A 72,089-nucleotide genomic window follows, 5' to 3' on the forward strand; every position below is an offset into this window, starting at 1 on the left:
AGATTGCCTGAGTCTTAGAATCGAAAGGGAACTCGTCAAGTTGATGCCATACTCGACGAGTAGCAGCGAGTAGGATTGAGAAGTGAGAATAGAGACTCGACGAGTTGGCGGCCCAACTCGGCGAGTTAGGTCAACTGTAGGTTGACTTTGACCGGGATAGTTGACTTTGACCAGGGGTAAAAGAGTCATTTTAGCCCAATTCAGTTATTAGTAGTTGATTGAGTGTGTTTATGGAATTGTATCTGGGGAGATACCGGAGCAGCAGCAGATAGCTTCCAGAGCCATACACACAGCAGCCAGTTCACGAGGTGAGTTTCCTTCCAGTAGGAACGGGTCTACGGCCACAATGTCGGTCCGTTTAGTTAACAGTAGTTCCGGACTTCAGTCCGATGCAGTAGTTAGAGTGCTTGATGTCTTTGTGATTCAAGCATGTTTTGTGTTATGTGTTCCGGACTTCGGTCCGATGCAGTATATGTGTTATGTTAGCGAATACGTGTTTATGATATGCTATGTTCAGACAGTTCCGGACTTCGGTCCGATGCAGTTAGTTCCGGACTCCGGTCCGATGCAGGGGACAAGGTCCCAGTCAGTTTCGGACTTCGGTCCGATGCAGCTAGTTTCGGACTTCGGTCCGATGCAGTCAGTTCCGGACTTCGGTCCGATGCAGCTAGTTCCGGACTTCGGTCTGATGCAGTGGGCAAGGCCCAGTATGTGCTTTATTTGTTATTGTGTGGTATATGGTAGTTTGGGGGAGCTCACTAAGCTTCGTCCTTACGGTTTCAGTTTTTGGTTTCAGGTACTTCCGCAAGTAAAGGGAAGAGCTCGGGATGATGACATCGCACACACCACAGCTTCAGTTTTTGTCCTGGGAGTTGATTCAGTTTACTTAGATATGTTTTGATATAGTTGTGACACAGTTTTCTCACAGTATTTTAGTATGGTTTGAGATACGCAACGTATGGTTTTATTATATGATACTCAGTTTTATGATTTTTGGTTATATTAAAAATGAAATTTTCGGGTCGTATTTTTGGGATGTTACAAGTTGGTATCAGAGCCTTGGTTTGAGGGATTCGGATACACTTCCGGGTGTATCTGAACTCAAACTAAGGGAAGGATAAAAAGATTTTCAAAAGGAAAATGTTTTCGAAAGAATTTTGAAAAGCACTTAGAAAGAAAAGAATTTTTAAACGAGATAAGGGTGTGGTGCATGCGATCAGCCGAGCTCAAGTAAGTACTCCCAAATTACCCATACAAGTTTCAGTTTCAGTTTTAGTTCTAGTTTCAGTAGAACAGCATGCTAGAATAGGACTAAGGATCTAGGAGGATGCCTTATGTGCCTGCTATATGTGTTTCAGCTTATTGAGAATTGCATGCTAGTATTGAGTAGACAGCAGTAGGATAGCATGTTTAGGTTATGCCTGACAGTATGAGTTTAGCATTGTATGCTAGTACAGTTTTCTCGTTATGAGGATAGAATTGCTTGAGTAGTTTCTTGTGTCCGAATGTTGCTTGCTTTGTACTTTGTGGGACTCTGAGTGATGGGAGTTAGCCATTAGGTGAATACGTCACGTCACATGTGATCAGGGTTGAATAATCTTAGAGTGTTGGATTTGGCCCTATTGTGCAACTCTTGTTTGAGTCCAACCGTTGTAGGGACGAGCTTTTTACTCGAAGGATTATCTGAGCCTCATCACATGTGATGGTATACGGGTGATGGCTAATTAGCATTATAAGGAGGCCTTCAGCAGCTGAGGACTGGTTTGAGTGGAGTCAGAGATTTCCCTAGGGCAAGCCTAGGATGAGAGTAGTAGAGATCAGTAGTAGTAGTAGTAGTGACTTGGTGGAGTCAAGGCAGTTCTTGAGGAAAATACGGATAGATGTGGAAGGTAGTATGGGCCCGTACTACTAAAAGCAGAGGATCCGTACTCGAATCAAGGAAGGCTGAGGCAACACCAGGAAGCTAGTAGTAGTATCAATGATCCCTTGAGATATTTCAGTTTTCTGATGTTGCCATGATGTGTTTCAGAATGGTGGTTTTACGTTCGAGGCTGGCAGACGGCACTACCGGTGCCGGGGAGGGATCAGGATCAGGCTCGGGGGCCGAGCGTATGAATGAGCAGACCAGAGAGTTTCTTTCTTCAGAGATTACTCGTATCATACTGGAGCAGACTCCTGTGATATTCGGTTCGATCAAGGAGGGTATCTTAGAGCTGATGGATGAGAGGTTGGGCACCTTCCGTGCCGAGGTGGCGGCCATGATGGGGTCGCGCACACTTACTTTCAGGGAGTTCAGGGCATGTGGAGCTCCAGATTACCATGGGGCGCGGGGCCCCATAGCGAGTACTAGATGGTTGGCGGATGTGGCCAACGCTTTCCGCATGAGCAGGTGTCCCGAGGGGGACAAGGTTAGATTGGCGTCCTGTCTTCTGAAGGACAGGGCATGGGATTGGTGGGAAGAGGTCGGACATACCATTGGAGATGATGCAGCGCTAGATGCCATGACCTGGGCTGATTTCTCTACCAGGTTCAGGGTGGAGTTTGCACCGGCTATTGAGGTGCAGCAGTTAGCCAGAGAGTTTCAGGACCTCACCCAGACTACAGAGACCGTGGCGGAGATTACCGCCAAGTTCAGGGAGAGGGCTCTTCTCGTTCCTCAGTATGTAGCCGATGAGGAAATGAAGAAGGCCCGTTATCATGAGATGTTGCGGAGTGATATCCGCCAGTTTGTGAGCCGATCCAGCTGTAAAATGCTGGATGACATGATTGCTAGGGCTCGGGAGAGGGAGATTGACCTTGAGATGGAGAAGAAGAGGAAACCGGAGGCGGTTTCGGGTACAGGTAGTTCGGGCAAAAAGCCCAAGGTTTCTGATCACAGATCCAGGAGTCAGCAGAGCCACGGTCGATGTGGCAAGTGTGGGAGATTTCATGATGGGGTGTGCAGGGCAGGGAGTTCCGGCTACTACAAGTGCGGTCGGACTGGGCATTTGAGCAAGGATTGTACGGCCCCTGCTACCGCTATTGCAGCATCAGATCTGATTTGCTTTCAGTGCAATCAAAGGGGACATAAAAAGTCCCAGTGCCCGAGTTTAGCTGCAACAGGGAAGGTGGCTGCACCTGCCCCTGCTACTTTGAGGATTACAGATGGCCGGCAGGGCCGAGCCGAGGCGCCAGTGGCGAAGAATAGAGCTTTTCAGATGACAACAGAGGAGGCACGAGCGACTCCTGATGTGGTGACGGGTATGTGTCTTCCCTTCATCTCTATATTATTATTGATTGATTATTGTTATGATATTATATGTTTTGTATAGGGTCGTTCTCTGTGAACGACATTTCTGCTACAGTATTATTTGATTCGGGGGCTACCCGATTGTTTGTATCGCTAGCGCTTAGCAAGAGATTTAGTAGAGCTCCAGGGGAGCTGGATTGTCCGCTAGAGGTTGAGATAACAGATGACAGGACCGTGAGGGTCGCCAGAGTGCATAGAGGATGTTCTCTGCAGTTGTTCGACGAGCAGTTTTCGGTGGACTTGGTCCCTATTCCCCTGCGAGGGAATAAGGTCATAGTAGGCATGGATTGGTTGAGTCCCAATGGGGCGGTGATTGATTGTGAGCTGCAGCTAGTGAGAGTTCGCACTCCCAATGGGGGAGAGTTAGTGATTAAGGGCGAGAGGCCACAACACGGACCAACTTTTTGTTCAGCCGCGAGAGCGAGGCGTTATTTTCAGCAGGGTTGCGCTGGATATGTAGCTTACGTTTTGGATGCCCGGGAGAAGGGTAAGGTGGCAGTAGATGATGTTCCGGTGGTGCGAGACTACCCTGATGTATTTCCAGAGGATTTTCCTGGAATACCTCCAGAGAGACAGGTCGAGTTCGGGATTGATCTGATTCTGGGTGAGGCGCCGATAGCTAAGGCCCCATATCGGTTAGCTCCCCCTGAGATGCAGGAGTTATCTATGCAGTTACAGAAGCTGCTAGACAAGGGTTTCATCATACCGAGTAGTTTGCCTTGGGGAGCTCCGATTTTGTTTGTGAAGAAAAAGGACGGGTCGCACCGTATGTGTATAGATTACCAGGAGTTGAATAAGGTAACGGTGAAGAACCGTTACCCACTCCCGAGGATAGATGATTTGTTTGACCAGCTTCAGGGAGCGTCTTGGTTTTCCAAGATCGATTTACGTTCCGGGTATCATCAGATGCGAGTCAGAGATGAGGATATGCAGAAGACTACTTTCAGGACCAGGTATGGTCATTATGAGTTTGTGGTGATGCCATTTGGGCTCACCAACGCTCCAGCCGCGTTCATGGACCTCATAAATCGCGTGTGCAGGCCGATGCTGGATCGGTCTGTGATAGTATTGATAGATGATATCTTGGTGTATTCCAAGACGCAGGAGCAGCACGAAGAGCACCTAAGGGAGGTGCTAGAAGTTTTGAGGAGGGAGAGACTTTTCGCAAAGTTCTCCAAGTGCGAGTTCTGGTTGCGCGAGGTGCAGTTCCTTGGTCACCTCGTCAACCAGAAAGACATTTTAGTAGACCCGGCCAAGATAGAGGCCGTGATGCAGTGGGAGGTCCCGAAGTCTCCATTCGAGATTCAGAGCTTCCTAGGGTTGGCAGGGTATTACCGGAGATTCATTCAGGATTTCTCCAAGATAGCAGTGCCGCTCACCCGACTGACCAAGAAGTCGGTGGTGTTTCGTTGGGGCCTGAGCAGCAGGCAGCATTTGAGACCCTCAGGCGGAGGTTGTGCGAGGCTCCGATCCTTACCCTGCCAGAGGGAGTAGAGGATTTTGTAGTCTACTGTGATGCCTCAATCACAGGTATGGGAGCAGTATTGATGCAGCGAGGCCATGTGATAGCTTACACCTCGAGACAGTTGAAGCTTCACGAGGCTAACTATCCTACCCATGATTTAGAGCTGGGGGCGGTTGTGTAGGCCCTCAAGATTTGGAGACATTACCTTTATGGGGTCCGTTGTACCATCTACACGGATCACAAGAGTTTGAGGTACCTTATGGACCAGCTGAACCTGAACATGGGACAGAGGAGGTGGTTGGATGTGCTGAAGGATTATGATTGTGAAATCCTTTACCATCCAGGGAAGGCCAACGTAGTGGCCGACGCCCTAAGCTGCAAGGTGTCAGCAGCCCCTATCAGAGACTTATGTCTGAGGATGACAGTGATTACTCCGTTGTTGGAACGGATCAGGGAGGCTCAGGTTGAGGGCCTCAAGGAGGAGAGACAGAAGTGTGAGAGGATAGTGGGCCGAGTAGCTTCGTTTGATTATGACAGTCGAGGGTTTTTGACCCTTCATGGGAGAGTGTGGGTACCGTACTGGGGCGGAGTACGACAGGTGTTGATGGACGAGGCTCATAAGTCTCGATTTTCTATCCACCCAGGGGCGACGAAGATGTATAGAGATCTTCGAACCGATTACTGGTGGCCCTGCATGAAGCGGGATGTTGCCTGGTATGTAGAGAGGTGCCTGACTTGTAGGAAGGTCAAGGTAGAACACTAGAGGCCTCACGGCAAGATGCAGCCGTTAGACATTCCCGTGTGGAAATGGGAGGACATCACCATGGATTTTATCACCAAGCTTCCCAGGACCGCACGTGGTGTAGATTCTATTTGGGTAATAGTGGATCGGTTGACGAAGAGTGCGCATTTCATACCGATCCAGGAGAGCATATTGGCGGAAAAGTTAGCCGATATCTATGTGCGTGAGGTAGTGGCACGTCATGGAGTGCCGGTATCAGTGGTGTCGGACCGAGACGTTCGTTTTACATCCAGATTCTAGAAGCGGTTTCATGACGAGATGGGTACTCGTCTCCATTTCAGCACCGCTTTCCACCCGCAGACGGACGGGCAGAGTGAGAGGACGATTCAGACTCTCGAGGACATGCTCCGGGCATGTGTCCTAGATTTCAGTGGCAGTTGGGATACGTATCGTCCGTTAGCGGAATTTTCGTATAACAACAGTTATCATGCGAGCATTGATCGACCTCCCTTTGAGATGCTTTATGGGAGGAAGTGTAGGACCCCAATTTGTTGGGGCGAGGTCGGTCAGAGGGTCATTGGGAGCACAGAGCTGGTGCTCAAGACGACCGAGTTGATTCAACAGGTTCGTAGTAGACTGCAGACTGCGCAGAGTCGGCAGAAGAGCTACGCCGACAGGAGGCGTTCAGACTTGGAGTTCCGGGTGGGCGATATGGTCCTTCTGAAGGTCTCGCCTTGGAAGGGTGTCATCAGGTTTCGGAAGAGGGGCAAGTTGGGCCCCAGGTTCATTGGTCCGTTCAGGGTTTTGGCCCGAGTGGGTCGGGTTGCTTATCGGTTGGATCTTCCAGCAGAGCTTAGCCAGATCCACAACACTTTCCATGTGTCTCAATTGAGGAAGTGTTTGGTGGATGAGTCAGCAGTTGTTCCCTTAGAAGATATTCAGGTTGATAGCAGCCTGAATTATATTGAGAGGCCGGTCGTGATTCTGGACCGGAAGACAAAGACCTTGAGGAACAAGGTAATTCAATTAGTGAAGGTGCAGTGGCAGCACCGGAAGGGGTCTGAGTGGACGTGGGAGGCTGAGGAGGAGATGAGAGAGCACTACCTGGAGTTATTTGCAGATTCAGCCGTAGCAGACTTCGAGGACGAAGTCTGAGACAAGTGGGGGATAATTGTAACGACCCGTCTTTGGTATGTTGCTTCCCTGGTATTTATTTAGATGTTTTCAAGAGGGACTCGGCGAGTCTATAGCCCGACTTGTCGAGTAGGGATGGGATTTCGAGCACGTGTAAGTCAGTGACTCCGCGAGTCCATATTCGGGACTCGGCGAGTCTGCCTGCCAGGAAGAAACCCTAAATCCCCGGGTTGCTCACTATTTAAGCAATGTTATGTGCCCCAAACTCGCCTCCTTCACCCTCAGAGAGCTGTGAGAAACCCTAAACCATCCCTTGATTGATTTATTGTGTTTTGTGTGAATTCTTGAAGGCTTGAAGAAGAAAAAGAAGAAAGGATCAAAGAGAAGAGGTGTAGAGCAAGGATCCAAGGTCAAAATCAGAGTTCATTGAGGTATTTCTCGGAGTCCTTCTGTTTTATGCTTAAAACCTCCATTAGAACACTTCTAGGGCTAGTTTGATGTAGTTTCCAAACCTTATAGTCGTATGGATGCCTTAATAGGTCGAGATATCCCTAGATCTGTTCATTTAGGAGTTGTAGAGCCCAGATCTATTGCCTTTTCGAAGTTGCTTCGCATGAGAACCCTAGATCTAGCCTTTATTATGCTTTTTGAGCCTTATAATCTTCATGGATGCTTATGGGCACGTAAAGATAAAATCTTTACGTGTTAATCGAGCTAAGGGAGCCCAGATCTATAAGTTTTATACGCTGGATTCAAGCAGAATCGAGTTTAGAGTAGCTGCATGCAAGCGACTCGGCGAGTCGGAAGAACGACTCGGCGAGTCGAGTCGCGAGTCCTCGATTTTCCCCTTTTGAGCGATGTTGAGTGGGGACCAGTGAGTAGTAGAGTGGACTCAGTGAGTTGGAGGTCAGACTCGGTAATGGAGGGACTCGACGAGTTGTTCATACAACTCGGCGAGTCCAAGGCAATCTTCTTAGCTCGAAGAACAACTCGTCGAGTTGTTCATACGACTCGGCGAGTCGGATGCAGATTGCCTGAGTCTTAGAATCGAAAGGGAACTCGTCAAGTTGATGCCATACTCGACGAGTAGCAGCGAGTAGGATTGAGAAGTGAGAATAGAGACTCGGCGAGTTGGCGGCCCAACTCGGCGAGTTAGGTCAACTGTAGGTTGACTTTGACCGGGATAGTTGACTTTGACCAGGGGTAAAAGAGTCATTTTAGCCCAATTCAGTTATTAGTAGTTGATTGAGTGTGTTTATGGAATTGTATCTGGGGAGATACCGGAGCAGCAGCAGATAGCTTCCAGAGCCATACACACAGCAGCCAGTTCACGAGGTGAGTTTCCTTCCAGTAGGAACGGGTCTACGGCCACAATGTCGGTCCGTTTAGTTAACAGTAGTTCCGGACTTCAGTCCGATGCAGTAGTTAGAGTGCTTGATGTCTTTGTGATTCAAGCATGTTTTGTGTTATGTGTTCCGGACTTCGGTCCGATGCAGTATATGTGTTATGTTAGCGAATACGTGTTTATGATATGCTATGTTCAGACAGTTCCGGACTTCGGTCCGATGCAGTTAGTTCCGGACTCCGGTCCGATGCAGGGGACAAGGTCCTAGTCAGTTTCGGACTTCGGTCCGATGCAGCTAGTTTCGGACTTCGGTCCGATGCAGTCAGTTCCGGACTTCGGTCCGATGCAGCTAGTTCCGGACTTCGGTCTGATGCAGTGGGCAAGGCCCAGTATGTGCTTTATTTGTTATTGTGTGGTATATGGTAGTTTGGGGGAGCTCACTAAGCTTCGTCCTTACGGTTTCAGTTTTTGGTTTCAGGTACTTCCGCAAGTAAAGGGAAGAGCTCGGAATGATGACATCGCACACACCACAACTTCAGTTTTTGTCCTGGGAGTTGATTCAGTTTACTTATATATGTTTTGATATAGTTGTGACACAGTTTTCTCACAATATTTTGTGTATGGTTTGAGATACGCAGCGTATGGTTTTATTATATGATACTCAGTTTTATGATTTTTGGTTATATTAAAAATGAAATTTTCGGGTCGTATTTTCGGGATGTTACAATATGAACCCAATTCCGAATGTGCCTGAGTTGAGAATAAGAAAGCTGGTGGCAGTGATTACTTTTTCTGTAAGAAATGTCCATTTACAACGTTTTCTTTTAATAAGATATTTCATTATCAATTACTTATTTTTATTAAACTAATAAAATGGACAAGAAATATAGTGTTGGTTTACTTTGATATAAGATAGGACTCACATCAAAGTGATATGTGAGGTTCCTTTTTGTTTGGTTTCTATGTATGCAATGTTAGTAATTTCTTTTTTCCACTGTTCATACAATGTTTTTCTACTTATGAGTTTGTACTAGAAATATAGGCTACTTCATCTTCCATAGGAGCTTTGGCGATGACCGTTATGCCCATCCATAAAGCATCATATTTATTTTTCATGGCTAACTTCTCTAACAACTACTTTTGTACATTGTTTTTAGAATACATGAAGGGTGGTTTAGATTTCAATATTATATAAGTCACATGTTAAATTCAAATTATATTATAAAATTATGAAAATTGTTCTTTGAAATTTTCGTGTATTCATGTATTTAATTACTTTTCATTTTCTGTTCCAAATTAAACGAACTATCAATGTTTTGGGCAATCATAGGCAATATTTTCTGATAAAAATATGAAAATAATATTTGTTTACTTGGTTATTAATAATTTTTCATAATAATAGTTCAATAATATTTTTTAAATAATTATCAAAATCATGTAATATGATTCTTATACACATAATCAAATATGAAAATATATATTTTATGATAATAAGATTATTTAAGAAATCTTTAATAAAACTAAAAAATAGTTATATAATGATTAGATAGGATTTTACGTTTTCTATATTTTATTATTTATTCAAATATTAAAAAACATTTGAAAAAGTTTAATTTGATTTATTTTGATATTTTTTGAAATCAAGACACAACGTACCTTTCAATCTACAGTTAAAATATACGTGTTAGTGGTTTAAAAATGAAAATAAATAAAATAAGATTTTTTAATCAAACGTAAAAAAAAACTTATAAAATAGTGTGTGTCATTGAAAGGTAAAATATATTTATTGTTGCATTGCATACTTTTGAATACTTATAAAATAGTGTGTGTCATTGAAAGGTAAAATATATTTATTGTTGCATTGCATACTTTTGAATACCACATTTGCCGAAAGAAATTTTTAGTGGTCTGTGGAATCCAAACCAATCACCAAATAAAACCAATTTCCATAATAAAAACTAATAACTACAAAAAAAATTAACCGTCAAAAAGAAACTGACATTAAAAAATAAATTATTCGTTATTTAATAAATGAAACTAATTGACCATCGAACATATTCATGGATCCCACATTGAAGACTTCTACATACATTTTTACATTTAATTTAATCATATAATAAAAACCACATCGCATTAGAAATAGAAACTATTTAGCTCCTACATCTACGTGTCTAGCTAGAAGCTATTCGTCGAAATGAAATATCCAACAAAAAACACTCAACAAAAAAACGAAACCAACTATCTGACACGAAAATGAAACAATTATAAAGACAATTTGATGAAAGGAACTATCTCTATCTCCACATCGCACGGGTAACTACTAGTGATAAGATAAATAGATTGCTATTTGTTACGATTTACGTTTATCCCGGTTGGGTTCACTTTCCTTGGACCGATAAAGCCCAGCCCGATAGCATGCTGAAAAGTCTACCATCGGCGGCGCCCGTCAAACGACTTTTCATCCTCTCCGACATCTAAAACTCTGTCAACAAACCCTAGACTATCAAATCCACGAAGAAATTCTTACATCAATGGCTGGAGGTCGATTCCGTGAGTTATTAAAGAAGTACGGAAAGGTAGCTCTCGGAGTACACTTTTCCGTCTCCGCCGCAAGCATCTCCGGTTTATACGTTGCTATAAAAAACAACGTCGACGTTGAATCCGCTCTAGAAAAGGTCCGTTTCAAACAGCTTGAATCGATCCTCGAAAAAGTTGGTATGGGAGGCCCAAAGGAAGAAACGGAAGGAGAAGTTGTAACTATGTCCCAATCAAATCAGGAAGTGAAACCGAGGAATCGGACGGCTGAACTAGCGGCGTCGAGCGGCGGTGCACTGGCGCTGGCTGTTCTCTGTAATAAGGCTCTTTTTCCGGTAAGGGTTCCAATCACAATTGCTCTCACTCCTTCCATAGCAAAGTTTTTAGCAAGGAGACAAATAATTAAAAGCAGTGTATGATCGTCTCATTTCATCTTTATTGAATCAGAAGTGCTTTTTATCACCAAAAACTTAGGGAGTTGTGAATTGTTCTTGTTAGAAAAGGATACTGAGTTTTGCTGGATGCCATAGTTGATCGTTTTGTACAATTATTTTGATTTTGTGCTTAATGACTCTTCTTCGTTGATTAATAAATAGTTAAATACCACTTATGTATGATTATGTGATACTATTATCAAGAAATTGTACAATTATCTCCATTGAATAGCAATTTATAGTATCAGAAACTGCAATTTATTGATGGAATGTAAGACAAGTAGACAACAGATCATGTGTTTCATATGAAGCTAAAACATGGAAACTAAAAAGTGTTTTGAACACTTCAGTTAAGAACTTGATAAATTGCATTGTAGTGGTACTGTGGTTTCTGGTGATTATGGAGGTGGGAATGGTGGTTGTGGTGGTGATTGTGGTTGTGATGGTGGTGGTGGAGTTGGTGGTCCGCCATGCCATGCCCATTTTCTGGTGCTTTGGTGGTGGTTTCCGGCCACCCTCTAGAAGGGTTTCGTGTTATCTCAAGCAGGGATTCCCTGACATGGTCTGCTTGCACCATTTCACTATCTTTCCTCTGTTACAACAAACACAAATATATGTCAATAAACTCATCACTCTTCATTAAAGTAGAATGCTAATAAACAAATAAATGAAAGTATGTTGCTATTTCTTGCATTTATACCGAAAAAGAGAAGTGGAATGGTTTTTGTTTTTGTTTCTGTGCTTACCTCAACTTTGAAGACATTCAAAACCAAACATCTGAAGCTAGTAACATTCACATTTGTCACTTCGAGTCCTAGAGAGTTGAATGCTTCCATTAACCTCACAAATTCTCCTGGTTTGTGCTCACAAAATACCTTCACGTAAAATTCGTTTCCATCTAAGGATGCAACTTCCACTTGTGGCTATGCAAAACATGAATAGAGAAATGAGTTAGAAAGTTTTCTAGTCAACACTCATATGGTGTTTACATTTTACTTGATGGGCTTAATCGAGTATTAAGTGCTATGTATAAATGTATTTTTTTACTAATTTGAGAACATTTATTTGTTCTTTTCGTCTCTTCAAGTGTGTTGTAATTTTCTAAGATATTATTTTACATATTATTTATCAAGAAAAAAATGAAATAATGTGTGTGTTTTACCTCCATTTGTTGCCCTTTCTCGTTAGCACCTTCGGTGTCTGGGGTATGTTTTGGGACATCAATGGCACCGACGCCTGAATAAGCTTCTAATTGAGGACCATTCACGAACATCCCATGTCCATGGCTAAACCTACGTTTTAGGTTGCTTCCATTGCCATGCATCACCTCTTGTTCAACAATTGTGCTTTGGTTATTTGTGGTACCCTCGTCATCGGAGTTCTCTTCCAACTCATTTTGGAGTTCTTCTACTTGCCTCTTCAACTCCATCACATACTCGATTGCATCTTTTAGTATAGAGGCTCTATCCAACTACCATAAGATAACTCAATGTCATATAGGTGATACTTTTTTACTTAATAAACTTAACATGAACATGACTTAATCATGTAGGCTACATAAAAGTGTTTCATTTTAGCTTAACATACAAATAACAACTCAATAGAGAAAGTGAGATAAATGAGGCTTTCTCGATCTCATCCTTGAGTATCGAGGCTTTATCCTATTACAAAAACAAAGCTCAAATGATCCGTTATGGGTACATTTGACTTTTAGTGTTATTAGGATGCTATTTTTTTACTTTATAAACATAAAAATAAACATGATTTAATATGGAAAGGTATAAATTGATGTTTTTCTTTGACATAATGCAAAAAGGAACGACTTAATAGAAAAAAATTATAATCAGAAAAATGAGATTTTATTCATCAAGTCTAATTTTTTTTTTACAGATTTGTCATTTATATTTTCCTCCCATCTTCGAAATGCGGAATCAGTTTTTTAAATATTTTTTACATCATTTATTAGACTACCGTTTAACTTGATAATCAAACTCATATGATAACTATAGCTTTTAAGTGTACCTTGGTGATTTTGGGTACTAAAGAACGAAGAGTATAGAGGCGATCATTAAGCTTCTTTCGTCTCTTACGCTCCGCCATAAGGTTCTTCGACTGTGGCTTTCCATTCCTCCTCCGACATTTTGGATCATCTTCTTCATCATTTTGATCACTACAATCGGAGACAGAATCCGAACGATTCATGTCCCCTTGCTTCTTTGCACCATTCTCCAATGGTTCCATGAGGTGCCCCTTGTTCATATTCTCACCCATCATTTGCCCTTGCAAGGCCATATCAATCTCATGGTCAAACCCTACATTCTCCTCTGAATTAGGGTCAAAAGGGTCATCATGGTTCATCATCATCGGCTCACTCGTGCCTTCCAAGAACATGTTCTTGCCATTTCGATTTTCACTATAGTTGAATTGTTGCAAGAAGTTCATCGGATGCAAATGGTTATCAGAGATATTGTGGGGTGAGAGGTTTAGGTTTTCTAACATGGTCGCCGGAGAAATCGGTGGTTGGAAATGGTTATTTGGATCTTTTTGGTCGTCGAGTACTTGAGCTATGTAATCCTTTGATTCTTCATTGTCTAAATTGTCCATGTTTACCGAGAAGCTTGAGTCCACATTGTTGTTCGTGTTCAAGATAGGATGTTGTTCTAGTGACATGTTAAATAGAGTGGTCACAAAATCAATGATGCTTTGATCTTCTGGTATCTACATACAATAACATATATTTGAGAAAAAAAACATGCAAGGAAATCTTGAGTTCACATAGTTTCCATTCTTGTTATTTATGATAAACAAAATACTAAATTCAAGAAACAACATACTTTTAACACTCTAATGCTCTATTCATGTACTTCTACTACACAACTTATGTTTAATTTTCCTTTATTAAGCTATTCTACTTTGAAAAATCTGTCCAATTATAGCATTATAGTTTCACATTTTTCTATTAGGGGCATTATACTTTATAAACCCTACCTCAATATAGTAGTGAGAATGGCTTTGTATTTTGATGACATTGCTATAAACTAGGTAGATTTTGAAAATACAAATTTTGTAATACGAGGAAATGGAAGTTGGATGCTATAATAAACAAATCAACAATATTTTGCTACTAGTTCTCAAATTAATCATATTGTAAAAAAAGTTACTTGTTTAGATACAAAGAGTTCAACAAGTCCAATCGGAACAGGAATCAAAGCTTTGGTCCCAAGATTATCCTGCAATACAAGTGAAATTACGTACTTATTATTGGTGTAACAACAGTAACTTATACATGGTAAAAGTTATAAAATTGGGTAAATATTGATGGTTAATTTTACCTCAGAAAAATCAGTATTGGAGCTATTGGAAAAGTTTAGCCATCGTGGTTGATTAGATATCATGGTTTGTCCATATATCCTGATGAACATAAATTTAGTAAACCAAAGGAAAAAATATATTAAATAGTCTGATTACTCAAATATATTACAAAAGAAAATATACTAGAAGAAAGAAAATTTAAGAGAAGAAATTTAACCCAGAGTGATCATAAGGCATGGAAGAAGGTAAAAGTGAAAGAAGGTGGCAAGCATCCTTGGTTGAGTGATTGAAGGTGACATCTTTGCATTGAAAGAGAACTCGTTGTTCATCCTCTCCACCATTTCCATGGCTTCCATTGCTCCCAGAACAACAGCAATCCGCCCATTCAATCAACCTAATTCATTTCACATTTTAATCACCATTTTTCTTAAATTTATCACACTCCATCAACACACACATATGTATGTACCTTTGATCTTTACTTGGTTTCCAAAGGACACAGTAATCCCAACTCTCAGGACCCACAATTGATCTTAGCCTCTCCATTACCTCTTGAAGCACTTCCATCTCCCTACACCCAAAATAAAACACAATAAGAAGCCCTAGTGAAGGTCATATACATAAATATCCATATATACACGTATATATACATATACATATACATATACATACATGTAAATGTCATGTGTATCTATGATGGATATACTGGTTTACGTGGATCTACTTAATTATATAGACCCCAAGAAAGAAGGTAAAAAAAGAAAAAGAGATAATTTTGTAAGCGAAGAAACCATGGAATTGAAAGAAAAAGAAACACAATTTTTATTTTTACTTAATTAAATAAGTTTTCGACTAATAAAAATAATTAAATACTTAGAACTAGAATATCATTCGGAAGACAAAATAATAGAAGATTTTTGAAACATGGGAAGTATTCTCTGTTATGTCGTGTAAAAAATTAATGTGCGAATTAAATAGGCATATTTGAAAACAGAATTTCCCAAAAAGGAAATGCATGTCTTTTGGTGATCATGTAAAATAGAAAATGGTAACGCTACTATAAATTGATTTTAGCGACACTTTCTAAATCCGTTGATAATACACATTTATTTCTCTTATGTTGCTAGCGGCATGAGTTCGTTTTATTTGTAAATGAAGAAACCCCTAAAGAGTTTTTTTTTATATATAAATCGAATTACACCAGAATTCAAAATACATGAAAAATATGTAATAATACTATTAACAACAACCAATATTCACATGTACCTCATAATATAGGAAAAGTTGTGATTTGTAAACAAATTGGCTTAAAGGAATTTTTAATACAAATTCTTAGTGTGTCTTATCACATCTGGTAGACTTCTATATGTCTTTATGCATGTTGAAATCTATATTTTCATCATAAAGGCTCTTTACGTAGTATATCTTAGACAAATAATGTGTGAATTTGAATTCAAAATACAAAGAAAGTATGTACGAAAACTCTTAAAAGCAAACTATTATAAACTTTCATCTACTTTGTACAAAGATTTAAGAAAACCATATACAGATATTATATATATGTAAACGACGATGAAACCCTAAATTTTTCTAAGAAATTTCGTCCAAAACGAATCTAGGAAAAGTGACATATATACCATTAATATTAATAACAAGTTACATAAATTTTCAAATGTTAAAAGACTAATAAGTGCTTCATGTATTTATAAATACTCTATAAATGAAGGAACCATATAAGACTTATCTACCAAGACAAATCCAAATTTAAAAAGGTACTCGTTCAATCACAAATTTTGAGAAAAAATTAAATGTATACGCCACTTACAAATTAAGCTTGTTGATCACTCTTATGATGTTATGATCCTCCTTTGACTGAAACAAATGTGGAGAAAAGTTAACCCCAAAATTAAATGATGAAACACACTCACTCAAAGTACAAACAACTAAAAGCATGTGAGTGCCTTCTTTTTTTGACAGCAATGGTTAACAACTAGAAGATACCCACCTCATGTTCTTCATCATCTTCAAATATCTTATGATCTCATGATGAAAAACATTAATCCCAAGCAAAAAAAGCATCGAAAACGAGGAGATAGAATTAGGGTTTTTGCGAAGACATATGAAGATGAAAGTAGGTTTTGATTTTTATATGGAGATGTTTTTGAGGGTAGGTGAAGTGTAGATGATGCATGAGAGAGAGATCAAGAAACTAAGTTCTTGTGTAATTGGAGAAATATGTGCTGTTAGGATGGGAGCAGCTCAGATTGCATGACCTAAGATGGCGTATAAATTAAACTTAAACTACTTTTTTTATTAATTTTTTTAACTAAAGAACTATATTAGAGCATGTTTATTTTATTAGAGATTGATGGAATTTGGTGGAATGAAATTCAGGATTCGCTTTTACCACATTTCGTATGTATCATGCATGATTTAAAGATTGGAATTGATCAATAGAAATTATTTCAGATCAATCTAGTTGTAAGTTCTTAGATGGAGTTGTTTCATGTTACAAATATTTTATAATTTCATTACATATTATAAAGTCTTCTAAGGATGCAAAAGATAGGACTACGAAATGGCTTCCATCTCCTAAAATTCTTGGTGATATGTGTTCACTGTTTACCTAGGATGCACATTCAAAGAAAAATGATTAGATGCCAAAGTGTAAAGTTATTTATGGTTTTTATATGACACCAAATCAAACCAATCCACGGGTAAGGAGCTTCAACAATGAATGGCATCATATTGCACTCACTACTAAAATAGAGGGAGTCGCCCATAAAACCTACACCGACATATATATTCTTGGGATATAAATGAGAGTAATTCATGTTGGCATTGAAAATTTTAAAAATTTTAAAAAATTAAAATTAAACTAACTTGGATGTTGGATGATGTGACAAAATAAATAAGTAAAAATATAAGATTTTGGTTATCACATTGCCCGTTGTGTATAATATAATGTAATGCAAGTATAATATTAACCGTAATAACAAAGATTAAACATAATTTAAAAATGAAAAAGAAAAAAATACTAATAATTCCTTACAATTGTTGACGACGCAAGAGTTTTGAAAACGATCCATAAATACATCTTTACTAAGGTGTTGTTTGTTTTTTCGAAGTGAAAATTCATGAAGTCTGCGGATCACCTCTGCAATCCTCTGTAGCAGAAGAGGTGGAACAAACGGCTGCAGCCTATAATAAGAAACATGTTTGTTTTTTAACATCTGCAGACTGCTGCAGTAAACTGAAATTTAAATAAACTAATTTTATAAATTGAAAATAGTTATCAACATCGAAATTTAATAATTCTAGTTTTAACACATTGAAATAATAATAAAAAGAAAATATAAAAAACAAAAATATAAAACTTTTTTTTAAAAAAAAAAAAAACTTAAAAAAATGTAAAAGAAGCTAATAGTTTTATTCTAGAAAAAAAAAACTAATTTTAAAAAAAATTAAAAAAGAAAATAATAAAAAATTAAGAAAATATTGCAAACGATGTCTACAAAGTTCGTAAAAAATTACACACCTTAAAAAGATGCAACTGAAATTGAAAATATTATTGACAAAACGGTAAAAAAAATTAAAAAAAATCAAGTTAAAAAAAAATCATGGAAATTATAAAAATAAATTGTATCACATCCGTAAATAAAAATTTAAGAAAATCAAAGTTTAAAAAAAAAGTTATACAAAAATTCTTAAAAAACACTTAAAAAAATGAAAGTTGAAGAGGTTAGAAGAGGCAAGTCAAGTGCTGCGCCACGCAGCACACGCGCAGAGGTTTTGTAGTCTGAAGTCTTCCAAAAAACAAACTGCTGCGAGAGTTAAAGTGTTGCGCGTGTGCTGCGCCGCGCAGCAATAAGTGGTTTGAAGAAGTTTTTATAGAAAAACAAACAGCACCTAATACAAGCAACACCATATACAAACTAAATTAATAAACAAATAAATATACATATATACAGGCAAAATTAATAAATAAATTTGTAACACCGGATTTTTAAAACACCATTTCATAATAATAAAAAAAATATTGGTTTACAAAAACTTTCATAATCATTGATAGGGTTTATAGATTTCGATGTTGCAAACCAGTACCATCAATTATAGTAAAGAAAGAAAGATTATGCATCCTATTAAGGAAAATGACTTGTGAGGGTAATTATATTTTAGTCTTGTTTACGTTTAGTTAACTTTATTATTATTATTATTTTGTACATATTTGACCATTTAACTTATTAAATATGTTTACATATTACCATTGTCACCTGCTATAGCAGATATACAACAAAATGAAGTTACCTAAACGTAAACAATTGTTTTTTTTTTTTTAATTTCTGACAACATTTTTATTATATTTTTTCCTATTGAGTTTTCTAATATAATGTTTTAACCTTTGCTTATAATTTTTTTTTTTAATTTTTTTATACTTTTGTATAATTTTAATACAAGTGCTTTTAAATCAAATATTTTATAAATGTTTTAATTTTTTTACAACTTTTTTAACCTTTTTTTTTTACATTTTCATACAATTTTTTTATAACTTTCATACATTTATTTCAAAACTTTCTTTTACACCATTTTAAAAGTATTTCACAGATTTTGTATGACAATTGAATATTTTTTTATGTCATTTTAAAATACTTTCATTAAATAGTAGTTTAAAACCTTGTATTAAAAAAATTAAAAGTTTATAAACTTCTAATTAAAAAGAAATAAAAAGTTGGAATAATTTTAAAATATTTACATTATATAGATTTTTTTTATTTTTTTATTTGCTAAGTAACATTTTCTTTTTATATTCTTAAAAGACCCTCCGTACTTATTATTATATTTTTGATTTATTTAATTTTATTGTTAGATATTATTTACTTTAAAAATATTGTATATGCTTAAAAACAAAAGAAAAAAAATATAAGAGGCTATATAAAATATTTCACAAAACAAACACATATTTATTAATTAAAAATAAAGTTTAAAATTGATCAATATTTAATTAATATTTAGGAAAGTATGGATATTTTAAAAACAACGTTTGAAAAAAATAGTGTAACGCCCCAAATTCATGACATAATTTTTTATTTCTTTTTTTATTAATAAATCGTTAATACATTTCTTTCTCATGAAACCAATGCAACCAAGAGTTAGCAAAAACCTTATCAAATCAGAGTAATTTACAGAATGCGGAAAATATGTGGTGTGTGTCCTGCAATCGTCCCGAGCTCTTGCATTTGAAAATTGGAGTACTTGAAACATAAACTGAAAACCGTAAGCACAAAGTTTAGTGAGTTTCCCAAAATACCATAAACATACAACCACAAAATATCATGCAGCATATATATATATATATATATATATATATATATATATATATATATATATATATATAATTGTCATGGGCTCCCACGCATGGTCTTTATCCGGAATGTCATGGGCTCCCCCCATGGTTTTTACCTGGAATGTCATAGGCTCCCCCATGGTCTGATATCCAAGTGTCACGGGCTACCCCCAGGGTTTTCCATGTAAGTATCATAGAGACAACTAGCATACCACATATCACAGAACAACTATCAAACCACATAACACATAATGAGTCGACATTGGTGCCTTCGACCCATTGATATAGTGAGGAGACTCACCTCGCACTACGGAAGCTCACTGAAAGAATCCCTAGTTGCTGCCCTGACGGCTTCCTAAACTAGCAATATCAATAATACACCCAATTAACAATTGGGCTCTAATCTATAACCACAACTTAGGGATGGCAAAAAAACCCGAAGCCGACGGGAAAACCCGATCCCCGAAGATTTCGGGGTGGGGCGGGTCAAGCTTATCGAGTATCGGGTTGGGTATCGCGTCGTTATCGGGTATTTTTTTCGGGTTCAAGGCAGGGAGTGGGGTATGCCAGCCCCGACCCGCCCCGCCTCGAATACATATATATATATATATATATATATATATATATATATATATATATATATATATATATATATATATATATATATATATATATATATATATATATATATATATATATATATATATATATATATGGTTAGGTTCATGTGAGACGGCTTAATTTTGTGAGACCGTGAGACGCAAACCTAGCCACTTATTTTGTAGAAAATAACATTTTTAAAGTACAAAATAATTAAAAAATTTCGGAAAAGAAATTTAAAATATTATTTTCATTATTTATATTTTCCAAAAAAATTACCGTTTTTTTTACATATTCTAGTAGAATATTATAATATTTTGCATATCTGACAAATCTAGTAGAATACTAGAATATTCTAACATTCTAAAAATCATATAAAAATATTTACAGTGTAATATTCTATTAGAATATTTCACGTGTTTTTCGAAAAAACGGTAATTTTTATTTATTTATTTATTTATTAGGTAAATAAAATGATGAAAATAATAATTAAAAAAAAAAAAAAGAATTTTTTGATTTTTCCTTTGTTTTGCATTTTAAAATTATTTTTAGAATACGTCTCACGGTCTCACAAAAATTAAAACTTCCTCTGTGTAAGCTGAAGCTCGTTCCGTTTCATCGAAGTCCAGTTTTCCTCGTCTCACTCAATTGTCGACCCCTCGCAGCCTAGCTAGCCACTCTTTGCCTTGTTTTTTTTCGTTACCAGCAAAAACCGTTTGGAGAATCGCATACTCGAAGTCGAAGGCTTGAAGCACACCTGTTTTGATTCTGTAACATTATTTTTTTTTGGATAATCGCAGTCGACACAATTTGAATCCAGGTAAGATTAAGTTCCGAATCCATGTAAGATTAAATGTTGATTCTGTTCGAATTTGAACTGATTTGAACTTTTTTGTACTGCTGAATCTGATTTCTGATATTCAAATGCATATATTAGTTGATTTTCTGTTTAAATGAACATATAGGGTAACCTGATCTATTAGAGTTGTTGAATATGATATCACGTTGATTGTTATTTTTCAGGGGATATGAATTCAAACAATGAAAATCATGCTCCAACTGAAAGTAGTTAAGAGGTGGGAGGTTCATGTTTTAATTTCGAAGCACATATGGGTTTACCTATTGAAATGCACATAAATTTGATTTCAAAGCACATCTATGACCTTGTGAGTTGTGAGTTGTGACATGTTCAGACCTTGTGAGTTATGACTTGTTAAGTTTTTTTTTTTGCTATTAAATCTAGACTACTAAAGCTATCTTTCCTCTGTATAGTATTATAGTGGTTGAGTTTTTTTTTAATGTGCAGGGAATGGGTGTGGTCCTAATTGAGGAAGAAGGTCATAAATGTAAAGAAAGAGTAAGAATTTACATCTTTGATGGTGGTAATATAGTCATTAATCATATCATAATATGTGTGATATGTATCTATTGAAAAAAGAGGTTCATGGCAGTACATGAAGCTTGTCATATTGTATTAGCACATATATTTCCTTATGTTTTCTCTACAGCCTTAAGATGTGCTTACTTCATTCTTCCCTTTTTTGAGTTGGGTAGGAAAGTGAGGTCAGTTCTACGAGAGCATAATGGAGTGTTTTTTCATCTGTAAAGGAGGGACAACCATGAAGAAACCTTACACTTTAATGGTTGTGGAACAAGTTTGGATGGTTTTGTTTGATTATGAGTTTATTTTAAATGTAATGTAATATTGTGATGAATTTAGTTTTTTATATTTTATTTTATGATGTTATAGTCTAATTTTGGTGTTGTAAGCTTGTGTAAGTTTTTAATTTTTCACAATATTGGAGTTTTTTCCAAACAATTTCAATCTCGCACCTGGTCCAACCACAATATTGGAGTTTTTTCCAAACAAAAAAGCAAATTTGGCATCTGTTCATTCATGAATCCTGAGAGCACGTAACCTGTTCGACTAAATGCCTATGAGAGGTTACATTATAAGTTACGATTGTGAGAGAAAAAAAAACAAACTTTTGCATTGAAAAACAGGGTTTAATTAAGTCTAAGGAGTTGATCAAGGGTTTTAGTTTAATCAATTCTTCTTGTTCCTTTCATGCTTTGGAATAAGTTGTAGGGTGATCTTAATATCTTATCAGTTATCATCTTAAAAGTGGCAAAAAAATATGTCTTCTGATGATGCCAAAGAAGACTCCAGATCTTTGGCTTTAACTCCAACATGTTCTATTGCTATTGTTATGACTATCTTTGTTCTTGTCTCTTTACTTGTGGAGGAATCAATTCGTTACTTAAGCAATGTAAGTTGCTTCATCATCCTTCTCTTTTCCCCTAAAATCAAAATTATATGAACATCAACATGATCTTATAAATTATAATGAATGTTCTTCCAGTGGTTGAAGAAAATGAAACGCAAGCCAATGCTTGCAGCTGTTGAGAAAATGAAAGAAGGTAATTGCTACATCTTTATCATCATCATCATCATCATCATCATCATGTGATTGTTGTCTTCAGGGTTGATGCTTCTTGGCTTCATATCACTCCTTCTTGCAGTTACCTCCAGTAGTATATCAAATATTTGGTATACCCAAACCATCTTCGAGACTTCCAATCTCGCACCTAGTCCAACCACCAGGTTCCCAAGAGTCCAACAACCAGGCTACCCATCCTAAACCCCTATGCGTCACACACTGGTTACCCGTATGTCCTGCAACTCAAGATCCAAATCCTTGACTCAACAGTCTCTATCGGTTCCAACCTAAATTTTCATAATCACCCGGGCTCGCCCGCGAACCCCAAAGACCCTCAACCTAGAATAGAGAATAATTCCCTTACAACTCTGCCTAGCGTGCCCAATGCACGAACTGATTCCCCTTCCATGCTCGTGACCATTACATTAATAGTCTACTTCGAAACGATGAATGTTACGATCCTATCGCAACCTAACAATACTTCCATCCAACTATACTTACCACCCATGGCCTCCCCACACTCAAACCATGACAATGTCGCACCTCCCGAACCGAATACTGTAACCCATCAGGAGTTCGGGTCATGCCTACGAATTCCCGCTGCCTACTATGCATAATCAAGGCGATGTCGACCGGTGATTGGGAGTTTCCTGAACTCCCACCAAAACAACCTAGGCCTAAACATCCACTTATTATTTTTTTCCCACCTGGACTCGACGATGCTCTCTTACCTCTTAAACCTTATGGATCTCCGATCAATTTCCCTAAATTAGCATGAACCGCCCAAATCTTGCGCTGAACAATACAAGTTCCCCATTGCTAGCCAAACACAACGATCACTCAGCTCTGGAAATCCTGAAGAATACTCTTGTAATATTAACCAATTGGGTGATCCCAATCACTTCCCATGACACCCTTTACCGAAGAAATCCAAGAGCAACTACATATTTGCCACCATCTTACCGCTGCCTAAGAACTGGTGAATGCTACGGCTCCCCCGCAGTTTTACAACACTCACGTCCCAACTGATCACCAATGAATGCTATGGCCCCTCATAGTCTTACAACACTTTCACCTCAACTGACTAGTAGTGAATGCTACGGCTCCCCCGTAGTCTTACAACACTCTCACCTCACCACAATCGCAACCCAATGTCTTACCCTTAATCTATTAATTCGAACACACACATAGTCGAGCACGCACTCGACAGAACACCCAAACTGAACTCAATTCATGACTGGAACCCGAACTTGTTTCCTCAAATCCTGCTATCAAGCACCAAGAGGATACGATTCACATGTTGGGAAGTTTACCGAACTCCCAACTCACACATCCCTCAAACCAAACAGCCACTTGGGCTGCCTTCCTCCCCAATGTAAGATGACAACACTTGATCATTCTGTACAGTCTTATGAATTATGTTGCTAGTATGGGTTCATAACCCACAGACGTAGATGAACTGGGATACCATATTCATCAAATAATTTGATGACACAAGTGCCTTTTATGACTTTCACTAGCCAAGAAAGCTATAAGCGGTGTAGTCAAGCCCTTTCTTTTAAACGATTTATCTTCCTGATAATCGTAGACTAGGATCTGTGAGGATCGATTGGGAGGGGTGGTCATAGGTATGAGGTTTTATAAATATCCAAGTCGGAAATATATCTATATATTTTTTTAGTAACACTTGATTTTGTAGGATTAAGATATATATCATAAAATTGTGGGATTGAAATGTATCTCACCAGGTTTCCCAAACTGAACTACTCAGTTTGTATGCATCACATGTATCAAGGATTAAGCTTTTGGATCTTGATTAAGATGTTGAGTGATTAAGAGAAAGTATGTAATGGTGTTCAAGACCATTAGGTCTTTACGATGTAACTTATGTATCTATATTGATTATGACATCCTTAGGATTTTATTCGAGACAATCTTGTACTCAAAAGATTTTTATATATTGGGATTTTTCGCAAATGAAGCATCATGATTTTTAAAGCGTAAAGAAAGTTCTTTTGGTTTTGAAAATTAGAGGATGTTACCATTTTTCTCGATTTTTGTGTGTTTTTATTTCATGATTGTGATTTCGGTTTTTCTTGAAACATGGGAAGAATGGTGACACATTCCAAGACTTATGGAGAGGAGATGGTGGAATACATAGATCATCAATTGCATGTAACTTTGGGCTTATATGGAGGTACCTGGTTCTCTAATGGTTTTAATCTCTCTAGGCTTAAAAGGGAGTGGTTTATATTAATAACTCAAGTTACAATAAACATGTTGTTGGAAACAAGGCTGCCAAAGAGAAGTCAAAGGGGTTGGAGGTGCAATTCACTTAACTCATGGGGAGGGTACTAATGGATGCCCTTGGTGGTCAAATATTTTGTGGTTTTTTGAACTTGTAAAGGTTGGCTAGTTAGCCTTTGTTTGTTCTATTTGCAATATGTTAAGTAAGTTCTTTAATACGTGTATGCTCTCAAATGTCGTAAAGTTTTTCCATCTTTCACATTTTTTTTAACTTCAAACGAGGTAAATATGTTGTTGGTTAGTCATTGTTGTGGATGTTCGTGTTCATTGATCCCAAGATCTAGGTATTCTAAATCTTGTGATGTTTATTATGTGAACAAATTATAGGAAAATGGCAATGTACTTTACTTTTTTTTTTCAATATAAGCAATGTACCTTATTTGTACCCATAATAGCAAGACACTTACATGTAAATACTTGAAATACTACATATTTACATTCTTTCTATGTAAGCTATAATAGCAATGTTACAAATTCTTGCCTAAGGTCTTTTACTATTAAATCGATGTGGGTCTGGTGCAAATATGTTATACCATCACCTAAATCTTTTATAAAATACATTGTTGTAATGGAAAGTGATGAAAGCATGATGCTCTAATGAACTCCCATCTAGAATCACACCTCTAACAACTATACCGCTAATTTTGGTTAAATTCTTAACCTAAAACCAAAAATTGAAAATCCAGAACCTATAAGGAATCTATTTTCCAAAATAACATACAATGTGTTTTTTGTAATATGTCATGTTTCCGAAAAGGAAACTAATTGTAGAAAAGAAATTATTCGTCGAATGAACTAATTGTCAAAACAACTTATTTGTCATCGCCGCTTTGCGCGGGTATACAGCTAGTGTGTGTGTGTGTGTGTATATATATATATATATATATGTATATATATATATATATATATATATATTCTAATAAATGAATAGTTTTAATATCATTTTTCCAAATATCACTTTAATACAACTCCTCATTAATATTATGTAATGTAGATATATTAGGTAACTCATTTCAAAATTCAAATTTACATTTATTAATTATATGTTAAATTTGAAATCATAAGAACTTTAAAATTTTGATATATCTCTTAATTACTAATTTATTTTGATTGACTTAATTAAAATAACTGATTAATAATTATAAATTTTTACTATAAAAATTTAATTAATTTTATAACCGTAGTTACCACGGGTTATATATATATATATATATATATATATATATATATATATATATATATATATATATATATATATATATATATATATATATATATATATATATATATATATATAACGAATTGAGTGGTACCGTACAACCATGATATTAAAAAATTTAAACCATTACCGTATCATGACCACTCAATTCGTATGCTATTACCAACCAAAAATATTGGCTAACAAATATATTGGTACCAATTTTATTGGTTTTGATAATAAAATCTAAATTGGCATACCAAATTAACTAAAAAATATGTTAAAATTATTTTTGATATAATTAGAAATTTTCCATATATGTTTTTTTTAAATAACAATAATAATACTTAAATACAATGATTCATATTTTAAATAATAATCATTGTCAAATTTAGAAAAATATGTAATTTTTAAAATAATTAATCGTAACGTTAAAAGTAATACTAAATCACAAACCGTATTTTGGTTTTATTCATATACACAAGTCACGCTAGATATACATGCAATTGATTGACATTGATGTTATGTTATAATATACTAATATAGTTAAGAAAAAAATAGTAATTTTATATATCTAACTTAGTATAATAATAATAATTCTATAAATAATCTTAATAACAGGCTTATTTTTAACATGTATTTGTCAAAAATTTAACTACATATTTACTATGTGTACGTGCTGGTATTAGTTTATAATACATTTCAAGCATTTAATATTTATTTTAAACAAAAGCAAAGATATAACTATGAATGCAAAACTTTGATAATATGAATATTTAAATAAGTAAATTACATGCATGATCCCTATGGTTTAGGGTAATTTGCATGTTTGGTCTCTAACTTATTATTTTAACTTAGAAGGTCCTTATTTTTTGTTTTTGTTACGCGTTTGGTCCCTACTGTTTGTTTTTGTTACGCGCTTGGTTCATGTCTTACCTAAAAAAGTTATTATTTAAATAGAGAAAAAATAGCGGGATAGGTAAGGTAAGGTGAAGGGGTGGGGTTAGGGTGTGTTTATTTAAATAAATTAAAAAATCAAGGGAAAAATAGTGTTTTTAGTTAAGACAAGGACCAATCGCATAACAAAAACAAACGATAGGGACCTTCCGAATTAAAAATATAAGTTAGAGACCAAACGTACAAATTACCCTAAACCATAGGGACCATTCATGTAATTTACTCTATTTAAATATGGTTCTATTTTACAAAAAGATACATGCATACACAATACCAGGGGCGGATGTATGTGGAGTCCGGGAGGTTTCGGGCCACCACTCTGATTCGGTTCGTTAGTGCAATTTATTTTTTCTATTAGACGCAACCTCTTTGCATACGAGTACCACTACTATTTTATATTTGCTCAAAAAAAATTTGGGTGTCATCCAGTGTTGTAAAACTCGCCGAGTTGGCCGATTACTCCTCCGAGTACTCGCTACTCGACCCCTTACAGAGGCGAGTTACCGAATCCCGAGTACTCCCCGATCGATCACTTACTGAACTGAGCAATGTTGTAAAAACTCGGTCAACTTGGTGATAAATATATATAATATACTTAATGATTTATTATTTAACACACACACATGCGATTATTACTACATATGTACAAATATATATTCACGAAGTTAGACCATTATGTGTTTTTTCAATTTTTGTGTATTCGCATGTATCTAATTTTGTTATATATTTCAATCAACTTATGATTTTGACATATATTATTTCCCTAAAAATATTTCTACATGAATTACCGAATCCGAGTACTCTCCGAGTACTCACGTGTACTCCCGAGTACTCGCTACTCGGTAGTCGGTCGAACAGGTACCGAGTAACGAGTTCTACAACCTTGGTGTCATCACTATTGAAGTGGTCTGCGTCCGCCACTACACAATACATTTAAGCAAATGTATAAAAATACAACAATATAAATACATATAAACTACATTTGAATCAAAAAATTTAAACCTAAAGTCTTAAACAAGTCAACAATGCGACAATGTGGCAAAACATTTAAAAAACAAAACATGTTCTTTTTCTTCCCGACCATATTTGAGAAAATAAAAAAAAAACAACTTTTATATGCATAAAGAAATAAATTCAACATTGTCGAGAAACATCCTTCAACAACACCTGATATCGCTAAACTATAAATCTTTTGGTTGCACAAACAAAAAAATTATCAGTGTTCTTGTTGTGCCATTTTCCTCGGCTCCTGAATACAAAAATATAGGGATAAGATAGCTTGAAAGTAAAATATAAAATGGAGAGAAAATTGTCGGATTTATGATTTAAATATGAGGATCGCTTTTTTGACATTCAAATTTATTAGTTTGGTCCACTTCAAATTGTTGTATGACTATTTTAGGTTATTTTATGACAAACTAATCATATTTCACTAATTTATTACTTGAAATCATGGTTAATGTGTACATTCACGTTCATTATGACAATTACCTAATGACCTAATTTGTTGTGAAAGAGGACACATTATGCATTACTGAATCGTATTCAAATTCTGCCCAAAACATAAAAGGTTGGTCGTGAGATCTCACCCCTTCTCCTTATCCTTATATATCGGGGAAGTCCAATTGGAAAGCAGGGAATCCATATATAGTCGTATTCATTAGGCTATGTGGAGTGGAGACGCTAAGTCCACTCTCTAAAGAGTGTTAAGCTCGCCAAACACGACTCCTTAGCATGCACTAAGGAAGACGCTAAGCAAGCCTCGTTACCCTGCCGACGAGAAGAGAGAGGAGAGAGAAGGAAGAAATGTGGGCTATGATTGGCTGGCCTTAATTTTTTTTCCCTTTTTGTTTTTTTTTCAAAAATCAACTCTATCTAAATGGTTTCACCATCACTCCCCAACTTTTACTAAAATGTTAAGATTTTTTAACAAATGCTTATGTGGCTTAACAAAATCTAAATTGACAATATGCTAAGGGTCCGTTTAACGTTAGGAAGAAAATGTTTTAGGAAGAAGGGAAATTGACTTATTAAGATAATTAACTTTTCGGTTTGTTCACATCTGGGTAACTATCTTTTTTTGTATATCTCCAAGTGACGGACTTTTTGAAAGTGTTCACATATGATCATTACCCATATTTGAAAACCGAAAAGGTAAGAGTAAGGGGTCGTATGATAGTTGTTGATTGAGAAAGTCCTGACTGAGAAATGTTTGTTTGAGTAATAAATTCTGACCGAGTAAGCGACCATGCTGTTTGATTGTACGTCTAACTGAATATGCTGACTAATACAAAATGATCATTTTACCCTTATGCTTTATATAATAATAATAATAATAATAATAATAATAATAATAATAATAATAATAATGTATACACCTTTTGTTTATTTTCCTTCTTATTTCTTAAATTGATATCCAAAAAATCGTGTACACGTATTTGCTTCTTCTTTTATTTCTCTTTCTTACTATTTATTTTCTTTCTCTTTCTTTTTCTTTTTCTTTTTCTTCTTCTTTGCCCAGTTGCCCTCATAGAGTCAAAGAGGCAAGCCATATACCCAAACATAAAACGTCCATTTCCTTGGTGGTGCTTGTTTTCTTTTTCCAGCGACATCAAAGAGGCAACAACCTCTTACCCCTAAATTTTCGGCAAGATGAAAGAGGCAATAGCCTCTTCTTCTTCGTGTTTTGTTGGAAGAATCAAGAGGAGCTGTCGGAGCAGCCCCCATCGACTGATCTGCCATCACCGGTCCCAATCTGCTCCACCCTTCTTTCCCTTTTGGCCCTTTCGTGTTTCTTTTTGCTAATACTCCACCGGACCACCTCGTTTACTGCCTCTGTTCGTGTTTCTTTTTTCATTTCCAGGGATTAAATTGATGGCTATGAAAAATGAGGATGTGAGGGTGGTGTTGGTTCAAGGGTAACGGTGGAATCAATTTCACACTTTCTCAGTCAGCAAGTTTTTTTGTGATGAGCGAGTAAGACATTGGGGACCCAATCAGATGCAAAACTCAAGCATATCAAACATATAGAGTTGAGCGAGTCAGACATTTTTGTCTGACCTGACTCAGTTAGATCAAAATCAAACATGACCTAAATTACACGAATGGTCCCTGTGGTTTGGGGTAATTTACATGTTTGGTCCCTAACTTATTTTTTTAGACAAAATTGCAAAAATGGTCCCCGTGGTTTCTTATTTTATGTGGTTATGGTCAAAACGTTTGAAAAGTTGTAGATTTGGTCCTTTTCAACAAGTTTTATTGTGGTTTTGGTCATTCATCCGTTAAGTTTAACTGGTTGGCTGTTAACTTTTTTAAAATGACAATTTTACCCTCAGAGACCATTTTCGCAGTTTTGTCTTTTACCATACCATAAGGACCATTTTTGCATACATTCTTTTTTATTTTATTGAAGTATTATATATTAATAAATATTATTTTTAATATATAATATTATTATATTAATAAATATTGTTTTATTGGAATAATAATTTATTATAGTTGATTTTTTTTAATTTTTTTTGTTAGAGTAATTCTTTTTATTGAGTATTTGTTTTTTAATTAATTTTCTTATTTATGTATTTATTTTTTTATACAAAAAAAAATTAATGGACCACACATATTTGTATCTCATCACTTTAAACTTGAAACCGCATTTGAGAAATTCAATCTGGGTCCTACAGTCCCCATCCCATTTCTCATCCTTTTCAACTTATATTTTCTTTCCATTTTTAATGACATCGACATCTTCACCATCCATTTCTTTTTTTTTTTTCGAACCTTCAACTCCGACGAACCAATACCACAACTCACTATTTCTTCATCGAATTTTCCATCACCACCACAACCCAAATGCATCATAATATTTGCAGGAAAAGAAAATTGATACCAGAAAGAAATATTAGAGAACCGGATAAATTCAAAGCCATAACTTGAAATACATATCAAAACCTGGAACTCTATTAATAACATTTTAAGTTTTAACTCATCAAATAGTGTGTTTTTTATATTATTGGTCTCCATTTTTGATACTTTTAGTTTTTAGTAAATTTAAATTTTTATATTTAATATTTTAAACAATAAAATTCTATAAAACGACAATGTGTTTTTTTTTCTATATAAAGTCTAGACTTTTTTTTAAACAAAATAGTTTATTTTAAAAAGATATTTACCAAAAGAAAACAAGTTAAAATGGCCAAATGCCAAAATGGTATTAAAAAGAAGTCAACAAAGTAAATTTAAAATGACTGCGATGCTCATGAAGTACGGGGGTGCAACGTGTAACAAGAAAGCAAGTTAATATGGGGTATTAAAAAACCTAAGCCTTCCTAAAACCCTTGAATCAATCACAACATCCAGGTCTAGTTCGAGCAGTCCAACAACGTAAGTTTTCTGAAACCCCAAATTGCGTATGATTGATTTTTGTTATTCATTATGATTTAAGCTCATTCATATGATGTTTCCGTTTCATAGCACACACAAATTTCTGAAATTTCCAGCCACTTAGAGGATGTTTTCCTTATTGATTTATCTCCCAATTGATCGACTATGGTTGTTACTATATCCGTTGCTTCACCGATTTGTTTATGGGATGCTGTGATGAACTCGTTTTCTAGTAAATATGACATAGAATGATGATATTTCGCTTCACAGCCCCTTTTGCCCATGCTACGGAAGTGATAGAAGAAACCCCATACTTTTATAATAGATTTTTATTTCGTTTTAATTTGGTTAAATTATGAGTTTTTATGAAAGCAGATTTGATTTTGATGGATAATTTCTTCTTCCTAAAATTTCTTGTTAAGTCTCGCTCCCTCCACATATGATTTTGATCGGGAGTTTGATAAATTACAACTATCTTTTGTATATATGAAGAAACTAAAGTTACAATATATTGAACAAATAATTTTGTTTATTAAAAAACACAGCAAGTAAACAGAAGAAAATATAAAGAGTTTCACAGTTCAACTTCAAGCTTTCCCATATTGCATGCATACTTTGGTTCTCCTAATTCTTGGTTGGAAAAGTTCAATCTTATCTTATGCAACCCAATTCATAAAAGATCATGATTCCAAATGATAAACAATGAAAAAGATGAAAGATTTAATTTTAAAGTTTTTGTTCTTGTACCAATTTTTGTAGCTTGGGAAACAGGTTTCAAAATGAAAGCTCAATAATCTTTGGTTACAAATACATGGTATTCCATTGAAGTAAAATCAACAAGAAGTAATGTATATGTCAATTAAGGTGTAAAACATTTATTTTGGAATTTCATTGTTCCTAATTGGAGAAGGAATGGAATCGTTCATTCCACCGGAGTGAAAATCTCTGTTTGTTTTGTCCGATGGAATGGAATGGCTCATTTATTCCTTCCATTTTGTTAACTTAACTTTTCATTACTTAGCCAGATAGTGTTGTTTTTTTCTTCATTTTATCATGAAAAGTTGCAACATAACCTATTTTTAATTAGGTAATTTTAAATGACACAAATATATATATTGTTATGATTTTAATATATTATAAAAATTCATTCTGAATATCTTTTTTATAACAGTGATTTGTGAATGGCATCTGATGCATCAGAGAGTATTGGGCAAAAGCCAAAGATACAAATATATTCTACACCAAATAATGAAGTCACCACTTTTTGGAAAGGTATTTTTCTGGATAAACTATATTTAATTATCATTTGAGAAAATACAACACATGTGGACAAATGGAAGGAAAAAATAAACAAGGGCAAACTTGTAAAAAGTTATTATTAAGTCAGAAAGAAACAAGCTAAATTTTGAAGTGTATTTCACAGAAAAATATGAAAGGGATGCTAAGAAATATTGGGATGTCTTCTACAAACGTCATCAAGATCGGGTTAGTTTTTCTTTCCCTTTTTACCCTTGAATACAAACCTTCATATACCTTCAATGGTTGCTGTTAGATTCTTCTAGAACTTAATACTGTAACCTTTTTTTTTCATCAGTTTTTCAAGGATAGACATTACTTGGATAAAGAATGGGGCCACTTTTTCTCTGTGAGTTTACAAAGTTACTTACCACTTATTATAAATTCAGATTTCAACTTTTGAAGAAAATGTAAGCATCTCAATTTCATTAGTCTGAAACATCTCTTGCTATTTCAGGAAGCAGAGGAAAAGGTTATTCTTGAGGTAATTAATACTCATTGCTATATTTTCTTTTTACAAAAATGGTTTTAATAAATATATTTACAATCTCAACTCATGTTTTAATGATTTATAGGTTGGATGTGGTGCTGGAAACACTATCTTTCCTTTAGCTGCTACCTACCCTGGTATATTTATTCATGCTTGTGACTTTTCACCTCGTGCAGTTGAGTTAGTTAAGGTAAAAATATATTATATAAAATATATTTTTTAAATTTTGTTACCCTTTTGCATGATGTTTCATATGCTTTATTGATGGTAATATGTATGAGTTGATTTCTTTTCTTGTTCTTAATTGCTACAGGCACATAAAGACTTTAAAAAAGAAAAGATAAATGCATTTGCATGTGATTTGACTAGTGAAGACTTGGTCAAACATATACCTCCATCTTCTGTTGATATTGTTACAATGGTATTGCAAGATTTTATCATGTAAAGTTTATAATAAGTACAAAAGCAGTTTCTTGATGTTTTTAAATTGTCAATGTTACCTGATTTTGATCACATACTTTCACCATTTTATCAATTTAGCCACTGAACAATTATTATAATAATAGTCATAAAAAAGTAATCCGATGACTAACTTGTTAAAATGGTGAAAGTATCTTGTGTGTGTGTGTGTTTTAAGAATATTTTGGTCTTTAATAAAATTGGGTAACTTGTAAAAATGTGTTTTTTGTAATTTGTACATGTCATTAATATCATTAAAGTGATTGACTGACTTCTTAAGCAGATATTTGTCTTATCCGCAGTATCACCTGAGAAGATGCCTCTGGTATTGAAAAACATCAAAAAGATTATGAAGGTAATAATATAAATTTTATGTTTTTTTATTTTTTATAAGGTAAAATACAAAACCTATGGAATAAACTCCACATAATTACTCTGTGTAATGATTAAAGTAAACCATTATATTTTTTGATAGTTTGAAAGAACCATTTTTGGTATAGTGGTTGAAATGCTTTGTCTTTTATTAAAAATTTATAATAAAGTTCAATGACCTAAAATTTTAAATAATTCTTATATCCAGCCAAATGCTTATGTCTTATTCCGTGATTATGCTACAGGAGATCTTGCTCAGGTTAGCATTTTTCTTTTACTCTATTCACTGTTTCTGTAAGACTTTTTTATTTAATTTTTAATTTAATAATAATAATAATAATTGACTATTAGAGCAAAGTAGACTGTTATTTCTTGCAGTTAACCCTAAATTTATTTTAATATCATGCTGTTTTATTGGCAGGAAAGGCTTATTTCTAAGGATCAGAAAATCAGTGAGAATTTTTTTGTCAGAGGTGATGGAACTGTAAGTGGAAAATCCAAAAATAATAATTTAAAAAAAAAATACACAATTGTATTATTTGTGATTGCTCTTTAAATAGTCAAAACATGCATAATGTTTACTAAATCGGTGGAAATGGTAAAAGTACAAGTGCTTTTTACTATTTTACCCTTTTGATTTTTAGTCTTGTACCTTTTGTTGTTCTTATAACTTTTTTTTATTGCATCTTATGTTTCAGCGTGCATTCTATTTTTCTGAGGAATTCTTGACAAATTTGTTTCAAGAAAACGGGTTCCAAATCGAAGAATGCGGTTTGTGCTGCAAGCAAGTAGAAAATCGTTCACGTGAGATAGTAATGAATCGGTAAGTAATATAATAATATTAAAAAGTTTATAGTTTTATTTAATTTAATTTTTTATTCATATATAAATGAAGAAAAAAATCATTTATTATTGTTAGGCGTTGGGTCCAAGCTGCCTTTCGTTTAGATGACAAAATCCCTAAAATTTCAAAGGAGACTGAAGAGGGATTTGATATCGATATTTCTGAAGGATTTGCTTTTGAAATGTTTGGGATTTCTTCACCAAAGGATGAGGTTAGGGTTTAAAAAATCCACCCAATTATAGCAATGTGATCCAATTACAAAGCAACATGTTTCAAAGTTTCAACTTACAACACAAATAAATGAAAGTATGTTGTTAATTTATTTATTTTTGTAATAGATTACGGAGTACAAGTTACGAGATTGGAACTTTAAAATCAAACTACTTTCAAAAGAATTCCAACACACATGCAAATCAACTGGCTTAATGTTATGGGAATCCGCGCAACTCATGGCCTCCATTCTTGCCTCAAACCAAAATATTGTTTCCGGGAAAACAATATTAGAACTCGGGTCTGGTTCTGGCGGGATCTGTTCCATGATCGCCGCCAGAACCGCCCGTCTTGTTGTCCCCACAGACGGGGACAACAAAACCCTCGAGCTTCTTCAAGAAAACGTCGCTTCAAATCTTGAAGAATCTTTAATTTCAAAGCTAAAAATCAAGAAACTAGAATGGGGTAACGAAGAGCATATAGAATCCGTGAAAAAAGTGAGTGGCGAAAAGGGTTTTGATGTTGTTATTGGTACGGATGTGACATATGTTGTGGAAGCAATTATGCCATTGTTTAAAACTGCAAAAGAGTTGATTTCAATTGATGGAGTGCTCATATTGTGTCATGTTTTTCGGAGAGTTGATGAAGGGTGTATACTTTCGGCTGCTTCTTGTTTTGGTTTTCGGTTGGTTGATAGATGGCCAAATGGTATGTTGAATGGAAGCCCGATTATTGAGGATTGGTTTGAGGGTAGAATCGGAAAAGAGGATGTTGAAAATACGGCGTTAAATATCATGTACTTCCATGCCAAGTAATATTGTTATACTAGAGTGGACACTTATTTTTCTAGGGTTATTTTGAGTGCGAGGAAAAGGGTATTTACGTCTTTTGCATAACTCATTTAATATGATCTTGTTTTGTCTTTCTGAATAGGACACACAAGTCTTTTGTGTATTGTTGGTTTTGTTATCTTTTTTTGTGACGATAAATTTGTAAAAGATAATCGTTTTTTTTTTTATATGGAGACATGTATTCAAGTATAAATACTGAAAGCGGATAATCTTTTTATTGTTTTGATGATGTGATTGTTTTGTTTTTTTGATGATATAAAAAATATTATGTCTCATTGATGCTAGTCTCCTGTTCAATGCATAACAAATGTTGGTTTTTTTTATTTTTCCTTTCTTGATGATAAATCTCCTTTACCAAATATAATACATATACAAATATTTCTTATGTTTATTTGTTTTGTTCTAACTGTATAGATATTTGCTTGGAATAAATCAATCTATCTATTTAACAATTAGAAGATTAACAAATTAAAAGTATATAAACTTTTATACCCATTTAAGATGTTTAAACTTTAAAGATGAAAGCTATGTCTGCTAAATATCTTACAAAAATGTATTAAACAACCGATTTTAGACAATATAACACAATAGTGATAGCCAATGTTTTTTTTATTTATTTTAGATAACAAATAACAATTTGGTATGTCCATTAAAATATCGTTAGTATGTGGTCATTATTTATTTTTTCCTATAATTTGGCGTTTAAATGAACGAAATCATAAGTAGATTGTTATTTCTTGTGAATTGCTAGAGTGAAATTAAGGTAGCGTTATTTACACACAAAAAAAAAAATGTTTAGTTCACTAGCGCAGGTGCACGTATTTTTCATTGGAGAGGTCTTGAGTTTGTGCCTCTTTTTCACCATTCTTTGTATATATATATTTTTTAAATAAAATGTTACCATTATATTTCACATCAACAAAGATGTCTGATCAACATGATCCTGATAAAAAAAATTAGACAAAATTACATAAATAGTCTCTATGGTTTGCCAAAAGTCACAGAGTCAGTCCCTGCTATTTTTTTTTGACGAACATGGTCCCTGTGGTTTCCAAAACTTGCATCAATGGCCCTTTTTGCTGACGCCGTTACTGTTCATCTGTTAGTGTAAGGGTATTTTGGTCTTTTCAAGTAGCAGAGACTGGGTTTGTAACTATAGGTAAACCATAGGGACCATTTATGTATTTTTTTTTTCTATATTTTATGTTTATGAGTTTGTGACTTTTCCACCCATTTACTTTTTAAAATATCACTTTGAACCCTTCACTTTGAACTTTGAAAAATTTTACTTTCACCCCTCTATTTTCTAAATTTTCGTGTTTAACCCCGTATTATATATAATTTGTTTTTTATTAATAAATTTTGTTCGCTAACCTAAAAAAACTATTTTTACGTGTTTATTTCCATATATTTGTCGGTATAATTCAAGGTGATCAACGTTTCGACTATAATTTAGAACATTCTTTCGTTATTTTTTTTAAAGTTACACGGTTTTTTTTATAAAATTGTCGGTTTAAATTCGAGCTTATTTTTCAACGTAGTTTTTTTTAAACTTTATGTACGTTTCCTAAAAAAAACTAACCTAAAAAAACTATTTTTACGTGTTTATTTTCATATATTTGTCGGTATAATTCAAGGTGATCAACGTTTCGACTATAATTTAGAACTTTCTTTCGCTATTTTTTTTAAAGTTACACGTTTTTTTTTTTTTTTTATAAAATTGTCGTTTAAATTCGAGCTTATTTTTCAACGTAGTTTTTTTTTAAATTTTATGTACGTTTCCTACGTATGAGACGGGTCATGTATAATAACTTTCGTTTGTTAATTTTAAAAAATATATTATATTCGAAATTGTCTATGTTTTGATGTATTTTTTATACATTTTGTGCTTAATTTTATATACATTCCTACGTATCATTCGGGTCATATATAATAACTTTCGTTTGTTAGCTTAAAAAAATGTAGTATATTCGAGTTTATCTATGTTTCGACCTAACTTTTGTTTCATGTTTTTTACGTATCAATATAGATTCGAGTTCGTCTATATTTCGACGTAATTTTTTTTTATGTTTCATGCTTATTTTTATGTACGTGTTTTTTTCATTCATGTTTTTTACGTCGAAATGCAACTTTTATGACTATAATCACCAAAATTCAACTTACAAAATTCAAGCTTATAATTACGCTTTTATCTATTATATGTGAACAAACTTATACGTAGAAACATACATAAAATAAGCACCAAAACGTTTTGCGAAACATATTTTTTTAACGTTTTCGTGCTTTATTTTTTGTACGTTTCCTACTTATGACTAGGGTCACATATTATATATTTTTTATTGTTTAGACTTTCGTTCGTTAACTTGAAAAAATCTTACTTATTTTTATGCACGTGCTGATATAAATTTGAGTTTTTCTTTTTCTTTATTTTTTATGTTTTGGTGCTTATTTTATATATGTTCCTACGTATAAGTTTGTTCACATATAATAGATAAAAGCGTAATTATAAGCTTGAATTTTGTAAGTTGAATTTTGGTGATTATAGTCATAAAAGTTGCATTTCAACGTAAAAAACATGAATGAAAAAAACACGTACATAAAAATAAGCATGAAACATAAAAAAAATTACGTCGAAATATAGACGAACTCGAATCTATATTGATACGTAAAAAACATGAAACAAAAGTTAGGTCGAAACATAGACAAACTCGAATATACTACATTTTTTTAAGCTAACAAACGAAAGCTATTATATATGACCTGAATGATACGTAGGAATGTATATAAAATTAAGCACAAAATGTATAAAAAATACATCAAAACATAGACAATCTCGAATATAATATATTTTTTAAAATTAACAAACGAAAGTTATTATATATGACCCGTCTCATACGTAGGAAACGTACATAAAGTTTAAAAAAAAACTACGTCGAAAAATAAGCTCGAATTTAAACCGACAATTTTATAAAAAAAACCGTGTAACTTTAAAAAAAAAATAACGAAAGAAAGTTCTAAATTATTGTCGAAACGTTGATCACCTTGAATTATACCGACAAATATATGAAAATAAACACGTAAAAATAGTTTTTTTAGGTTAGCGAACAAAAGTTATTAATAAAAAACAAATTATATATAATACGGGGTTAAACAAGAAAATTTAGAAAATAGAGGGGTAAAAGTAAAATTTTTCAAAGTTCAAAGTGATATTTTAAAAAGTAAATGGGTGGAAAAGTCACAAACTCATAAACATAAAATATAGAAAAAAAAATACATAAATGGTCTCTATGGTTTACCCATAGTCACAAACTCAGTCCCTGCTACTTGAAAAGACCAAAATACCCTTACACTAACGGATGATCACTAACGGCATCAACAAAAAGGTCCATTGATGCAAGTTTTGGAAACCATAAGGACCATGTTCATAAAAAAAAAATTAACAGGGACTGACTTTGTGACTTTTAAAAACCATAGGGACCATTTTTGTAATTTTGTCAAAAAATTATAAAATACTTTGCCTAAAAATATTGAAGTAACTAAAAAGAATTTAGTTTGGGTAAAACGATTTTTTTGTTTGCAAACCTAAAAGTTTTTTCTACGGTATTTACTTTACACACCGTTCCCGAGTTTATCAAAAGAAAAGAAAAGAAAGTCATGAAAGAAAAGAAGAGAAATAAAAGAAAAACAAAATTTTGTTTTGTGTTCCTGAGTCAGTGGCGGAGCCAGGGTCAAAGTAAAGGGGTATCCCAAAAAAATTTCGGATGGCCCAATTTTATTTTGGGTACTTTGGTTTTAAAACTAAATCTTAATCGAATCCTTAGATAAGCTAAAGTCATGTTATATAAACATGAAGTTGAAGTATCTTTTGATACTTGAATAGATGTGGAAATCAAAGTAGATATCAAATGAAACATGGTTAATATAATAGACGAAATTGGCTAAATTTACATGTGTTTGGCGATATGGGATAGAATAGCTGGGAAAATAAATTTACATGTGTTTGGCGATGTTTTTGATCCTTAGACCTCTGCTTCAATATACTAGCGCCTTATCCAGCAGACCACATGTTTGTTTGGGTTTATAAGTGAAGGGAAACATATATATACACTATATAAAACGAAATTTTGCTAAAAAGAATTACACTACCGAATTTTTTTTTAGGGGTATCCCGGGCTACCCCGGGCTCTTCATTGGATCCGCCCATGTCCCGAGTTGGAGAGAAGTGGAAGAAAAATTAATCATTTTCTTCTTTCCTTTCAAATCTTCCCAAATCGGAAGAAAAAATAGGAGGGAAAGTGATTTTTTCATTTCCCTCCACTTTCTTCCTTTAATGAAACTCGGAAACACCAATTTTTTTTATTTTTTTCTCATTTCCATCCATTTATTTTCCTTTCTCTTGTTAAGTTGAACTCGGGAACAAAAAAAAAAATGCAAATAGGTGGAAAAGATAGATACTAGAAAGTTGAATAAATTAATTAGATAAAATTAGTAAAATAAAAATAAATGTAAAAACTCAACTTAAGGTTTTTGTTGCAAATGCAATAAAAATAAAATATGAATTGAAGGAAATTTATGAACCCTAACGTGAACCGGAATTATCGATACCGGTCCTAATACATCCAGATAAATCCTGATTCCTGAAAATGATTCAGTTTCCCTGAGTCCGCGTAAGAACCAATCACATAAATCCCTTCGATTCGCTACTTTAAACAACTACAAATATCTCCCGTCGAGGGTTTGCGTCTCTCCATCTTCATCGGATCGATCTTCGCAGGTAATTTTCATTAGATTCCCAAATTTCATAACATAAATGCATGTAAATTTTGGTATATGTTTACGTTATGCCAAAATCTATATATCAAATTAGAGTCTTGCACAAACACTTTGCGATTATGTTAATCTAGGGTTTCTACTAAACTATTATTTAGGGCTTTTTTTTTGGTTAAATTTCGAGAATAGCCACTGCCTATGTATTCGTAAGCTTAAAGATTATGCTGACTCGTTGCTTATAGTGAAGCGACGGTTGTCCAATTTGCCTATGATTGCGCTAATTTTTTAGATTTTTTTGTGTTATCCACGTAAACATGGATTTGTTTCTGGCAGTTGAGTGAGGTTTCTGGTTCCTTTGAGTAAGTGATTATGTTAGTTTCTTGGTTATAATATCAGTTCTTAATTCATATGCATTGCACAGTGTTATGTAATGTCTACTTATTGTTATACATGTTCTTATATTTGGTATAATTGCATAGATATAGCTTTATGATCCAATGAGAGAAGGAAATATGAACTTTGTTGTAAACAAACTTGAAATAATTTCTCTATTCTCTTTCCATTACTGAAAACACAGTTTCTTGAAGGTTTATGTTGTTCTTTTTCAGCATCTGCAGTAACATATAGTCAAAAATATGACTGGGGAAAGAGCATTACATCCAGATTGCAGAAATTCTTCAAACCCATACCATGAATGTAGTGAATTTTGCTACAAAGTTATTGCTGAAGCCAAGAAACTTGCTAGTATAAGTGAACCAGGTTAGCAATTTTCTCTTGACTATATTTTCTTTTTACTTTTTTTTTAATGCTCAATTCTTCTTAACATTTCTTGACTAATTGCTATGAATGAACTCAGCTGGCTTGCAAGCTGCTCAACCAACATCTGTTCAAACTAAGGTTCCTGATAATGACCAAAGTGACCCTGATGATAATCCAAGTGATGATGACAACAATGCCCCTGATGATCAACCCCAAGTGGACTTCACTAAGCTTACAGGGAAACAAAAGAAATTATTCGAATTAAGGCTAAAGATGGTATGCAAAAATCAAAATACAACAACATAGTACACTTTCTATCATTCTTTTTCTTTTGGTTATATAATTATGTTGTTGTTTTTTTTTTGCAAATGTAGAATGAAGCAAGGAAAGCCAATCAAACTGCCATGGTGGCAGAAAAGAAAAGAATGGAAGCTCCACAAGAATCCAGAGGAATTTCTAAACAGAAGTGGATTGAAGAGAGGAAGAAAAAGATTGGAAAACTTCTTGATTCAAATGGATTAGATATGTCAAAAGCTTACATGTTAGATACACAACAAATGGCAGAAACAAAGTACAAAAAATGGGAGAAAGATCCTGCTCCAGCTGGCTGGGATGGTATATAAAACTAAAAAATCACATTTTTCATTTATTACTCACAAACAAATATAAAATATTTAATTATTTATTATTTTATTTCTTTCTCAACAGTGTTTAATCAGAAAACTTTATATGATGCATACAAGAAACGGACTAAAAAAATGGATGTTGATCTTGAAGAATACAATAAAATGAAAGAAGCAGATCCAGAATTCTATCGTGAAGCTTCAAGTCTACAATATGGAAAGGTAAGTTTCTTTTCTTCTTTGAAATATTGATATAAATTTGATATTTTTTTAAAAGTAGAATGGTGTAATAACAAGTGTTTTTTTGAACAGGCACCGAAAATTTCAGAGGATAAGATTGAAAGAATGGTGAAGGAGTTGAAGGATAGAGATGAGAAGAAGAACACATTTAGTAGAAGAAGAAGGTTTCATGAAGAGAAGGATATTGACTCCATTAATGATAGAAATGAGCATTTTAATAAGAAGATTGAACGTGCTTTTGGAAGATATACACTTGAGATCAAGAACAATCTTGAGAGAGGAACTGCTTTGCCTGATTAAAATGTGCTTTCAATCTTGTTTTCATATGTAACAATACGTAAAATTGCTCACTTTGTTTTCTGTGTTTCATCTGGTTTTGGATTTAGTTTGAACAAGCTTTAATTTTTAATGAATTTAAAAGTTAGTGACATGTGATTTTTCCTAACTTTTTAAATATTAGTTTTGTGTATAAATGTTATATATATTGCTTAATAACTTACTAAACTTGTGCTCTTGTATTTTTTTTTTATATGCTAAAACCGAATTTTGGAACTCTACTTTTACTAGGAAAAGTTCGAAAACTCATATAAACAAACTTGAAACTTGATATTTTGATTAGTTTTTACAATTTTTTGGTGTTAGACTGGTGAAAGAACATTATATATTGCTTAATAACTTGTTAAATTCGTTTATGTTGTTTATACAAAGTTTAAAAGGAATTTCAAAATTATGCCTTTATGTAGAACAATTCAAATTTTCACAAGTTTTATAAACAATTTAACTCCTAGTTTTTACACTTTACATTTAGGTTGGTACACAATGGTCTAGTGTTGCTTACATAGGTTAAGAATATTTATAACAATTCTGAAATTCATTAAAAGTTGCAGCTTGTTTGTCTATAAGTCTTCATCAAACCATGAAGGTTCCATGAAGTGAAGGATATTTTGAATAGGTATTTTGAATGAGGTATTAGTTGCTAAAAGTGCTATTCCTGATTTCCTGTATACTAGAGTAGTGTTGTTTATATAGAATTTCAAATTTCATTAAACCACTTAGAACATTGTTTTTTTCCTTGGTTTTTTTTTGTGTGTTATCTAATGTTATATTCATCAAAATTTGCACCTTGTTTGTTTATACATTGTCATCATGAAGAGAATGATATTGAAAAGATGGTGAAGTAGTAGCTAAAAGGACAATGACCATACGTGTAGGTGTGAATAGATGTGACAAAAATTGCAACTTTTGTCCTATCCACAAAATGCAATCTAAACACAACACCAAAAACCATGGAAAGAAAAAGCATCCCACCATAAAAATTAAGAAACCAAGTTTCATATCCTCCAAACAAAGTGGCAGAAAGAAAGATAAGACAAGAAAAACAGCAGAATTCAAACAGACCACATTAAGGATGTTCTGAATCTTTTCTAAACAAAAGCAAAAAGAACCCAACCCAACGTTATATACTACTTTTACTACTACCATTCATTATTATTAAAATTATTACTCAAATGCCCATGCATTCTCTCTACGAACCTCTTCCTCTTCTTCAGGGGTGAAATCATTCTTGATGTTGAATGTTTTGCGGATCTCTTCAGGTGTCTTTCCCTTTATCATGTCTGCAACTGTTTGGCATGTCAGATCCAACAAGCTCTTTATGTTCAGATAGTTAGCAGCCTGAAAAAAAAAACAATTCACAAACAAAAAAGACTATAAACTCAGTAGACTTCAACCAAAGATTTCTTGAAAAAAGAGGAAGGAAACAAAATAAGACCAAAAAATTGGTGATACATGATTACAATCCAATATGAACTGTGATATTAACAAATAAAAATCAAATAACTATTAGTTAATACCACTTTCCTCAATTTTAACTATTAACATCCTTTTCAGGGTGTCATGTATAACAAGAACCAACAATAACATCTCTAAATATCTATATATGATCCAAATACGTTTAGATATCTTCAGAAAAAAACATTAATCAGTAACCTAGTTACCTAGGCATGTTACCACACAAGCATCAAAGAGTATGACCTAAAATATTCACAAAACTTGAGGAATCCGATAATAATATCCGCGAATTCGTCGAATAAACACGCAATTTTTTTAGACACCGATCACGTACCACAATCGCGAAATAACAACATCAATCGTGATTTTTAACGCGTATAAACTCGATCGTTTTTGTCAAAATAAATCAATTAGATTATGCGAGGAGAAAGTAGAGATAAGCGAACCAAAATGAGATCGAATAGAGTCCCCTGATCCACTTTAACAAACTCGGCATCAAACGATTTCAGATCGTCCTCAGCTGCCTTATCGTCGGTCTTCGGTGTCTCCACATGCTTCTTACAGTACTCAATAACCTTTGACAGGATCTTGCTTGTGACGTTGGGAAGAGGGATACTAGTGTCGGCACAGTCATCTTCAATCATATGCTTAATCGTCTGTGACTCCAACGCCACCGCTTCTTCAACCTCGAAGGTTTCTCCATCGGAACTTTTCAAAACAATAACCTTAGATGATGAAGACATGGTGTATTGATCGGCCGGAATTCAGAAAGCCTGGGAAATTTTGGGGATGAAGGAAACCCTAACCCTAGAAACGGATAGAATTTGATGGCGAGAAGGCCGATGGGTAACAATTGATGTGCCCCCGCTTACCACTGCTTGAATTATATATGCGACTTCGGACGTCTCTTGGGCCCCAAGCTGTATGTTTATGTGCATAAATAACCCCTGTACTTTTATTCTCTTTGCAAAAAGGTTATTTATATCTAATAAATTACGGGTTTAGTCCCTGAACTACTCCTTAATCAACGGTCTTAGTTCATTGACTTTGTTTATGTTCTGTTGCATATAAGATTATATACATTCGGTTTAGAAAATTGATGGAATTATTTTTTCTCTATAACTTTTGTTATATAAGTACTTTATTAATAATATTAATATTTGTTTATTAAATAAAAGGTTGTTACAAACTTTTAAGTGTTAACTTGTTCAATAAAATTATAAATTAATTACTTTAGATATATCTTTCTCGGATGTTATGTATAATTTCCTATTATATAATTGGTCATTTTTAAGAATACATCATATTTTTGAAAAAAAAACATTTGGAGACATTAATTTTTGAACAAATAAATACAACGATAAAATATTATGTTAGTGCAATATTTAATCTTCGACGGATCCTTCGAAGGTGATTGATATATCTTAGAGACTTGTTATAACTGAAAGAAAGCTAAGGGTCAGCCATTGTTGGGTTACGAGGGATCAAAAACACCATAAAGGCATACATGAGAAGCAATAAAAACAATAACCTCATAAACCGGACATAGATCTATGTTCAATCAATCGGTTGCAACTAAAACATAACGAGAAGGAAACTAGAATACATACATTTATAGTCGTTGAAACATTCGTAGATCTTGATTGAATAATGAGTGCTAAGAGCCCAATGGAGAGCTCCTCTTTCGTAGTCGCACCCAAGGAATGGACCAACAACATTTGACTTCACGCTATGGACAAACACCTTGAATGCGACAAACCGAAATCCAAAATCGAAGGCTATGTGTTGCGTAGAAACCCTACACACCACATAGGCGACTTAGGTTTAGGGTTTCGGGATTGAGTTGGTTCTGTTGAATACTAGGGTTTTTTTCTAGAGAGAAAACCATCATCACATCTGGCCTAGGACCCCTATATTGATATGGAAGGATTAAAACCCTTAAAGGATAATTATTTGGTCACATAATAATTAATAATATATTTGGTAATTATCTGAGTTTCATATTCATTTATCTAGAACCTTATAGATCACTATATTTCATTTAATTAATTAAAGACTTAGTTAACTAACAAACCAAGTCCTTATAATTTTCTCGTCTCATCAGTTTCTTATTTATGTCCTTGCGTGTAACATAAAAGACCCTGTCACTAATAGTAATATTATTGATTGTTGTGACTGTGGGAAGCATATTCTAACATCTGTAATATAGAATGAACATGAGATTTTTCTTTGACACCCAAATTAATGTGATACCAAAATATTATGTAAGGTTGAGTGTAAATAAGGGTGTGTTATAGCTTACCGAAAACCTTACATGCAGGTAAGCATCGTTTAGATGGTCATGCACCGACGATGTCAAAAACCTTTATTAACCCTCTATTTGGTTGTTTCTTTCTTTTCCCCTCTCATTTTAAGTTTATATCATTAGGGCTGGTGAGTGTTGTCGTCAATCAATTGCCTTCTTTCTCCCTTTATTCATTATGTTTTTCTTCAAATCGAAATGTAGTGATAGATGAGCAAGATAATAACTTTTCATTTGATCATAACACCGATGCAAGTTGACTATGTTGTCTTGGGTCATGACTTTTCGAATAATTTTGAGATGATGGTTTATGCTTAAAATGCATCAATAAATTGTGTTGGTCGTTGGTTAAATTATCTTTTTGGTCTTAATTGTTGTAGATGGCCAAACTTCATTGAATCTTGTTCGGGTGCTTAATTACTAATAGAAACTTAAATAAATATCATTGTAAGGTTTAAGAGATTCTTTTTAATGATCACTCTATGATGCCCTCGTATTTAATTATTTAGGTCAGGTTGTAAAGGTTGCTTATCTAACTAGAGGTAAAGACATCAACTAGAGCAAGCGAATGGAAAAATGATTGTGTTGTTGATGTTGAGGGGTATGAGTGTATGACCATGATGATTTCGATTATGGTGATTATCTCTTGAATATCCCCACCATTCAACCTAGTTCAAGTATGGATGTGTTTGATCATCTTGATGGTATTAATAAATGTTATGATATGTTCTTCGAGGTTGACGTTGTCCCAGAATAGCTTCACCTATGTTAAGCCTGAGAATCACAGTAAAGACGTCGTCGTCTGGGAGGTGGTCCCGAAACAAAGCTCAGATGGTCTAGTCAGTAGTTGCATGAGAGAATTAGGTTTAGGTATGTAATAAATAATGAGGTGATCCTTTCTCTTGGAGAAGAAGGGATCATTTTATAACTGTTGTCTTCTACGCGTGATCCCAACAAGATCCTTCGTCTTATCTAGGCCGACAGGATGTGGAGAATTCCTATTGGCAGATCTTCAACCACTAGCGGATATCTGCTATTGTTGCAGAACTAACAGAGGATAGTGTCTTGGGCGCTATACTTGTCGCTATGGGGAGTGGCCACTGGCCAGTACTATTTTGGCTTATTTTAGACCGGAGTTTCTTGTCCTGAATTGGACCTTGGTGTTGGAGCGCCAGGGTCTGAGTGTGAGGCCTCGAGGGCCTGGGCCTAATCACTCATGCCGGGTGGTGACCGTTAGCTAGGTCATACCTTGGATAATCGTTCTGTTATCTTTGATATATTCCAAGGAGGATACGTTAACAAGTCTCCTAGGCTAGTAAACGTGAGTGTTAGCCTGGTAGGAATGGCAACGGGGCGAGGCATGATTTCCCAAACCCGCACCGATATCTTTTGGGTATCTGTAACACCCCGAATCCCAAGTAAAAGTTTTAAGCATATCATGACATATTTATGGACCTACTTGACGATTTGGTTGCCCCCAACTCGTCGTGTAGAGGCGGGTTAGCCTGCGTGGATTATTGGATCTACTCGACAAGTCAGAGGACCTGGACTCGACGAGTAGGAACTAGGAGATGAAACCCTCATTTTTAGGGTTTGCACCCTATTTAAAGGACCTTAAGTCCCTTCATACATTCCTTTACCACCCTCTTGACGGCTGAGAGAAACCTTAATTGATATTACCTTGTTCTTGAGTGTCTATGAGGTTTAAAGAGTGATTTTGGTGCATTTTGTGAAGGAGGTGCGAAGTATAAGAAGCTTGGGCAGAGAGGAGCTTGTGGATCTGACTCCACTTCATATTGGCATCATTTTGAAGGTATCAAGTCGATACCTTTGTTTATCCTTAGCTAAATATCTTCATGTTTGGGGTTAGGGCAATCTTTAGCACATTTGGGAGTCATTTCGAGTTTTGGGCAAGATATGAAGTTGTAACTTCAGATCTGAACTCCCCTTGGTCCCTATAGCTATAAAGTTATGAGATTTTTCAAGCTAAGGTCCTTCCTTTTGGGTTAAACCTTCCCTTTCACTTGGTTTTGACATTTAGGACCATGCATGCACGTAAAGTTTGCAACTTTATGTGGAAACCATGCCCTAAGAGGTTAGATATGCATTTTGGTACTTTAGGGTGGATTGAAAACGTCTATATGATAAAAAGACCGAAGGAATCGATGAGTGCATAAGTCAACTCGATGAGTCGAAAGAGGGTTTCCCGTTTTTGGTTTCTGCATGGACTCGGCGAGTCAGTAAGACGACTCGACGAGTCAGTTAGGGTTTTCCCGACATTGGACATGCATGGACTCGACGAGTTGTCAGGAAACTCGGCGGGTCAATTAGGGTTTTCTAGATTTCTCGAGTTCTGGAAGGACTCGACGAGTCAGTAAGCTGCACTTGACGAGTTGGGCCAACATGGATTGTTGACCTTGACCGTTGACTTTGACTTTGACCAAGGGTTAACCAGTTTGAGTTCTGGGGGTATTTTAGTAAATTGGAAATTTATGGAGGTGGTCTTATGGTGAATATATGTGGTGGAGTTCGTGGCTATGATTCGAGAGTTTGAGTTTATCATTTTAGTCGACATTTGTGAGGTGAGTTCACTTCACTATACTAAGGGGTCTAAGGCACCAAGTTCGTCCCATTGGATTTGATATCCTAGCAGTTGTTGATATATCATGTATGATTTAGTATTGCATGCTAGTTGTTATGATAGTCTGAGAGTGGTTATGCATGCTAGTTGTTGTAATAGTTGGTAGATCTCTAGGACTACTTGTGACATGGCCTGATTATCTATATGCATAGTTAGTATTATATGTCGACATGTTATGTGGGTAGGCTTGAGGTTGCACTACTCCGTGCGGTGACCAACAAACCCTGGAGTATGCCAGATATGAGCTGAGGGTCAGGAGGAGCATGCCAAACTCATAGTAAGGACTCCTAAGCATTCTAGATGCGAGCTGAGGGCCATGAGAGCATACCAGACTCACACTGAGGGCTAGTCATTTCGTTACAGTCCAAGGACTGGGGGAGAAATCCAAATATGAGTTGTGGGCCTATAAGGAAAGCCATACTCATACTGTGGTCTCAGGGGTAATCCATTCTGTAGAGTTGTGGACCCATTACATGTTGTTATTATGTGTGTTATTTGTTATGTATCGGTATTTTGGGGGAACTCAGTAAGCTTTTGGCTTACAGTTTCAGTTTTGGTTTCAGGTACATCAGATGATCGCGGAAGCCGAAGGCATGATCGTACAACTCTTCACATTTTATGATTTTGCTTTACGGGATACTCTGACGCTATACTATTTTTTAAAAAATTTTGTAATAATTATTGATTTTGAAATGTTTTAAAAGGTTTAAATTTGGCTCAAATTTTATGGATGTTACAAGTTGGTATTAGAGCCTTGGTTTGAGTGGATTGGAGGAACACTCGTGTGAATCCTGTCTCAAACTAAGGATAATAATTTCAAAATGATTTTAAATGGTTTTCGAAATAAGTAAAGGAGGATGAAGAGTGTACGATCAGTCGTAGCCAGTAAGTAGACCCTAAAATACCATGCAGTTAATTGATTATGTGATATGTTAGAACAACATGCTAGTACTAGGCTAGGTATCTTTAGGAATTGCATGATAGAATTTCCTGATTGTATGATTCCTGATAGCCTAGGGTTTTCCTTATATGAAATTGACATCATTAATGTAGTTGCTTAGTGTATGCATCACGACCGTACATAATTAATATCTTATAGCCTGAGAATGTTAGGTTTAGCCTTATTTCCTGTTCTTATTTGATGAAGGGGTTAGGGTAGGATCAGGTATTCGAAAGTCTATAGGGTCCAACATTATGTAAGACTAGCATAGACTAGTATTGCAGGGTTAGTGGAAGTTTCATGAATGGTTGAGTTGTGTGAGATCAGTAGACCATCTATGAGATAGTTAGTTTCCCTCTAGGAGTGAGGATTGAGCGATCACCATGCATATGTATATTGTTAGGGTGTTGTGATGATACTTAAGACAAATATGGGTAGGTGTGGAAGGTAGTATGGGCCCGTACTACTGAAAGCACATGATCCATACACGTAGCGATGAAGTCACAATCCCTAGGGTTTAGTTGGGAGTTGGTTCCCTGTTATTTGTGCGGATTATCTGATATCTTCCTGATGTATTTTCAGAATGGTGGTTATGAGGCATTTTGTGACTGGATCCAGATTTGGATCAGAGCAGGGCAGTCAGGATGCCCCTACAGTGCCCGAGACTATCAGCCGGGGTGGTCCAATGTTGATAGAGAATCGTGTCAGGGAGATCCTCTGCGAGGAGGTGGTCGAGATTGTTCGAGGTCAGATTTTGGAGATGTTTGGGTCTATTAAGACCGCCATGATGGAGTATTTTGATAACATATATGCAGCCTTAGTTGAGACAATTGTCGCAACAGCTACAGCGGCTGTAACAACAGCAGGGGGAGGAGCCAGACGAGGTTTTCAGTACCGGGACTTCGATAACATGAAGCCCTCGACTTTCGATGGGACTCAGGATCCAATCATAGCTATGATGTGGCTGTCTGACATGGAGGGATGTTTCTTCATGTGCTCATGTCCTACTGACCAAAAGGTCATATGTGCCCTGAACTTGTTGAGGTTCGTGGAAAAGGACTGGTGGAGGTTGATGATTGGGTCATATACGAATGACCAGAGACCTGTTGTTACTTGGGAGCAGTCCAGAGATATGTTCCGCGCTCACTACATTCCACGGGTCGAGCACGAGCGGCTGTCCCAGGAGTTTTTAGACCTGAGGCAGGGCACGGAGTCGGTGACAGAGATCACCCGCATGTTTACTAAGAGGGCGATGTTTTTCCCAAAGTTTGCTTCCGATCAGGCTCAGATGACACGTTATATGAGCATGTCTGTAACGCCCGTAGATCAGGGCTACTCAATTTAGAGACAATGAGCATCAAAAATGACTTTTGGATGGAAGATTATTTTGAAGGAATAATCTTAACTAAGTTGTAGTATATGTTACAAGGATCCCATACATATAAAGAACGCTGAAATCCGAGTTATAACGAAGAAGTTATGACATGTTGAAGTTTCGCGACAGAACCGACACGACATTGCACGACGTAAATAGTGAATTTACGATAGAGCGATAATTAACCTTAGTAATCTAAACGAAAGTCGTAGAATACGTTAAACTGAGAGAGTTCATAAAAATAACGTCCAAATCTGACTTCGTATGAGGAAGTTATGATTTTTCTAAGTTTCAGCTTAGCGGTATGCAGCCCAAAGTTCGAATTTGAGATCGAGTGAGTTTTAGCCGAGACAATCTAAACGAGAATCGAATATCTCGTCAATAGTAGTGCAACTGAAGAGAGACAGATGAAAACGGACGTCAGATGAGGAAGTTATGAATTTCTAACGGAGTTTTCCTGTCCCGACCTACTAAAAATAATATAATAAAAATAAAGTCAAAATTAGCCGACGGAGTCTAAACGACAGTTGTAGAGCATAATCTCACCTACGTGTGGATATAAAGAACATCGAAAACAAAGATCGTATGCAAGATTTATGATTTTCTGAAGTTCGAGACACGCATCCCAAAGGGGGAACGCCCCGCGCTCATAGCTTGGCCCCGGATTAGCCACGTCGATGTTGACTCAACCGGATAAGAGATAAGACTGGAACCCCACTCCTACGCGTCACGTTTAAAGGGAAAGCCCAACGTTCAGGGAACGCCCTGCGTTCGAGGGCCAGACCCCTCCTATAAATAGAAGTCGATTCCAGCCGATTTGGTTGCTCAATTTCTTTCCTCTCACTCCATATTGCCTCGTTCTACGTTCAAGTTATACCCCCGAATCCCCGGTATCATCGTGACACCCGAAGCGAGTCCCGAAGCCCCGAAGATCCCGATAAGAAAAGAGTCTCGAGCCGAAGCTCTGCCTGCGTGAAGCCCGGTTTTGAGAAGATATCTTGGTTCCATCAGAGAATATTACTATGAAGAGTCGTAGTGCTGTCTGAGCATCGTCTAATCAAGTGAGTGTGTAGTTACTTTCTTCTAACACATAAATATGAAGGATTTGCTATGAAATACGTGCTATGTGTTTATATATTGTTTGTTTATTTGAGATGGGTGGAATGAATGCTTTTTATAGGTTTTAAAATGAATTAACATGTATATGTATTTTATATCTACAAATATGTTGGTTAGAACATGGGTAGATGGAATAGTTGGTGTGTGATGAGAGATGGTATGAGTAAACCTTGGCGACTATGAGACGTAGTGCCTATTGTGTAAACCCTGGCGACTATGCGACGTAGTGCCTATTGTGTAAACCATGGCGACTATGCGACGTAGTTCCTATTGTGTAAAACTAGCGACTATGCGATGTAGTGCCTATTGTATAAACCCTGGCGACTATGTGACGTAGTGCCTGTTGTATGAACCTTGGTAGCCATGGGCTTTGGATAAATTCCTTAGGTCAATCGTTAGGAATGAATGAATGAAGGATAGTTGATTCTTAGGGTAAAACCTTAAGAAATAAAGGAGATAATGGGGATGAGTAATTGGGTTGATTGTTGGATGATTGAATATAATAATTGTATTATTATGGGTTGAAAACCATATATGTGCACCAGGCTGCCAAGCCTGACCCACTCAGTTTTCTTTGTATCACAGATATCGATACGAAGACATATTTCACTGAGAGGTTAAAGGAGATGTAAATCATTAGAGTAAATAAATGTAAGTTTTGTTTATACTTATGCGTCTGTATTGACCAGGACATCCCAAATGTTTTAAAATGAATAAAATACATTTCTTCAGGAAATGCTTTGATAAATTATTTATCATGTTTTATGGGAATAAATTCCGCAACTCTTTTAATCAAAGGATTACTCTGATTTTATAAAACAAAGCATAAACAAATCAGTCTTTTCTGGTCTTGAATTTGGGGATGTCACAATGCTCAAGACTGATATCCGTCAGTTTGTTGCTACCCAACGATGTGATACACTGCTGGAGTTACATGAGGTCGCTAGGCGGGAGATTGAGTTACAGTTACGGGAGCAGAGGCAGGCCCTGGCGCAGTCACATCCGACACCGAAGCGGTCCAAGACTACTGATACTAGGTCTGGAGGTCAGCACGGCCGCACTTATGGAAAGTGAGGAAAAGGTCATTATGGGATTTATCGATCAGGTATCGGGTGCCACAAGTGTGGCAAGGAGGGGCATTATGTGAATGATTGTCGCCAGCCCGCCCCAGTTCTGAGTGTGAGGATATGTTACCACTGTGATCATATTAGCCATGTGAAGGTGAAATGTCCATTACTCGTCACCAAACCGGCGCAAGCTCCCATACCATCTACACTGAGGATTACTGACAGGATTCAGGGTAGAGCAGCGCCCCTGAGGGCTCAGGGGCGCGCCTTCCAGCTTACGGCAGAAGAGGCCAGGGCAGTACCATATGTGGTTGCTGGTATGTTTCTATCCCATATCTTACTGTTTATATCTGTTTTATGCTTATATGTTTGTGCCTGTGATTAGGTACGTTTTTAGTGAACTCCTTACCTGCCTTGGTATTATTTGACTCGGGGTCAATTCGGTCGTTTGTTTATCGATCTTTCTGTTGGGATTTCGGATTGCCAGTAGGAGAGTTAAAGTGTCCGTTGCGAGTCTCTATCGCCAACGAACACGGGGTTTCAGCTTCTTCAGTCTATCAGGGTTGCGAGTTTGAGATCTTCAGGGTATCTTTTCCGATCGATTTGATTCTGATTCCCATGATGGATGTATGTGTGATTGTAGGTATGGACTGGCTTAGTCGGTTTGGAGCCATGACCGACTACAAGGGCCAACGAGTGGTAGTTTGAACCCCAAGTAGGGTAGAATTGATTCTCTATGGCGAGGGCACTAGATTGGGTTCAAGGTTTTGTTTAGCCGTTAGGTCTTAGCTGTACATTCAGAACGGGTGTGTGAGTTATTTAGCGTATGTGGTGGATACGCGGGTCAGGGATCAGATTTCAGTTTTAGAGGTTCTAGTAGTTAGGGAATTTGTTGATATGTTTCCGGAGGAGTTACCCGGAGTGCCTCCGAAGAGGCAGGTCGAGTTTAGGATCGACCTAGTGCCATGTGCGGCCCCTATCGCCAAAGCATTGTACCGTTTGGCACCACCAGAGATGTGGGAGTTGTCATCACAGCTGCAGGAACTGTTGGACAAGTAGTTCATTCGTCCGAGCAGTTCTCCGTGGGAGCGTTGATTCTCTTCATCAAGAAGAAGTATGGTTCACACCGGATGTGCATTAACTACCAGGAGTTGAACAAGTTGACGGTGAAGAACCGTTATCCACTCCCGAGGATAGATGATCTTTTTGATCAGTTGTAGGGAGCATCTTGATGGGTTTTGAGCAATACAACAATCCTATGGTGCACATGCAAAACCCTAAGGCTTTGGATCTAGGTTTCTCTATTGTACATTCAAGATATCCAAAGCTTACAAACCCTAGATCTAGCATACAAAACTAAAAATAACAATTAAAACAAGTTTAGATGAATACCTTTCACAAGTAGCAAAAATCTTCAACTTCAAGAGCTTAGTATCACAATTGTAATATGGCTTACAAACACCAAGGCAAGAATATGATCTTGGAGAGATAGTATGGATGCACAAAATCGGCTCTAAGGACTCTAGGGTTCTTCTAGTAGCCGATTTTGGATGCCCAAGGGGTCCTTAAATAACTGAGCTACTAGGGTTTCAGTCAAAACCCTAATTGGATAGCTTAGGCCCTAAGCAGTCCAACAGAACATTCTGGAATGAGTCTTTAACGGTTTCAAGGTGGGCTTCCACCCTAATTTCGTCCACTCCCTTAATCCATAAGATCCATAGCCTAAGATCTAATTATCTTATAATTGCAATTTCAGTCCCCCAAGTATAATTAATCTCTTTTAATCACAAAATCAATTTCTTAATTAATTCTTGATTAATATTAATTAAATAATATGATTTCTCTTTTAATATATTATTCTTATAATATATTAATAAACCATAATAACCTCATTTTCCATTAATCATCCATTCAAGTTGCTTTGGTGAAGGCAACCCAAAAGGACCATGCTACAACAACTGGGTCAAGTACATACCAACTATAGTTATGGACTTAGACACTAATCCAACAGTCTCCCACCTGGATAAGTCTAATAACTATAAATGCAAGTACGACTTCAGGATCCGATTAGCAATCGTAGCTCTCAAAAGCCGCTGTCGAACTCTGACTCGTCCTTTAGACAAGGGATAGTGTAGTCCTCCGTTCAAGATATCGTGCGGACAATTACATGGATCATAGTCATACTTATTGTCCAACAGTTTGTTTCTCAATCTCTGATTCGCCAAACATAGAACTTAATTGAACACATCAATTCAGTCCTGACCGGGCCCGACATATAAGTCAAACCAAATCATCGAGGGGCCCAAATATCGCTTTTACCCTCTTAGGATAAAAGGAACAGATAAACTTCGACTTATATGCATTTACTATTCACTCATCAAATCGTGCAAAACAATACATTTTATAACATCAAGTTACTGATGCGTTTACGCATTATCAATGCACAACCAACTTGCAAACAATAAACCATATATCTAGGTTTAAAGACTATATGATATTATCATCTTGCGATCACTCGTGACAAATTCCATGAAGTGATACTAGCAAGAGTGGGTTTATTCCAATGCTTAAATCTTATTTCATAAGCACTCATGAATATTGCGGCAAACTTTTGCTATGTCTAATACACTTTAGACAATCTACAAACCAATTCATGACAGTCTTCATTCATACCTACTTCCAAAGTATGAACGACTGTGGACCGTTCGAATAATCTTATTATTCAGGAAGTCAAAACATGTAAAGTGAAATAATAGGTAAATAATTAACACAAGACAATAACTTTACTTATAAATAATACTCATTTATTTAATCATCAAGTGTTAATTACAATTTATCTATTACACGTTTCGAAACTGTATAATCTAAAATAATATCGTCCTTCATCCCAATGCTCCCTGCGTGCTGCAAGTGTTTAACCCTACTCAGTCCCTTCGTAAGGGGATGTGTTGGGTTATCCTCCGACGATACCCTCTTTACCGCGATGATCCCTCGGTTTGTTGGTCAAGGCAACCGCTCCTTCATTATCGCAGAAAATCTCCATAGGCTCATTTATGGTTGGCACAACTCCAACGTCTCCGATAAAGTTCTTCAACCATATCGTCTCCTTTGACGCTTCACTCGCTGCTTTGTACTCTGATTCACACGTTGAATCATCTACAGTCTCCTGCTTGGAACTTTTCCAAGTCACTGCTCCTCCATTCAGGGTAAAGACCCAGCCCGACTGTGAGCGGTAGTTGTCCCAGTCGGTCTAAAAACTGGCATCACTATACCCTCACACCCTTAAGTCATCACTCCCACTAAGGACAACAAACCATTCTTTGGTCCTACTAAGGTACTTAAGAATATTCTTGGCTGCGGTCCAATGTGCTATGCATGGGTTCCCTTGATATTTGCTGACCATGCTCAAAGAGAAGGCCACATCAGGGCGAGTACAAGTCATAGCATACATGATTAAGCCAACTACGAAAGCTTAAGGTACTCGGCTCAATCATGCTATCTCGGCTTTGGTACTCGGACTTTGAGTCTTACTCAACTTGGCATTGCTTTGGATCAGTAACTCCCCTTTCTTGGAATTCTCCATGCTAAAACGCTTTAGTATCTTTTACAAGTAAGTATTCTGACTAAGTCCTATTAGCCTTTTAATCTTGTTTCTCACTATCCTTATTCCCAGAATATAGGCAGCCTCTCCGAGGTCCTTCATAGCAAAACACTTCCCAAGCTAGGACTTAACCTCCTATAGGGTTGGGACATCATTTCCTATGAGCAATATGTCATCGACATACAAATATGAGGAAGCTAACTATACTCCCACTGGCTTTGACATATACACATGACTCATCCTCGCTTCGCATGAAGCCAAACTCTTTGACTTTCTCATCAAAACAAAGATCCATCTGTGAGATGCTTGTTTCAATCCATAAATGGATTTCTCAAGCTTACACACTCTATTAGGGTGTTTTGCATCGACAAAACCCTCTGGCTGACTCATGTAAACATCCTCAGCCAACTTCCCATTAAGATAAGCGGTTGTGATGTCCATCTACCATATTTCATAATCATGAAACGTAGTTATGGCTAGCATAACCCTTATAGACTTTATCTTCGCAACTGGTGAGAAGGTCTCATCATACTCAACTTCGGGAGTTTGAGCAAAGCTCCTCGCAGCCAATCATGCCTTATAAGTGTGCACTTTCCCATCCATGTCGGTCTTCTTCTTGAAAATTCACTCGCACCGGACCGTCTTACGACCCGAAACACTGTCAACCAAATTCCAAACTTGGTTGTCATATATGGACTGAATCTCGCTGTCCATAGCCTCTTTCCACTTCACAGACTCTAGGCCTGCCATGGATTCCTTGTAGCTATTAGGTTCATCCAAATTTACTAGTGTACTATCACTAATAAATGTATCACCTTCAATAGTAACATGAAAACCATAAAACTCTGGTGGAACACTAACTTTACTGGAACGTCTACGAGGTAGGGACTCGTCAACCGGTTCAACAAGAGTTTCCTCCTCAGGTTGAGCGCTAGTGTTAGAGGTTCCTTCATCACTTGATTCTTGAAGCTCTTCAAGATCAATTTGCCTCCCACTGTCCCCTTGGCTTATGAGTTCTCGCTCTCGGAAAACTCCTCTCCTCGCAACGAAGACAACATTGTCACTCGGTCTATAGAAAAGATATCCAAAGGACTTCTGTGGGTAGCCAATGAAAATACACCGCTCACTACGAGGTTCGAGCTTGTCGTGAGTCTCTCATCTTACGAAAGCCTCGTAGCCCCAAACCTTGATGTGTTCCAACGAGGGAGCTTTCCCTGTCCACATTTCGTGAGGTGTTTTGGAAACCTTCTTTGTAGGGACTAAGTTAAGGATACAGACGGTAGTCTCTAAGACATACCCCCAAAATGAGATAGGTAATGAAGCACGACTCATCATGGAACGAACCATGTCTAACAAGGTTCAATTACGCCTCTCAGCCACACCGTTCAACTGCGGTGTCCTGGGTGGCGTCAATTGCGAAACGATTCCGCATTCCTTAAGGTAGTCGTGGAATTCAAGACTAAGGTACTCTCCACCTCATCTGTAAAAGTCACATAGAAGTGGCTTGAATCCCTTGTGGTGGATCTAAAGGGACCATACACATTGGTGTGTATGAGATCCAATAAACCCTCACCCCTTTCACAAATACCACTGAAGGGTAACTTGGTCATCTTTCCATGTAAATAAGGCTCGCACACGTCATCGTCCCTAAGGTCGAATGATTCCAACACTCCATCCTTTTGGAGTTGGGCTATGTGTTTCTTTTTGACATGTCCAAGATGACAATGCCACAAGCATGCTTTGTCCAAACTATTGGAAGAGTCGATATGCAACACATCATTTCCTAAGTTGTCTACAACCATCACAGTTTCATGTATTCCATTACAAGGCAATGCTTCAAAATAGAAAACACCATTAACAAAAGCATTAATAGAACCTTTTTCATTATCAAACGAAAATCTAAATCCTTTTTTATATAAACCATGAAAAGAAATGATGTTTCTTGCCATTTATGGCGAATAACAATGTCACAACTAGCATTTTAGCTAGGAAATTCTATTTCTGTGTAATCATTCAACTATTGTAAATCATATACTCTAAGTAAATCTCATACAATGCTCATTATATTCATCAATCATGTTCAACAAAGAGACTAAAAACCCTAAGAATCCCGATTTGAGTCCATATTTGACTAGAATTCCCTTATTGGGCCTAATGGACCAATAAGCACCCAATTCAACTTTATTGGACTTAGAAGCCTTGATTGGATCCTAATTGGACCCAATTCATAAATCTAAAACTTTTTTGGGCCATTTGGGCCTAGAATGATTCATTCTAACCCTAATGGGCCTTATTGGGCCATAACTAATCCAATTAACCTTAGTGAGCCATAAGCCCATTCTTTTATTCTATTTGGGCCGTGAAGGCTTCCAAGGGCCCAATGGGCCAAAAAAATTTATGTTTAGGATCCAAATATCCTAACTAAAGTTAATGAGCCCAAACTACTCCACCCTTTCTTCTTGGCCCAAAATCTCGGCCCATGTATAAAAAAAAAGAAGTGAAATAAGGGGGGTTGACTTTGGAGGTGCCACCTCCATATAATACAACATGCATCAATGTTAAGACCCTCCATACATCCATGCTAGTCACCTCACCACTCTCTTCTTCTACTTTCGGCCGAAGACAACACACACACACACTACACCAAATTCTCTCAAAACACTCTCAAGAATCATCCTACTCCTTCCATCAAAAATCTCAAAATTTGCTTGTGTTTCAAGAAGGTTTTCACAAGATAATCATCACTTCTTGGTAAGTTTTTACACATCCAAGTTTTATAACTCCATTCTCATGTTAGATCACTCTTTTAAGCAAAGTTTTTGGTAATCATACTCCTAGAAATCTTCTTAAGTTCAAGATTTACTCAAGGGAGTTTGCTAGGGCCAAAAATCACTTCATCTCTTTCCACTTCTTCTTCAAAAACCGAAACATCAAGCAAAGATGAGTTCATACCCCATTTTTTTGGTTTTCACATGATTTTTGGGGGAGAATGCAAGTAAAATGTGTAAATCTATGTGTTATATGCATGTTTTGTGTGAATTCTTAGTTTATTTGGTAATAATGTGTTAGATCTTAGCAAATCTCGAAATTTTAAACACTATATAGCAAAGATCTATGAACTATGACATCATATACATCACTATATCAAGCCAAAATGATTTCTTGTTTAAGATACAAAAGATTCCAACAAAAACTTTGTTAAAGGTCAAAATTGTCAAGAAAACAAAAGATAAGGGTAAAAAGTGACATTTATGTTTTTATAAGGGCCAAACAGGTCCCACATGTATAAAAATGTATTTTTATGTTAAACATACTTTAAAAAGGGCCAAACATGCAAATTTAAGCTTATTGGGCCAAAACTATTAGGCCTCACAGTTTTGGGCCCAATTTGCGAAAAATAATGAAGTTTGGGGTTAAAAATGTTATTTGGTCAAAGTTTGAGTCATAAATGTAAATAAACCAAATTTAGGGGTGAAAATAACATTTATTTTCAAAGTGGACCAAAAATGTAAATTTTTCCAAAATTGGGCCGAAAGTGTAAATTTTTACAAATAAGGGGCTGAAAATGCACTTTTATGCAAAACAGGGATCTAAATGTGAAAACATAACTTTTGGGCTAAAACCATAAATTTTAAGACATTTTGGACAAAATTGCAAATTTTTATAACTTATGGACTAAAGTGTCAATTTTATAAAACTTTGGGCCTTATTTAATAATTGGAGGATTGTTAGCCAAAATGTCAATTTTATAAAAAGAAAACTTCTTATTATCAATCTAGTAAACCTTGAGTTAAAACAAACAATGGAACAAAACGAATGAACGAAATACATCGATAACTATTTATTGGGCTTAATATTCATGTTACTTGGCCATTGGGCCCTAATGGCCCAATTAAGTGTATATTGAGCCCAATGTGTTCCATGACGTGTTTATTGGGTCTTGCGACCCACTTACATGTTAATTTGGGCCTAAGTTGTAGACTATTTGTTTATTGGGCCTTTGTGGCCCGTATACATGTCTATTGGGCCCAAATTACCCTCTTACATGCTATTGGGCCTTTGTGGACTAATTACATGCTAACTGGGCTTGGAATGGAATTCATATGCTAGTGCATAATAACTATACAGTTGCATAATCATTAAATTTTGTATACTTATATATGTACCGTTTGAATACAAAAACATACCATGTATCCGTAAACATTAAACATAGTACAAAAAGGGGTTGAGAATCTAGTGAGACATGTCTGTTGGCACCTCTGAGTTTACAATGGTAGCCTGTAGTTATAATCAGAGTTTCCTGGTAGGAAAGCGAGAGTTTGTGTATAGATCTATACGGGGTGACCCCCCGCCTTAACTGTTCGCTACAACTAGACTAGGTCAGTCTAAGGCGACAAAATCCTTAGCAAAACCTGCATTTGGAAAAATACCAAGACGGACAACCTAGTCATTATCATGCATGGTTATAACGGCTCATATAGGGATTCAATACCAAAAGTTTAACCTTTTAAAGATAAACTCTTTGATTGTGACAATGCAAAACAACTTATTTAACGATTCAATTGTTATAAAACAAAGAGTATCGGATTTTCTGGGGAAGTTATTTATATACAGTTATCATTTATTCAAAATACAATGAATCTAAACTACACTTATATAAGTTATAACTATGAAGTTCACACATGCATTTATACTTGATTTTCACATCATTTTCAGACATTTTACAGAAAATATCTAATTTTCTGGGTTTTTATGAAAGATACAAAGACTTTACTCAAACATACTTATGAACTCACCAACATTATATATGTTGACCGTTTTCAAAATAATTTGTATTTTCAGGTAATTGTTAAACTGGAATAATTGCAAGTGTGTATGGTTTCATTTCATGTAATAGCACTTATCGTACTTTTAACAACATGAAATTATGTATTTAAACAATGTACTCGATGTATACAATGCTAGTTGTATTATGTAATGTTGGTGATGATCGTGTTATGATTCATGTATATTCATTGTGATGATTATTCAATTGTTAGTCACACAAGCCCCCGGACGCTTCCGTCGTCTGGTTCGGGGGTGTGACAAGCAACAATTATTCAACTCTAGTCCTAACCCAATACTAAGCACTAAATATTAAACTCCAATATTGGTGACATGCGACTATATTTTGTTTCCCATGATCAAGTTTATCTTCGCATGCTCCACATCCCTATTTCTTCTTAGGCCCTGCAAATTTAAACAAATGTGAAAACCACATCTTGTATCAAGAACGCAAGAAATAGCATGCGATGAGTTATTAGATTGAATAGTATAAATATCTACGAAGGACGGCTTGATTTTCCCATCCTTGATATCTTGCAGATATTTCGGGCAACTTCGTTTCCAATGCCCCTTCTCATGGCAGTAGTAGCACTCCGCATCCTTCAGGTTGGAGGAGGGTGCAGCGGGACCAGCCTTGGTTCCACTAGAAGAGGTACCATCATGGGACTTTCTCTTATGGTGGCTCTTTGAAGTAGCCTTCCTCTTTTTACCCTTCCCCTGCCATATAGCCAAGACGGGGGCAGCAATAGCGGGAGTTGATGCAACAGATTTGTCCTTGAGGTTGCTCTTAGCAGTCCTCAACAAGCCTTGAAGCTTGCTCAAGCTAACCACCTCCTTTTTCATGTGGTAGGTCATGCGGAACTGGTTGAAACAAGGTGGCAAGGAGTGAAGAATGATATCAATCACCAGCTCCTCATCGAAGTTAACATTTAACTTCAATAGCCGGTCGACATATCTCTGCATTTTCTACAGACGTGCAGTGACAGACTCTTCGTCCCTCATCTTGGTCATGATCATCGGAGTGATGATCTCGTACCTCTCATGCCTGGCACTTTGGTGGTACCTGCCTAGTAAATCCTGATGCATCTCATAGGGACAATAGTTCTCCTAGGACTTTTGGAGTTCCACAGTCATAGTCGCGAGCATGATGCAATGGAATTTTGTAGCATCTCGCTCGTGGGCCTCAAAGGCAGTGATCTCCTCGGGAGTAGCAGTTTTGACTTTCACCTCCTTCATCTCCTTGTCGAGGACATACTCCTTGTCCTCGTAGTGGGTAACCATTTGAATATTGCAGATCGAATCATTGAAATTGGTCCCATCGAAAATCCCCCTCCCACACATGATTTCTCCCAAGATCAATGTCTCCCAAGATCAAAATACATCCAATTCCCATATGTGTGTACGAATCAAGCCGGCGCCTTCCCGCGGTCATCACTGGTACCTGAAACACATAACACTGAACACTGTAAGCATAAGCTTAGTGAGTTTCCCCAAAATACCACAATAATCACATAATAGCCACTCGAGGCTGTAACTCTGTTGACCCTCTGGTCAATGTGTCTCAGTGGGGCCCTCCAGCCCCACACATGATTTCTCTAAGATTGCGGTAACCCTCACTCATCTGACGAGGAAGGGGGTGGATATCCGGTGGGGCCCCGAGCAGTAAAGGGAATTTCAGACACTCCATTAGCAACACACTATATGGGCCCCCCGGGTGTGGTAAAACACATATTGTTGGTGGTGTTGTTGCTGCATGTTCACTACGCTTCATCTCTGTCAAAGGTCTCGAGCTCTTGAATAAATACATTGGTGCTTTTGAGCAAGCCGTAAGTCATAATATAGTGCAATTTTTATAACCTATAATGCATTTTTTTACAGAGGTATAGATCAAATCACTGAAATCATCCACACACCTAATCTAATTGCAGGTACGTGATATATTTTCAAAAGCAGCAGCTGCAGCGCCATGCCTCCTCTTTTTTGATGAATTTGACTCCATTGCTCCAAAAAAGGGCCACGATAACACTAGTGTGACCGATCAAGTTGTTAATCAAGTTAGTTTATTGTTATCTTTATTTAAATTTATACTCTTTGTACAAAAATTATGCTACCTTCTGACCACTATTGTAATCCAAACTTGCCAGTTTCTAACAGAGTTAGATGGTGTTGAGGTGCTGACTGGAGTATTTGTATTTGCTGCCACCAGGTCAGTAATTCTTAGATATGACAAATGCAGGAAATATCAACATACTTTACCAATATAGGCAATGTATTTTATTTTCACCCATAATAGCAATATTAGACAAAGTACATTTTTTAATATAAAAGATGGACCTAACTCTTAAGTTATTAATACTAAATAAAATCATATATTTTGGATTTACAGTAGACCCTACTCTGGGGACTTTATAGTCCCAAATTAGTATGTCGGTTAACCACGCACGCTCCACCAACGACTTATAAAGAAATGATGTGCGTTTTCATGGATTAGCATACATTTCCCAATTTTCCTAAAGTAGCTAGAGTGAGATTTCGAAAGAAGGTTCTAGTAATTTATATATGATTATACTTTTAATAAGATTATGTCTTACCGAACCCGTTCGGCTAATGAACCTCCACCATGCAAAGGAGCGGTGGGTGAAAATGACACACATTCAACGGTCATTTTATAGGTCGTTTCTTTATACCTCTATTATAATATTGCTTCGTGAATGAGGCATACTATTGATTTAATTGACTTTTTTCTTATACATATAGTATTAAATGTGTGTGTGTGTGTGTGTGTGTGTGTGTGTATATATATATATATATATATAAGGGTGTATTTTAAAACTTTTTCAAACTGAAGGTTTAAATATTAATTATCTAAATTAATCATATGATTAATTAATCAATTTAAACATATCATGGATTTATAATTATCTTTTAATTAATCTTATAATTCAATTTATTATTAAATCCATATGGATGATTCAACTTAATTGATCTTATAATTAAATATTATCTTCTAAAATTTAGGGTTTTTATTTTAATTATCTAAGGCATTTAAAATTCAGATTTTCATAAAATTAAAACCAGATAATCACAAAATACAACCAAACAAATCAGATTAGGAAGAAAATCCTGAAATTCAGTTTTGCACTTAAGTCACGCTGTGAGCGAGGATCTGCCAGGTCGTGAGAAACACTTTGTTTTCAAAAAAAAAAGTTTTTTCAATTCATCTCATACACTTTCAGTGCTAGACAACCAGATAGCTCTGATACAAGTAATGGATTCTATAAGTTATAACTACATGTACAATGCACAAAATTGCTTACCGATTAAGAAGAGTACATGCAATCTATAAGGATCTATGTCATAACACTTTGAAAGCAACATACTATGAATAAGAAAACTAACATGAACCATAATAAATTGGAAAAAAAAATGAATTAGGGTTACATACCTTCGATTTGTTTCAATCCTTCATTTGTAGAGCTTCGAAAGCTAGCACCAAAACTATGATACCTCTAATGGTTTGTACCCAAACCCTAGAACTAGAAGACAATTGAGGATGGAGGAGGGAGAGGCAAGAATTCAGCTATTCTTCTAAGGATACAAGTGGCCGAAAATAGGAGACCCTAGCTCCTTATTTATAATAGCTTAGGAAACCCTAGAAACCTTAATTTGAACATATAATCTTATTATTTCAAATTCGAGTGGTTATCTAGTTTCCTTATCATCAGAAGGCTTCCAGAAACCTTAATAAAGGGACTCCAAAACCGTCTCATATAGGAAGTTTCTGGAACCTCTCCTTTATTTAACTACTCAACAATTACGACTTCTCCCTTGCACTCTCATTTAGTTCTAACTATTTTTTAATTAATTATTACTATTTCCAGTTAATATATTAACAAATCATTTATTATAATTTATCAATCATATGATAAATCAATAAATCATCATCTCTTTACAAATGTCGTTCTAACCAAGTTCTAGTTATGAGGGAAACTCAAAAAAGGACTTTGCTTCTAATTGCATGTATATATTAAGTTATTTATAATCTTAGACACCTTAATCCAACAGCTCCCACTTGGATAAGTCTATAACTATAATTTTAAGTATAACCTCGAACCAGACAGCAAAGTGTGCTTCCTAAGCCACTGCCGAACTCTAATTCAAATCAGACATTGGGCCTAAGATAAGTGATCAAATATTCCTTCGTTCTTCAAGATATCGTATGGATTCGATACATGGATTATAATCAATCTCATTGTCCAAGATTCCGTTTCCCAATTTCCCGATTTTTGATTACGTCATTAGACTACTAATTGAACACATAAATTAAGTCATGGTTGGACCCAACACTATAATGTCAACACCAAATCACCGAGGGGCCCAAAGATATTGTTTTTCTTGTTAAGGAAAAAGTAATGAATAAACTTTGACTACATAACTGTAACATTTACTCACCAAATCATACATGATACTATCTTTTATAATATCATGCTACCAATGCATTTTCACAACACCAATGCACAATTGACTTTCAAATTACAACTTATCTGTCTTCGTTAATAAAAGATATTACCATCTTAGAATTACTCATGATTAATTCCTTGAAGTAATCTCTAAGCATGGGTTTATCCAATACTTAAAATCTTCATTTTCTAAGTACTTATGAATATCATAGCAATCCCATGCAATGTCTACTCTATATAGACAATTTACAATTGACTCATAACAATCTTAATTACCTACTTACTTCCAAAAGTAAGTACTCATAAATAATTCTCTATAATTCAATCACCAAAATCAATTATATTTATTTTGTTACAAAGTTTCAACCTATCAACTAACTATTACAACTAATATCATCTCTTAAGCCAATGCTCCTAGCATGTTGGTTGTCATTGACCCTGCTGAGAGCCTTTGTGAAAGGATCTGCATGGTTATCTTATGAGGATTACAAATAAGATGTGAATAACCATGCAAACCTACTTGACAACCTCGATTTCATTTATCATCTCAAATTAACGTGTCGGTAAACCACACACACTCCATCAACAATGATATTTTCCATTTATTCCATCATTTCGACTTTATAGTCGCAAATTAGTGTGTCGGTTAACCACACACGATCCACCAATGACTTATAAAGAAATGATGTGCATTTTCATGGATTAGCATACATTTCACAATTTTCCTAAAGTAACTAGAGTGAGATTTTAAAAGAAGGTTCTAGTACTTTATATCATTATACTTTTAATGAGATTATGTCTTATCGGACTCTTTTGGTTAATGACCCTCCACTACACAAAGGAGCGGTGGGTGAATGGGACACACATTCAATAGTCGTTGTACAAGCCGTTTCCTTATACCCCTCTTATAACATTACTTTGTGAACGAGACATACTGTTGATTCGACTGACTTTTTTCTTATACATATAATATTAAACGTTTTAATATATATAAGAGTGTATTTTAAAATTTTTTCAGACCCAAGGTTTAAATATTAATTATATAAGTTAATCATATAATTAATCAATCAATTAAAACATATCATTGATTTATAATTATCTCTTTAATTAATCTTATAATTAAATTTATTATTAAATCTATAAGGAAAATTCAATTTAATTAATCTTAAAATTAAATATTATCCTTTCAATATTATCTTCTAATATTTAGGGTTTTTATTTTAATTGTCTAAGGCTTTCGAAATTCAGATTTTGGTAGAATTAAAACCAGACAATCACCAAAAATAAGCACACACATTAGATTAGGCAGAAAATCCTAAAATTCAGTTTTCCACTGAAGTCACATCGTGACAGAGGATTTGTCAGGTCGTGAGAAACAGTTTTTTCGAAAAAAGTTTGTTAAATTCATCTTATGCACTTTCAGTGTTAGACAACCAAATAACTCTGATACCACTAATAGATTCTATAGGTTATAACTACATGTACAATGCGGAAAATCGCTTACCAATTAACAAGGGCACATGCAACCTATAAGGATCTATGTCATAACACTTTGAAGGCAACATAGCATGAATAAGAAAACTAACATGAACCGTAACAAATTGAAAAAAAAGTAATTGGGGTTATATACCTTAGATTTATTCCAATCCTTCATTTGTAGAGCTTAGAAAGCTAGCACCATAACTATGATGCCTCTAATGGTTTGTACCCAAACCCTAGAACTATAAGACAATTAAGGAGGGAGGATGGAGAGGAAAGAATTCAGTTTCTTCTGAGGATACCATAGAAACCCTAAGTTGAACATATAATATTATTATTTCAAATCCAAGTGGTTAGCTAGTTTTCTTATCATTAGAAGGCTTCTAGAAACCCTAATAAAGGGTCTCCAAAATCTTCCCATATAGGAAGGTTATGTAACATCTCCTTTATTTAACTACTAAACAATTACGAATTCTCCCTTGCACTCTCAGTTAATTCTAATTAATTTCTGATTAATTTTTAATTAATTATTACTATTTCCAATTAATATATTAATCATATAATATATTAACAAACAATTTATTACAATTTATCAATCATATGATAAATCAATAAATCATCATCTGTTTACAAATGTCATTCTAACCAAGTTCTAGTTATGAGGGAAACCCAAAATGGATTTTGCTTCTAATTACAGGTATGTACCAATTTAGTTATGATCTTAGACACCTTAATCCAACAACATGTAGACCCAATGTACTTGAAAATCTTTCTACCATAATACTTACAAACACCCCACACCTAGGATGAATGGAAGCAACATGAGGCTTCCTACAAATCACATCCATCATTTGCCCCCCCCCCCCCTTAGAAAGAAGGATGCTAGGTAGGCCAATCATGAAGAGACAAAGAGATGCTTCTGAAAGGACTATAAGACACATTGTATCAAAGGAAAGAAAACATGTATCTTGTGGTATATGCAAATAGATATGACACAACAAAACCACTTGTAGTCAAGTTGAAAGGCACCCTAAAACTAGTGTTAGGAAAAGAAAAGATGTAAGACAAACACAAGAGTCATTAAACATGGACGGGGTTAGGCAAGATGTTGTTATGGGTATTGAAGTTGAAGTGCAAGTCGGGCAAGATGTATGGATGATGAAGGTGATCAATCTGTTATTGTTAATGAAGATGAAGTGCATGTTGGTAATGTAGGACAACCAATGAAGAGGATTTTTTTTAAAAGAGTCCTTAAAATGAAGTTAGCAAAAAGAGTTTAAGGTGAAGGCAACAGTGCATTAAAAGCAATGGAGTTAGATTAGTTATGGTGTAAGAGTGTTTGGAGGTAGGGGTATTTTTGGAATTTTTACTTATGGTGTCTTTGTAAACAATGAGAATGATGTATGCTTTTTAAGTTTCGTTTATGATAAATGTCACTACACAAGTCCTTTGATGTCCCCAAGTGCAGGAAATAGAAATATACTTTGCTATTTCTTGCATTTAAGCTTCCTTTACCACAAATAAGTAGAAGGAAATATCAATTTACTCTTTTTACTACACAAGTCGTTTAGTGTGAGATCTTCTTAAAGTCAAATGGTTTTATATGATTTTCTTAAGCTATTAAGTCTAAAATAATTCTACCAAAGCATGCAAAAGGATTAAAATGTAATTTTTAAATGACCAAAATACCCTTTATTGCCCCTTTAATCAACAATGAATAATTGCAAATAACATTCTACTTGTTTTCCATGTCATGTCCAAATTTATATAGAGAATAGACAAACATAAGCATAAATTGTTTCCAAAATTACCCCAAGTGGTCTCATATATGGTCAAATATTTATAAATGTCATGTTGACTTAAAATGCTTTTTTTTTTATCCTTTTTCCATTATTGGACGTTATTGAAATGTCACACAAACCTTTACAAATTTGTGAAAATGACACATTGACACAATGACTAACATTATTTTTGTTTTTACTCCCTTTTTAAATAGGTTTTCCCATGTGCATTCGTATTTTTGAGGGGACCTATAATGTCTAGTTCAAAACCCTTACACAATGTGGTCCCAAACTACACATAAAGCAAAAAAATCCGTAAAAAAACTACACATGTTCATGGATTATATTAGGATCCGAAACCACGCCTAGAACTATAATAAAATAAGTAAACAACATGTAGATAACCATAAAATGTTTTAATTTATATGTGTTTCATAATAGTACATGATTTCATACATGATTTACTAGCTACATAACACTACACATCCAAAATTTGGCTTTAAACTGTTACAACCACATACATACAAATTGTTACAACCACATACATACAAAACAAATCACCCATTATCATCATCATCATCATCGACCTAATGTCCTAAAACCAAGCAACATACTAATTTACCCCCGAAAAACAACCATTTACCCCCAAAATCAAACTTAAAGAAAACTAAAAAACTACTATGTCATCTGAGGTACTTGTATGCTGCCATCATAACACCCAAAAAACCTACCACCCCAACTATAAATGTGTCTTTGGTCATCTTCTTCTTTAACGTTGTAACCTCCATCGTAAGCTTCACATATGCAGGATGAAGAGAGAAAAAAATGATTCCTCATGTCCCCAATCAGGTTTGACACTTCCATGTGGCCTGACCTCACATCATCGACTTCACGATCGAGAGCATCCATTTCTCGACGTAGGTTGTCTTATAGCTCACGAAGGTCACCATTGATTTCCTCTTTGAAGGGAAAGATCAAGATGTATTTGGAGTAATGTTATTTGGATGTCTTGCGGAAGGACTCCATTTGAGCCATTCTATTCGATGTGATGATGGTCGTTGAACGACCAACTATGGTGGGGAGAAGAAACTAATGACATTTTGATGTAATGGAAGTAGGAAATCTCGTGCGGAATTAAGGTAACAAAGTATGTTGGTATGATCATTTTTGGGCATGAACTGTTTTCTATAGGCAGGCGGGTAATGAATAGTCGGATGCTTGGGGGTTAAGACTACAAACTCAAAACGATGTCGTTTGCTCCGACTCAACACTGATGTGGCTTTAAATGTTAATGTGTCGCTATGAACCATCTAAAATAATTTGTGGTGACTAAAAAGATATGTGAGTAACAAGTTTATTCCCCTATAAAACATGAAAATAAGTTAAATAACTAAATGAAAAAAAAATTAAAATACATTTTTTGAACTAATATTTTATTTTCCCTTATATCTATTAAATGATCTATTGAAATTTTGGAGTTTTAAAAAGTTACAAGCTTACAAATTTAACACTTAAATTTCATCATTTACATGCATTTTAATTTTATCAAAATTATAGTTACCTTTTGTTTTTTCTTTTTGACGTTAAACCATTTCATTTGATTAATCATTACATACAATTAAAAATATAATTTTTTCCACCATCTATTTTATTTTATGTGGATTCGTTTTTACAAAAATACTCTTTTTTAAGTAATTATTTTCTCGTAATTTTTTTACATATTCTTTTGATGTAACAATTCTTTATGATTCGTCAAGTAAGATATCACATTACATTATTATTATTATTTTGTAATTTTATCTTAAATTAAAAAAATATGGTTTTTGTTCAAGCCTTTAATAAAAAGTTTCTAGCAATCTTTGTGCGTTTTGGTTTATATATATATATATATATATATATATATATATATATATATATATATATATATATATATATATATATATATATATATATATATATATATATATAGAGAGAGAGAGAGAGAGAGAGAGAGAGTTAGATTCAAATGTTTTCACTATCTATTGTGTGCATGTATGACTGATTCTGGAACAATCATTTTAATTATTTTAAGAAAGTGATTAATGCATATTAAATGCTGAAGATATAATTAATACCTATTATATCTTCAACATTTAATATGCATTAATTACTTTCTTAAAATAACTAAAATGATTGGTCCAGAATCAGTCATACATGCACACAATAGATAGTGAAAACAAAATAACCTAACCCTATATATATATATATATATATATATATATATATATATATATATATATATATATATATATATATATATATATATGTATATA

General features: G+C 35.4%; 6 protein-coding genes across 6 annotated transcripts; 4 read left to right on the plus strand and 2 right to left on the minus strand.

Moving 5' to 3' along the window:
- The first annotated feature begins 10,331 nt into the window (after positions 1–10,331).
- Positions 10,332–11,124, plus strand: LOC111899636 (uncharacterized). Its single transcript, XM_023895481.3, has one exon. The coding sequence runs from the start codon at positions 10,507–10,509 to the stop codon at positions 10,927–10,929; it is 423 nt and encodes a 140-aa protein (XP_023751249.1). The 5' UTR covers positions 10,332–10,506; the 3' UTR covers positions 10,930–11,124.
- A 98-nt stretch (positions 11,125–11,222) lies between these two features.
- LOC111899635 (transcription factor ABORTED MICROSPORES) lies at positions 11,223–14,935 on the minus strand. The gene is made up of 8 exons (XM_023895480.2): positions 14,726–14,935; positions 14,474–14,650; positions 14,277–14,355; positions 14,106–14,174; positions 12,967–13,662; positions 12,107–12,415; positions 11,691–11,867; positions 11,223–11,536 (listed from the first exon to the last, which is right to left on the minus strand). The coding sequence occupies exons 1-8, from the start codon at positions 14,821–14,823 to the stop codon at positions 11,291–11,293; spliced, it is 1,851 nt and encodes a 616-aa protein (XP_023751248.1). The 5' UTR covers positions 14,824–14,935; the 3' UTR covers positions 11,223–11,290.
- Positions 14,936–22,188: 7,253 nt separating this feature from the next.
- LOC111899698 (MLO-like protein 11) lies at positions 22,189–22,744 on the plus strand. Its single transcript, XM_052771377.1, has 2 exons — positions 22,189–22,470; positions 22,564–22,744. Exons 1-2 carry the CDS (start codon positions 22,339–22,341, stop codon positions 22,669–22,671), a joined length of 240 nt encoding a protein of 79 aa, XP_052627337.1. The 5' UTR covers positions 22,189–22,338; the 3' UTR covers positions 22,672–22,744.
- Positions 22,745–31,334: 8,590 nt separating this feature from the next.
- LOC111899634 (uncharacterized) lies at positions 31,335–36,231 on the plus strand. Its single transcript, XM_023895478.3, has 13 exons — positions 31,335–31,483; positions 32,655–32,755; positions 32,907–32,968; positions 33,078–33,128; positions 33,237–33,263; positions 33,355–33,459; positions 33,583–33,690; positions 34,012–34,083; positions 34,309–34,359; positions 34,522–34,584; positions 34,799–34,923; positions 35,020–35,155; positions 35,283–36,231. Exons 2-13 carry the CDS (start codon positions 32,665–32,667, stop codon positions 35,967–35,969), a joined length of 1,578 nt encoding a protein of 525 aa, XP_023751246.1. The 5' UTR covers positions 31,335–31,483; positions 32,655–32,664; the 3' UTR covers positions 35,970–36,231.
- A 4,344-nt stretch (positions 36,232–40,575) lies between these two features.
- On the plus strand, positions 40,576–42,827 carry LOC111899633 (uncharacterized). Its single transcript, XM_023895476.3, has 6 exons — positions 40,576–40,779; positions 41,384–41,534; positions 41,632–41,810; positions 41,909–42,149; positions 42,243–42,379; positions 42,470–42,827. The coding sequence occupies exons 2-6, from the start codon at positions 41,411–41,413 to the stop codon at positions 42,695–42,697; spliced, it is 909 nt and encodes a 302-aa protein (XP_023751244.1). The 5' UTR covers positions 40,576–40,779; positions 41,384–41,410; the 3' UTR covers positions 42,698–42,827.
- Positions 42,828–43,686: 859 nt separating this feature from the next.
- On the minus strand, positions 43,687–45,050 carry LOC111899632 (SKP1-like protein 1A). The gene is made up of 2 exons (XM_023895475.3): positions 44,635–45,050; positions 43,687–44,071 (listed from the first exon to the last, which is right to left on the minus strand). Exons 1-2 carry the CDS (start codon positions 44,929–44,931, stop codon positions 43,898–43,900), a joined length of 471 nt encoding a protein of 156 aa, XP_023751243.1. The 5' UTR covers positions 44,932–45,050; the 3' UTR covers positions 43,687–43,897.
- Positions 45,051–72,089: the final 27,039 nt, after the last annotated feature.

The sequence above is a fragment of the Lactuca sativa genome, chromosome 4 (assembly GCF_002870075.4).
Source record: "Lactuca sativa cultivar Salinas chromosome 4, Lsat_Salinas_v11, whole genome shotgun sequence".
Classification (NCBI taxonomy): domain Eukaryota; kingdom Viridiplantae; phylum Streptophyta; class Magnoliopsida; order Asterales; family Asteraceae; genus Lactuca; species Lactuca sativa.

Coding starts and splice junctions, on each gene's coding strand:
- LOC111899698 (XM_052771377.1), top strand. CDS start 22,339: ATGTCTTCTGATGATGCCAAAGAAGACTCCAGATCTTTGGCTTTAACT. Junction 22,471..22,563: donor CAATTCGTTACTTAAGCAAT/GTAAGTTGCTTC, acceptor ATGTTCTTCCAG/TGGTTGAAGAAAATGAAACG.
- LOC111899633 (XM_023895476.3), top strand. CDS start 41,411: ATGACTGGGGAAAGAGCATTACATCCAGATTGCAGAAATTCTTCAAAC. Junction 41,811..41,908: donor TCGAATTAAGGCTAAAGATG/GTATGCAAAAAT, acceptor TTGCAAATGTAG/AATGAAGCAAGGAAAGCCAA. Junction 42,150..42,242: donor TGCTCCAGCTGGCTGGGATG/GTATATAAAACT, acceptor CTTTCTCAACAG/TGTTTAATCAGAAAACTTTA.
- LOC111899636 (XM_023895481.3), top strand. CDS start 10,507: ATGGCTGGAGGTCGATTCCGTGAGTTATTAAAGAAGTACGGAAAGGTA.
- LOC111899634 (XM_023895478.3), top strand. CDS start 32,665: ATGGCATCTGATGCATCAGAGAGTATTGGGCAAAAGCCAAAGATACAA. Junction 33,129..33,236: donor AATGGGGCCACTTTTTCTCT/GTGAGTTTACAA, acceptor TTGCTATTTCAG/GAAGCAGAGGAAAAGGTTAT. Junction 33,460..33,582: donor GTGCAGTTGAGTTAGTTAAG/GTAAAAATATAT, acceptor TAATTGCTACAG/GCACATAAAGACTTTAAAAA.
- LOC111899635 (XM_023895480.2), bottom strand. CDS start 14,823: ATGGAAGTGCTTCAAGAGGTAATGGAGAGGCTAAGATCAATTGTGGGT. Junction 14,175..14,276: donor CCAATACTGATTTTTCTGAG/GTAAAATTAACC, acceptor CTTGTATTGCAG/GATAATCTTGGGACCAAAGC. Junction 13,663..14,105: donor AACTCTTTGTATCTAAACAA/GTAACTTTTTTT, acceptor TATTGTATGTAG/ATACCAGAAGATCAAAGCAT.
- LOC111899632 (XM_023895475.3), bottom strand. CDS start 44,931: ATGTCTTCATCATCTAAGGTTATTGTTTTGAAAAGTTCCGATGGAGAA. Junction 44,072..44,634: donor CTCTATTCGATCTCATTTTG/GTTCGCTTATCT, acceptor TTTTTTTTTCAG/GCTGCTAACTATCTGAACAT.